The following is a 71916-nucleotide window of genomic DNA, read 5'->3' as shown; positions in this document are numbered from 1 at the left end:
CCAGTTTGAAGATGTCACCATGTCAGGCGCTTTATGGAAGGAGTTGTAGAACTCCGTTGCAATGGGATCAGCCTGGAGAAAAGCAAGTGTTCGGGCCAAACATTCTGCTTGAAGCCGAAGAGAACATCAAGATGGTTCGAGAGAATCTGAAGATAGCGCCGTCAAGACAGCAAAGTTATGCAGACACAAGAAGAAGAGAGCTGAGTTTCGAAGTCGGAGACTTCGTCTATCTGAAAGTGTCACCGATCAGAGGAGTCAGAAGATTCGGAGTCAAAGGCAAGCTAGCACCCCGCTACATTGGTCCGTACCAAATTCTCTCAAGGCGTGGAGAAGTGGCCTATCAGCTCAGTTTGCCAGAGAATTTGTCTGCCGTGCATGATGTCTTTCATGTGTCTCAATTGAAGAAGTGCTTGTGTGTGCCGGAAGAGCAGTTGCCAGTGGAAGGTCTTGAAGTCCAGGAAGACTTGACCTACACAGAGAAGCCAGCGCAGATCTTTGAAACCGCAGATAGAGTCACTCGAAGGAAGACTATCAGAATGTGCAAAGTCCGATGGAATCACCACTCTGAGGAAGAAGCAACCTGGGAGCGTGAAGATGATCTGATGGCTAAATACCCTGAGCTCTTTGCTAGCCAACCCTGAATCTCGAGGGCGAGATTCTTTTAAGGGGGATAGGTTTGTAACGCCCTGAATTTGGGGGTAGAATTTTTTCTTCTTTTCTCACACCAAATTCAGGCGTTACTGAAAGGGAAATGTGCCCTTGGGCCATTTCTAAGTATTTTGGTGATTTAGTGTCCAACACAAGTGCCTAAGTGTAAAAAGGTGGACAAAGTACAAATCAAGGATAAAGGTATGTTTCTCAGACTTAGTACATTGTTTTTTGGACTAATGTATTGTGTCTAAGTGCTGGAAACAGGAAAAATCCAATTGAAAATGTCTTGGCTCGAGCAGCCAAGACTCTGCTGAGTCTGGGAGCACCGGACTGTCCGGTGGTGCACCGGACAGTGTCCGGTGCGCCAGGCTGGCTCGAGCGAAGTGGCCGCTCTCGGGAATTCATCGTCGACGTACGGCTATAATTCACCGGACTGTCCGGTGTGCACCGGACCGTCCGGTGAGCCAACGGTCGGCAGGGCCAACGGTCGGCCGCGCGATCTGCGCGGGACACGTGGTCGGGCCAACGGCTAGAAGGGGGCACCGGACTGTCCGATGTGCACCGGACATGTCCGGTGCGCCAACGGCTCTCAGGCTGCCAACGGTCGACTGCGCCATTCTTGGAAGGAAATCGGGCACCGGACAGTGTCCGGTGTGCACCGGACTGTCCGGTGCGCCAGTCGACAGAAGGCAAGATCAACCTTTCTAGATTGCTCTCAACGGCTCCTAGCTGCCTTGGGGCTATAAAAGGGACCCCTAGGCGCATGGAGGAGAACACCAAGCATTCCTACAACATTCCTAAGCACCAAGACATCGATTCCGCGCCTTTGATTCTTTGCGATAGCAATTAGAGCTCTAGTTGAGTGGTGAACTCATTGAGTTGTGTTGTGAGCTCTCGTTGCGACTTGTGTGCGTGGTGTTGCTGTGATTTCTTGTCTTGAGTGCGTTGCTAATCCCTCCCTTGCTCTGTGCTTCTTTGTGAATTTCAAGTGTAAGGGCGAGAGGCTCCAAGTTGTGGAGATTCCTCGCAAACGGGATTGAGAAAAAGCAAGCAAAACACCGTGGTATTCAAGTGGGTCTTTGGACCGCTTGAGAGGGTTGATTGCAACCCTCGTCCGTTGGGACGCCACAACGTGGAGTAGGCAAGCGTTGGTCTTGGCCGAACCACGGGATAACCACCGTGCCATCTCTGTGATTGATCCTTGTTGGTTATTGTGTTTTGTTGAGGATTCCTCTTTAGCCACTTGGCAATTATTGTGCTAACGATTAACCAAGTTTTGTGGCTTAAGTTTTCAAGTATCACAGGATCACCTATTCACCCCCCCCCCCCCCCTCTAGGTGCTCTCAATTGGTATCGGAGCCGTTCTCTTCACAAAGGGACTAACCGCCCGAAGAGATGGATCCTAAGGGGAAGGGAATCGTGATTAACGACAAAGAGAAGGAATCCTTCGTCAACGAGCCGAAGGATGACAAGCCCACAGACTCCGGCTCGGGCCATAGACGGAAAGACGGGAAGAAGAAGAAGATAAGGCGCATCAAGGAAATTGTCTACTACGACGACAGCGATGAGTCTACTTCTTCCCAAAAGGACGACGACCACAACGACTACGAGAGAAGGAAACCGGTCAATTCGAACTTTTCTTTTGATTACTCTCGTATTCCTCAAAGTACAAATGCTCATTTATTATCCATTCCTCTCGGCAAGCCTCCACACTTTGATGGGGAGGACTACGGATTTTGGAGCCACAAAATGCGTAGTCACCTTTTCTCTCTCCATCCTAGTATATGGGAAATTGTAGAGAGTGGAATGCACTTCGATAGTACGGATAGTCCCATGTTCATTAATGAGCAAATTCATAAGAACGCACAAGCTACTACTGTTCTTCTAGCTTCATTGTGCAGGGATGAATACCACAAAGTGAGCGGCTTGGATAACGCCAAGCAAATATGGGGCACCCTCAAGATTTCTCATGAGGGGAACGACGTCACCTTGCTCACCAAGATGGAATTGGTGGAGGGCGAGCTTGGTCGATTCGCGATGATAAGGGGCGAGGAGCCAACCCAAACATACAACCGGCTCAAGACCCTTATCAACAAAATAAGGAGCTACGGAAGCACGCGATGGACGGACCACAACGTCGTCCGACTGATGCTAAGGTCCTTTACCGTTCTTGATCCTCATTTGGTGAATAATATTCGTGAGAATCCCAGGTACACCAAAATGTCGCCCGAAGAAGTCCTTGGGAAATTTGTAAGCGGGCGAATGATGATCAACGAGGCGAGGTACGTGGACGACGCATTGAATGGTCCAATCAACGAGCCTCAACCCCTTGCTCTCAAGGCAACAAGAAGCAAGGAGGCGCTACCTAGCAAGGTGGCACAAATTGAGGCGGCCGGACTTAATGATGAAGAGATGGCCCTCATCATCAAGAGATTCAAGACGGCGCTAAAGGGTCGCAAGGGGCAGCCAAGCAAGACCAAGACAAAGGGGAAGCACTCATGCTTCAAATGTGGTAAGCTTGATCATTTTATTGCTAACTGTCCCGACAATGATAGTGACCAGGATCAAGGGAACAAGAGGGAGAAGAAGAAGAACTATAAGAAGGCAAAGGGCGAGGCACATCTTGGCAAGGAGTGGGATTCAGATTGCTCCTCGTCCGACTCCGACAATGAAGGACTCGCCGCCACCGCCTTCAACAAGTCGTCCCTCTTCCCCAACGAGCGTCACACATGCCTTATGGCAAGGGAGAAGAAGGTATGTACTCGAGACTCTACCTATGCTTCTTCAAGTGAGGACGAATCTAGTGATGAGGATGAAATAGATTATTCATGTTTATTTAAGGGCCTAGATAGAACCAAGGTAGATAAAATCAATGAATTGATTGATGCATTAAATGATAAGAATAGGCTTTTAGAAAAACAAGAAGATTTGTTGTATGAAGAACATGACAAATTTATAGAAGCACAAAAATCTCATGCTTTAGAAGTTAAAAGAAATGAAATGCTTTCTTGTGAATTATCTTCTTGCCATGAGACGATTACTAGTTTAAAGGGCATTAATGACGATTTGAATGCTAAATTAGAAATAGCTAGTAAATCAACAACTTGTGTAGAAAATGTTGTTATTTGCAATAGATGTAAAGATTTTGATATTGATGCTTGTAGTAAACACATAGCTTCTATTGCAAAGTTAAATGATGAAATGGCTAGTCTTAATGCCCAACTTAAGGCAAGCAAAAGTGATTTTGATAAACTAAAATTTGCTAGGGATGCCTACACGATTGGTAGACACCCCTCAATTAAGGATGGGCTTGGCTTCAAGAGGGAAGCCAAGAACTTAACAAGCCATAAGGCTCCCATCTCCGCCGAGGAGAAAGGGAAGGCCCCTATGGCAAGTAGTACTAAAAAGAATCATGCTTTTATGTACAATGATAGAAGACAGTCTCATAGGAGTTATAATGCTTTTGATTCACATGCCTATGGTTCTTATGCTATGTTTGCTCCCAGTTCTTCCTATATGCATGGTAGAGATATGCCTAGGAAAAATATTCATCATGTGCCTAGAAAGAATATTGTTCATGTTCCTAGAAAAGTTATGAATGGACCCTCTACAATTTATCATGCTTTAAATGCTTCCTTTGCTATTTGTAGAAAGGATAGGAAGATAGTTGCTAGGAAATTAGGGGCAAAATGCAAGGGTGATAAAACTTGCATTTGGGTCCCTAAGACAATTGTGACTAACCTTGTAGGACCCAACAAGAGTTGGGTACCTAAGACCCAAGCCTAAATTTGCCTTGCAGGTTTATGCATCTGGGGGTTCAAGCTGGATTATCGACAGCGGATGCACAAACCATATGACGGGGGAGAAGAAGATGTTCACCTCCTACGTCAAGAATAAGGATTCCCAAGATTCAATCATATTCGGTGATGGGAACCAAGGCAAGGTGAAAGGCTTAGGCAAGATTGCAATATCAAATGAACACTCTATCTCTAATGTGTTTTTAGTTGAGTCTCTTGGATATAATTTACTATCTGTTAGTCAATTATGTAATATGGGATATAATTGTCTATTTACAAATGTAGATGTGTCTGTCTTTAGAAGAAGTGATGGTTCATTAGCTTTTAAGGGTGTATTAGACGGCAAACTTTATTTAGTTGATTTTGCAAAAGAAGAGGTCGGTCTAGATGCATGCTTAATGGCTAAGACTTGCATGGGCTGGTTGTGGCATCGCCGCTTAGCACATGTGGGGATGAAGAACCTCCATAAGCTTCTAAAGGGAGAACACGTGATAGGTCTAACCAATGTACATTTCGAAAAAGATAGACCTTGTGCAGCTTGTCAAGCAGGTAAACAAGTGGGAGGAGCACATCACAGCAAGAATGTGATGACCACTTCAAGACCTCTGGAGCTGCTGCATATGGACCTCTTCGGACCCGTCGCCTATCTGAGCATAGGAGGAAGTAAGTATGGTCTAGTTATTGTTGATGACTTTTCCCGCTTCACTTGGGTGTTCTTTTTGTAGGATAAGTCTGAAACCCAAGGGACCCTCAAGCGCTTCCTCAGGAGAGCTCAAAATGAGTTTGAGCTCAAGGTGAAGAAGATAAGAAGCGACAACGGGTCCGAATTCAAGAATCTTCAAGTGGAGGAGTTCCTTGAGGAGGAGGGGATCAAGCACGAGTTCTCCGCTCCCTACACACCTCAGCAAAATGGTGTGGTGGAGAGGAAGAACAGGACGCTCATAGATATGGCGAGGACTATGCTTGGAGAGTTCAAGACCCCCGAGCGCTTTTGGTCGGAAGCCGTGAACACGGCTTGCCACGCCATCAATAGAGTCTACCTTCACCGCCTCCTCAAGAAGACTTCATACGAGCTGCTGACTGGTAACAAACCCAATGTATCTTATTTTCGTGTATTTGGGAGCAAGTGTTATATTCTTGTGAAGAAAGGTAGAACCTCTAAATTTGCTCCCAAAGCTGTAGAAGGGTTTTTATTAGGTTATGATTCAAATACAAAGGCGTATAGGGTCTTCAACAAATCATCGGGTTTGGTTGAAGTCTCTAGCGACGTTGTATTTGATGAGACTAATGGCTCTCCAAGAGAGCAAGTTGTTGATCTTGATGATATAGATGAAGAAGACGTTCCAACGGCCGCGATACGCACCATGACGATTGGAGATGTACGGCCTCAGGAACATTTGGGGCAAGATCAACCGTCTTCCTCAACTATGGTACATCCCCCATCCCAAGATGACGAACAGGTACCTCAAGTGGAGGCGCATGATCAAGGGGGAGCACAGGATGTTCAAGTTGAAGAGGAAGAAGCACCTCAGGCACCTCCAACCCAAGTTCGAGCGACGATCCAAAGGGATCATCCCGTCAACCAGATATTGGGTGATATTAGCAAGGGAGTAACTACTCGTTCAAGATTAGTTAATTTTTGTGAGCATTACTCTTTTGTCTCTTCTATTGAGCCTTTCAGGGTAGAAGAGGCCTTGCTAGATCCGGACTGGGTGTTGGCCATGCAGGAGGAACTCAACAATTTCAAGCGCAATGAAGTTTGGACACTGGTGCCTCGCCCCAAGCAAAATGTTGTGGGAACCAAGTGGGTGTTCCGCAACAAACAGGACGAGCACGGGGTGGTGACGAGGAACAAGGCTCGACTTGTGGCAAAAGGTTATGCCCAAGTCGCAGGTTTGGAATTTGAGGAGACTTTTGCTCCTGTGGCTAGGCTAGAATCAATTCGTATCTTGCTAGCATATGCCGCTCACCATTCTTTCAGGTTGTACCAAATGGATGTGAAGAGCGCTTTCCTCAACGGGCCGATCAAGGAGGAGGTGTACGTGGAGCAACCCCCTGGCTTCGAGGATGAACGGTACCCCGACCACGTGTGTAAGCTCTCTAAGGCGCTCTATGGACTTAAGCAAGCCCCAAGAGCATGGTATGAATGCCTTAGAGACTTTTTAATTGCTAATGCTTTCAAGGTTGGGAAAGCCGATCCAACTCTTTTTACTAAGACTTGCGATGGTGATCTTTTTGTGTGCCAAATTTATGTCGATGACATAATATTTGGTTCTACTAATCAAAAGTCTTGTGAAGAGTTTAGCAGGGTTATGACGCAGAAATTCGAGATGTCGATGATGGGCGAGTTGAACTACTTCCTTGGGTTCCAAGTGAAGCAACTCAAGGACGGCACTTTCATCTCCCAAACGAAGTACACGCAAGACTTGCTAAAGCGGTTTGGGATGAAGGACGCCAAGCCCGCAAAGACGCCGATGGGAACTGACGGACACACCGACCTCAACAAAGGAGGTAAGTCCGTTGATCAAAAAGCATACCGATCCATGATAGGTTCTTTGCTTTATTTATGTGCTAGTAGACCGGATATTATGCTTAGCGTATGCATGTGTGCTAGATTTCAATCCGATCCTAAGGAGTGTCACTTAGTGGCCGTGAAGCGAATTCTTCGATATTTAGTCGCTACGCCTTGCTTCGGGATCTGGTATCCAAAGGGGTCTAACTTTGACTTGATTGGGTACTCAGATTCCGACTATGCTGGATGTAAGGTCGATAGGAAGAGTACATCGGGGACGTGCCAATTCTTAGGAAGGTCCCTGGTGTCATGGAACTCTAAGAAACAAACCTCCGTTGCCCTATCCACCGCTGAGGCCGAGTACGTTGCCGCAGGACAGTGTTGCGCGCAACTACTTTGGATGAGGCAAACCCTCAGGGACTTTGGCTACAATCTGAGCAAAGTCCCACTCCTATGTGATAATGAGAGTGCTATCCGAATAGCGGAAAATCCTGTTGAGCACAGCCGCACAAAGCACATTGACATCCGGCATCACTTCTTGAGAGACCACCAGCAAAAGGGAGATATCGAAGTGTTTCATGTTAGCACCGAGAACCAGCTAGCCGATATCTTTACCAAGCCTCTAGATGAGAAGACCTTTTGCAGGCTGCGTAGTGAGCTCAATATCTTAGATTCGCGGAACTTGAATTGAAATGTAGCATACATGTGTTTATGCCATTGATCATGTTCATTCTGCATTTTGTTGCTTTTTGTGGTGCTCAAGTTGTACAAACACTCCCTGTCCTGTTTGCAAGTGATGCACATATTTAGGGGGAGTTGTGCTACAACTTGACCCTTTGAGACTAACCATGTACTTGAGTTTGGTTGTTTTAGTCTCCAAGGAAAATTGAAAGGGAAAAGGTGGACTTGGACCATGCAAGACTTCCACTGCACTCCGATGAAAAGAGTAACTTCTCCAAGTTCATCTTTATACTCTTATTGCCTTTGTGTTCTTATTTGAAGATTTTGGTGAGGCAATGGGGTTAAAGGGCCAAGATTGATCCCGTTTTGGTGCTTGATGCCAAAGGGGGAGAAAATAAAGGCCAAAGCAATAAATGGATCAGCTACCACTTGAGAAATTTTGAAAATAGTAGATTAGAGCTTTTGGTTTGATTTGTCTCTCGTGTCAAAAGTTGGCTTCTTGTGGGGAGAAGTGTTGATTATGGGAAAAAGGGGAGTTTTTGAAATCTTGAATCAATTTCTCTTGGAATGACTCTCTTTATGTTTTAACAAGTGTGTTTGACTTAGAGATAGGAAGTTGAGGTTGATTTACAAAAACAAACCAAGTGGTGGTAAAGGATGATCCATATATGTCAAAATTGAATCAAAACAATTTTGAGTTCTTATTTGAATTGATTTTGTACTTGTTCTACTTGCGTTATGTTGTGTTGGCATAAATCACCAAAAAGGGAGAGATTGAAAGGGAAATGTGCCCTTGGGCCATTTCTAAGTATTTTGGTGATTTAGTGTCCAACACAAGTGCCTAAGTGTAAAAAGGTGGACAAAGTACAAATCAAGGATAAAGGTATGTTTCTCAGACTTAGTACATTGTTTTTTGGACTAATGTATTGTGTCTAAGTGCTGGAAACAGGAAAAATCCAATTGAAAATGTCTTGGCTCGAGCAGCCAAGACTCTGCTGAGTCTGGGAGCACCGGACTGTCCGGTGGTGCACCGGACAGTGTCCGGTGCGCCAGGCTGGCTCGAGCGAAGTGGCCGCTCTCGGGAATTCATCGTCGACGTACGGCTATAATTCACCGGAATGTCCGGTGTGCATCGGACCGTCCGGTGAGCCAACGGTCGGCCGCGCGATCTGCGCGGGACACGTGGCCGGGCCAACGGCTAGAAGGGGCACCGGATTGTCCGGTGTGCACCGGACATGTCCGGTGCGCCAACGGCTCTCAGGCTGCCAACGGTCGACTGCGCCATTCTTGGAAGGAAATCGGGCACCGGACAGTGTCCGGTGTGCACCGGACTGTCCGGTGCGCCAGTCGACAGAAGGCAAGATCAGCCTTTCTAGATTGCTCTCAACGGCTCCTAGCTGCCTTGGGGCTATAAAAGGGACCCCTAGGCGCATGGAGGAGAACACCAAGCATCCCTACAACATTCCTAAGCACCAAGACATCGATTCCGCGCCTTTGATTCTTTGCGATAGCAATTAGAGCTCTAGTTGAGTGGTGAACTCATTGAGTTGTGTTGTGAGCTCTCGTTGCGACTTGTGTGCGTGGTGTTGCTGTGATTTCTTGTCTTGAGTGCGTTGCTAACCCTCCCTTGCTCTGTGCTTCTTTGTGAATTTCAAGTGTAAGGGCGAGAGGCTCCAAGTTGTGGAGATTCCTCGCAAACGTGATTGAGAAAAAGCAAGCAAAACACCGTGGTATTCAAGTGGGTCTTTGGACCGCTTGAGAGGGGTTGATTGCAACCCTCGTCCGTTGGGACGCCACAACGTGGAGTAGGCAAGCGTTGGTCTTGGCCGAACCACGGGATAACCACCGTGCCATCTCTGTGATTGATCCTTGTTGGTTATTGTGTTTTGTTGAGGATTCCTCTTTAGCCACTTGGCAATTATTGTGCTAATGATTAACCAAGTTTTGTGGCTTAAGTTTTCAAGTATCACAGGATCACCTATTCAGCCCCCCCCCTCTAGGTGCTCTCAGTTACCCTTTCCTTTTCCCTTTTCCCCTCGCTAAACCTTGATCTTTTCCAAAGTTATAGCGAGAATAAGCTTGATATCTTGTGTAAGCAAAACCTAGAACTATTTTTGGTTGTTGCATCATGTTGGATTATGCACCCTTTTTATTTGTGGTTGGGTGAATTGGAGAATTAGGCATATAAGAAATAGGGGATATAGAAAATGGAAAATAGGAAAAAGAAAAAAAAACTTTTCTTTTTCTCTCTCCCCCCTTTCCCCATTTTGGCCCAGCCCCCCCCTCCCCCTTCGCGTCGGCCCAGCTGGCGGCCCAGCCGCCCCCCCTTCCCCCCTTCTTTCCCCCCCACCGTGGGCCGTCCCGGCCGGCCCAACCGCGCCCGCGCCCGCCCCCTCCCCTCTTTGGGCCCAAGCGGCCCAGCCGCCCCCTCCCCCCTTTTTTCCCAAAATTTCCCTCCCCGCGGGCCCCGCCCGTCATCCTCCCTCCCTCTCTCCCTCTCCCTAACCCTAACCGCCGTCGTCGCCCCTTCCCCAGCGCCGCCGCCGGCCGCCCCCACCTCGGTGAGGCCCCCCCTCCCCTACCTTCCCCCTTCCCCCCCCCCCCCCCCCCCCCCCCGCCGGCGCCGCTCCCCGGCGCGCCACCCCGGGCCCGCGCCCGCCCCTCGCCGCGGCAAGGCCGCCCCGCCCCGTCCGCTCGGCGCCCCGGCTCGGCCGCCCCTCCGGCGAGCCGCTCCGCCCCGACCCCGACCGGACCCGGCTCGGCCGCCCCCCGGCGAGCTCGGCCCCGCCCCGCCGCGCCTCGGCTCGGCCGCCCCGTGCTCGGCCCCCTCCGGCGAGCCGCCCCGCCCCTTCCTCGCCCCGGCTCGGCCGCCCACCGGCGACCCGCCCGCCCCCGTGCTCGGCCGCCCCTCCGGCGAGCCGCCCCGCCCCTTCCCCGCCCCGGCTCGGCCGCCCCGGCGAGCCCGCCCGCCTGCCATGCCCCGGCTCGGCCACCCCCCAGCGAGCCCGCCCGCCCCGTGCCCCGGCTCGACCGCCCCCCGGCGACCCGCCCGCCCCCGTGCTCGGCCGCCTCCCCGGCGAGCCGCCCCGCCTGTCCCCGGCCATGGCGCCCGCGCCCGGCTCGGCCGCCCCCGCCGCGCTCGTCCCCGGCGAGCCCCGCGCCCGGCCCGGCCGCCCTCGTCGTCGCCCGTGTTCACCCGCCCGCCCCGGCGTGCCGCCGGCGTGCCTTGCTCGTGTCGTGATGGCCCCGGTGCGGCCTCGAGCTCGGCCCAGCGTGCCTTTGGCGTGCGGCCTCGAGCTCGGCCAGCGCGCGGCCCCGACGCGTGCGCGACTCGTTCACGGCACGTTAAGCGTGGCTTTGCACGTGCCCGCGCAGCGCCTTGGCGTAGCTCATCGTGCCCGCAACGCATAGTGCTCTGTCGCATCCGCGACACGATCGTCTACCCCCCCCCTATCTTATGCGCGCTAATCTCGTTGTTTATATTAATAAGATAGGAGTCTCAATTTAGAAATTGGTTACGTTAGTTATTTTGTATAGCTAATCGTCTATCTCATTTAATGTTAACCTACTAAAAGTGGTCACGTTTACACTAGTGCATGTAGCTAATCCTTATTATTGAAGCTAAGTAGAATTAGAGCACGTAACGTGTAGTTATTCGTGTACCCGTAGTGCACCTCGAGCATAAGCTTTAACCCTCGCGAGACCTTTCCCCGCCTCTTTCTAACCATGGTAAATTCATTATCGTATGTGATATTCTATGCATATTTACTTTATTTGTTCTCTTGTATGGTGTACTGTTTGTTTCCTAATTTGAATGGATGGATGTATGTATGCTTGCAATCGCATAGAGAACGATTCGGTCGAGGAGCCTGAAGAACTCGCAGGAGAAGCCCCTGAGCAGCAGTCGGTTGGTGGAGGCAAGTGTCCCTTGACCTATCTCTGTCCTATTCATTCTTTAATTCACCTCCCGCATTACACATTTATGCCTAAGGATTGACTAGTTTTGTTATCCATGTCCTTGTTTACCTATTTGGGTTGGAATATTATTGTTTAGCTTTATGCTATTGCTCAACTATAATCAATGAACATGATGAGATTATTTGTGATACGATGTTTTCCCTTCTCTTATTATGATGTTATACTTGTGGCCTTTAAGGGGGCTCGAGCGGTTTCTCGAGTGCCTCTCCGTAAGGACCTGTTCTTTGGATGACCGCCCGGGAAAACAGTGCAACCATGAGGGTGGAATGGGGTGCCCTTAGCTGAATAATTAGAGGATCCGGGGGTGTAGTTCGCTTCGCCGTCGTGCCGTCAATGTGGCTCGGTGTATGCGGCTCGCTCTGCCAAGGTTGATTTGTCCCTTGGGGAGGAGTGCGGTACGTTTAGGAAACCTAACGGGCGGCTACAGCCCCGGGGAATCTTTGTAAAGGCTACATAGTGAGACCCTGCCTACTCACCTTGGGAGTGTTCAAGGGTCCATACAACCCGAGGCAAAAAGGGAATCACGGCTCATGGGTAAAGTGTGCAACCTCTGCAGAGTGTTTGAAAACTGATATATCAGCTGTGCTCGCGGTTATGAGCGGCCAAGGGAGCTCCAGTGATTAGTGGTACTTGATCAGAGACACTTTGGTTAACAGGTGGCAATGAGACTGATGGTTTTGGTTATGACTATGGTGCTGGTAAGTGGTATTCTTTCCGTTTGGAAAGGGTACATCGGGCTAATAACTTGGGTTAATGCTAAACCCTGGCTTTCTATTAGTAAATAATAATCTGACCAACTAAAAGCAACTGCTTGACTTATCCCCACATAAAGCTAGTCCACTACAGCCAAACAGGATACTTGATGAGTATGTTGATGTGTACTCACCCTTGCTCTACACACCAAACCCCCCCATCCCCAGGTTGTCAGCATTGCAACCACTCCTCAGGAGAAGATGAAGCTGTGGAAGGAGACTTCCAGGAGTTCCAAGACTACGACGAGTTCTAGGCGTGGGTTAGCGGCAACCCCCAGTCGGCTGCCTGTGAAGGTCGTGTTTATCTACGTTTCTTTTCTGCACTTTGATTTATTGTAAAGACTATGTGGATGTCTCAGACATATGATGTAATCGACTATTATTTCCCTTTTTAATACTATTTGAGCACTGTGTGATGATGTCCATGTTATGTAACTGTTGTGTACGTGAATTGCTGATCCTGGCACGTACATGGTTCGCATTCGGTTTGCCTTCTAAAATCGGGTGTGACATTATGACTCAAACACAAGGGCATATAGAATCTTCAACAAATCCACTAGATTAGTTGAAGTTTCTTGTGACATTGTGTTTGATGAGACTAATGGCTCCCAAGTGGAGCAAGTTGATCTTGATGAATTAGATGATGAAGAGGCTCCATGCATCGCAGTAAGGAACATGTCCATTGGGGTTGTGTGTCCAAAAGAACCCGAGGAGCCCATACAAGCACAAGATCAACCATCATCTTCCATGCAAGCATCTCCACCAACTCAAGATGAGGATCAGGCTCAAGAAGAAGAGGATGAAGATCAAGACGATGAGCCACCTCAAGAGGAGGACATTAATCAAGGGGGAGATGAAGACAGGGAAGATGATCAAGAAATAAGGGATCAAAGACCACCACACCCAAGAGTCCACTAAGCAATTCAAAAAGATCACCCCGTCAACTCCATTCTTGGTGACATTCGCAAGGGGGTAACCACTAGATCTCGAGTTGCACATTTTTGTGAACATTACTCTTTTGTGTCTTCTATTGAGCCATATAGGATAGAGGATTCACTAAGAGATCCGGATTGGGTGATGGCTATGCAAGAGGAGCTCAACAACTTCACGAGGAATGAGGTATGGCATTTAGTTCCACGTCCTAACCAAAATGTTGAAGGTACCAAATGGGTGTTTCGCAACAAGCAATATGAGCATGGTGTGGTGACAAGGAACAAAGCCCGACTTGTAGCAAAAGGTTATTCACAAGTCGAAGGTTTGGATTTTGATGAAACCTATGCACCCGTAGCTAGGCTTGAGTCAATTCGTATATTACTTGCCTATGCTACTTACCATGGCTTTAAGCTCTATCAAATGGACGTGAAAAGTGCCTTCCTCAATGGACCTATCAAGGAAGAGGTATATGATGAGCAACCTCCCGGCTTTGAAGATAGTGAGTACCCTAACCATGTGTATAAGCTCTCTGAAAGTCGCTAGAGGGGGTGGATAGGCGAAAACTGAAATTTACAACTTTAAACACACTACAAGCCGGGGTTAGCGTTAGAATAAAATCCGAGTCCGGGAGATAGGGGAAAACAAATCAACCAAGAAAATAAAGCGGATGGCACGATGATTTATTTTACCGAGGTTCGGTTCTAAAGAACCTAGTCCCGGTTGAGGTGGTCACAAAGACCGGGTCTCTTTCAACCATTTCCCTCTCTCAAACGGTCACTTAGACCGAGTGAGGCTTCTTCCTTAATCTCACGGGTCACTTAGACCCCGCAAGGATCTCCACACAATTGGTGTCTCTTGTCTCGCTTACAAAGCACTTGAGAGTAGGAAGTGAGAAAGAAAAGAAAGCCAAGCCAAGCAAACAAGAGCAACAAGAAACACAAGTGATCCTCTCACAAGTCCTAATACACTAGAATTGAATTGGGGACTTTGATCGGATCGGTGGCTTTGATTTGTGTCTTGGAGTGTTGCACTTTGCTCTTGTATTGAATGAGGAGTAGTGAATGATTGGATTGTTGGAGTGGAGGTGGTTGGGGGTATTTATAGCCCTCAACCACCAATTCAACCGTTGGGGTGGCTGCTGTCGATGGGCGCACCAGACAGTCTGGTGCGCCACCGGACACCGTTCGGTGCACCAGCCACGTCACCCAACTGTTGGGGTTCTGATGCAGTCGACCATTGGAGCGCTGACTTTCGGGTGGCACCGGACATGCACTGTTCACTATCGGGTGCGCCTCTGACCTCTGCTTTGACTTCTGCTGCGAACTATAGCACTGTCAGGGGCACTTTGCAGTCGACCGTTGCACTGAGGAGTCATTGCTCCGCTAGCACACCGGACAGTCCGGTGAATTATAGCGGAGCGACGCCTGAGAAACCCGAAGGTGAAGAGTTTGGACTTGTACGGTCCTGTGCACCGGACACTATCCGGTGGCACACCTGACAGTCCGGTGCGCCAGACCAGGGCACACTTGGGTTTCTTTGCTCCTTTCTTTTTGAACCCTAACTGGATCTTTTTATTGGTTTGTGTTGAACCTTTATGCACCTGTAGAATATATAATCTAGAGCAAACTAGTTAGTATATTGCCGCAGAAACCCGAAGGTGAAGAGTTTGGACTTGTATATAATCTGAGGCACACTTGCGACGCCTCAGAAACCCGAAGGTGAAGAGTTTGGACTTGTATATAATATGAGGCGTGCTCCGCTATAATTCACCGGACTGTCTGGTGAGCCAGGAGCAACAGCTCCCTGCGCGGCAACGGTCGTCTGACACGATGAACATTGATGAACAGTGCTGCAACAGGAGTCAGAGCGTAGAAGTCAGAGGTCACCGAACTGTCCGGTGCAGCAAGACGACAAGGCGCTCCAACGGTCAACTACTCCAAACCCTAACGGACGCGCTGACATGGCGCGCACCAGACAGTGAACAATGACTGCCCGGTGCGCCACCGGACTGCCCGGTGCGCCCATTGCCAGCAACGACTAGGAAGTGCTTGGGGGCTATAAATACCCCCAACCACCTCATTCAAAGCGATCCAAACCTTCTGAAATATTCATTCATTACAAGAGCAAAGTCCAACACTCCAAGACACAATCAAAGCAATCAATCCACTCCAAGTTCCCAAAATCAACTCTAGTGCTTAAGGGCTTGTGAGAGGATCTCTTGTGTTCTTTTTGTTGCTCTTATCGCTTGGATTGCCTTCTTCTTTTCTCATTCTATTTCTTGAGTGCTTTGTAAAGCCAAACAAGAGACACCAAGTGTGTGGTGGTCCTTGCGGGGTCTTAGTGACCCGTGTGATTAAGGGAAGGCTCACTCGGTCTAAGTGACCATTTGAGGGAGAGGGAAAGGGTTGAAATAGACTTGGCCTTTGTGGCTTCCTCAACAGGGACTAGGTTCTTTGAAACTGAACCTCGGTAAAAAATCACCTGTTGGGGACTTGTTCTCAAATACTATGAATTAAGAACAAGGCAACACAGAAAATGTTAAACATTAAAATCCTTCATCCTCTGAAGCATTATTTCCCTTGAGAGATAATGATTTTCGGACGAAGGTTGTGAAGAACGTATCTTCGTCAGTACAACATATAAATAACGAAGGAGACATATGAAATATAAAAGATAATATAAATAGTTATGTATTACCATCAATTCATCTCTATTTTATTATTATGGAAAAATAGAAATGATAACAGGTTACAAAAGTACCTTCGGCTTGAAGGAAGATAAAAGTACAAGTGTGACGCAAAAGCAAATGCCAAGTCAGCGTGAATAGTACGGGAGCACTGTTCATCTATTTATAGGCACGGGACACAGCCCATGTAAAATTACACCCATGCCCTTTACATTTGCTAATAACTCTATAATAATCCATCGGGGTCTAAATAGCCTTTTCCCCTTTAAGTCGGTTCCCTTTTCTGCTATCACGCCGAAGCTCCTCTGCGCATAGCTTCGGCTCTGCGTCATCCTTTGTATTCTTTGTGCTTCTTCACACTGTGGTTTTGACCTAAGTCCGAAGGTACCTGTTCATGTATCATACTCCAGAAACATTGTTAAGTCATGTTTTTTGAGGACCTTCGGAAGCCAAAGGCCCCCAACAGTAGCCCCTCGCAATATTAATTTGTTAGAATGATAAAATCAGATTGCGATATGGACGAAGGCCTTAAGCCGAAGGTCCGAAAAAACACCTTCCCTTTGCTAGAATAGCATCAGTCAATGACAAGCGGGGCCCTCCCACTTGCAACGCACTGGGCGTATAAATAAGAGCACACCGCGAGCACATTTGGCACGCTTTCTTGCCATCTACTCTTGCTTTCCCAATTTTTAGCTCTTGCATACCAACGCTTGCCTGGCTTTTTAGATTTTTTAGCTTTGGCCTTAAGAGCACGTTTTCAACATTTCCGAAGATGTCTCAAGATAACAAAGCTATCGTCGAAACAAAGCTGAGCCTTTCTAAGGAGAAGAATCTTGGGTTTCTTGAATCAATAGCAAAGACTAATACAGAGAAGATCACTAGGGAGATTTTAGAAGGTTTATCTAAAGACACTAGTGATAGTGACAGTTATGACGTGGAGAGTGGGGTGAAGACTCCAAAGATCGCTCGTGGCGACCAAGTCACGCGGTCTTCGGAAAATCGAGTATTAAACAGAGTCATCTCGATAACATGAGGGGAAGATATTTTCGAGACATGTCTACTGTGAGGGCAGATGACGGAGAGAGGACTGTGCCTACTCCCGAAGAGAATGAAGTTGTGATCTTCCGAAGCTTTTTTAAAGCTGGGCTTCGGTTCCCCTTAAGCAGATTTGTGGTTGAGGTTTTAAAGATCTATCAGGTCTACCTTCATCAAATTACTCCCGAAGCAATTATAAGAATGGGAATCTTCGTCTGGGCCGTGAGAAGCCAGGGCTTGGAGCCAAATGCAAAAAGTTTTTGCAGTATGCATGAACTGCTATATGAGACGAAGCCCTGGGGTAAAGAACAGTATCATAACAATTTTGGCTGCTATAGCTTCGTTGCCCGCTCTGGCTCAAGATCCCCAGTGTCGACTTTTCGGAAGAGATGGCCTGGAGACTAGATGAAAGAATGGTTCTATGTGAAAAATGATTTAAAGGCACGAGAAGACATTAAAGAGATAATCATGCGCCCTATCTGGCAGCGCTTCGGCCTTCAGAAGCCGAAGGTGGAGATTGACGAGGCGGTCGAAGGATGTCGAAGAGCTTTCAGCACAGTTTGTTCTTTAATCGGGACAAGGGACCTAATTCAGTAGCATATAGCTTTTAGAGTATGGCCACTTGTAGAAAAGTGGGAAATGCCGAAGGAGACTGTCACTAAGACTGACGAAGGAGAGCTAGTTCGGTTAAAATACACCTTCAGATATGAAGGTAACTTTGTTGAGCCGGATGATGACTGGTTGAAATGTATCGAAGCTACAAGTGATGAATTGGTTGGGTCGTACTCCAGAGCAGAAGATAACGCACTATCTGCGGCCTTCGGGAACCGGAAAAAGAAGAGACTAAACAGAGTTTTTGATGCTATAGGATTTGTGTACCCTGACTACCGGTACCCACTACGGGGTTAGAAAGGAAAGGTGCGGCTCCTGTGAAGGATGTTGCTTCGGCTGTCTCTAGTGAGCCTACGCCGAAGAGGAAGAAAGTGAAGGTCCTCACTCACCGACCATGCTACATTGAAACGGCCACAGTGCCTGAATTTGGCGGTGAGACCTCTTCGGCAAACGAAGCCAAAGAAAATGCGCTTATGCAGAAGACTGAAGAGCCGGCTGCAACGCCGAAGGCACCATTGGCCAAATTGGGTGAGCCGAAGATCGAGAGAGTTAAAAGGACAGAGGTTGAGAGAACAAAGATATCAGAAGTTACAAGTCCTTCGGCGAAGGTGACAGTGCCAAAGGCACAAAAAGATCTTACAGTTACCCCCAAGAGGAAAAGGATGGTCCACGTACTAGATGTACTGGAGGAAATAAAGACTACAAGCTCTACTCTAGGAAAAACAGCCAAAGTTTCAAAAACGCAAATTGAAACAAAACAAACTGAAGCCGAAGCTGCAAAAAGTCATGCCGAGACCGAAGCTGGGCCCTTAGAGCCCGCCAAGAAGAAATCCCTGGAAAAAGAAACTTTAGAACAGACTCTGTCTAAACAAGCTGCCATTCCTACTCCCGAAGCATCTTCCAAAATTGTCGATTATATTATACGACATGCTTCGGGAAAAAGGTTGTCTAAAAAAGAAAAGCGAGAAGCTCAATTCTATGCCCAAAAATTAAAATATCCAAAGGGGCATTGATTTTCAATGGCAGCGGAGAAGAAGATTTCTTGTATTGTCTCCCAGACAGCAAGGAGATTTCTGTCTGCCGGGAGATGGGCAAAAGCTTCGGATTCCCGACGCTAGAAGATGGACTTTCGGTGTTATCGAAAGATGAACTAGCGGATAGCTTAGCATATAATAGCTTGAAGGTATGAGAATGAATTTTTATATTAAAAACCAAGATTTGTTTTATTTGCTTATACTTAATTCCACACTTCTTTTGTAGGGCCTCATTCTTAGCAACGCCCTCAGGGCCCAAAAAAGTGCCGAAGATGAAGGATGCACTATAGCTTTGAACAACCTTCGTTCTGAGGTAATTGAACTAAGGAACAAAGGTCTTGAAAAAGATAAAATTTTGAACTCATTGGTGAATAAGATAAAAGAGGACGAAGCTACTTCAAAAGTCCAAGCCGAAGCCTAGAAATACGAAATTGAAGATCTTCGAAAACAGCTGGCAGAAGCAAAATTAAAATGTGCAATTGCCAAAGCTGACCGAGACGCCAATGATTACTGGAAAAATTATTGGGAGAAAACAACTGCAGAACTTCGGTCTTCAAAATAAAGGTGTTATGAAAAATCCATAGAATGTGTGAGAAAAATTAAGACTAGTTTCGCCAGCGTCGGCGCATACTTCAGCAAGGACAACTTCGTAAGAGGCGATCCCGAGGTCCAATCGAATGGATCAGCAGCGAAGCCGATGCCTTTGAGGAAATTTTGAATGGCCTTGGAGACGTCTGCGCCTTTTCTGGTGCAAGAGGAGTCGCATCCATTTTGGAGAAAGCAGGATGCGAACATGTGAAGATTTTGACCCAAGCCGAAGCTGCTTTCTCTATTTATGACACGAAGGATCCCTCGGCCGAAGCAAACTTAGCTGGCGGAAAATTCTTTACTGACATTTGGGAAAATGGCGGCCGAGGGATGGCCCATGAGATAATAAAAAAGAGCGAAAAAGATACTCACGATACGAGAGAAGCAGCGAAGGCGGCTGAGAAAGTTGTGGAACTCGAGAAACGGATAGGTATTGCCTGATTGTTTTTAACCTTATGTTTTATTTTTGTGACTTTGAACTTATATATGTTTTGTATCGCAGCTGAACTATCTCCTCCTCCGGAGCCCTTCGAGTCACTGGCCGAACCCGAAGCAAAAAAGGAAAATAAAATTACTAAGATGGCCGAAGCTATTATGGACGAAGCTGTGACTCAACTACTAAACGAAGCTGTGGAAGCAGTTTTAAAAGAAGAATAGCTATTGTTGTAAAAAACATTCGGAATATTGATGTAATATTTGCTGAACAAAGTGTGTAATATTTTATTGTTTTGAATGTAATATATAAGCTGTTTGTAATTCAGTTCTTTACGATGCATGAAACTTTACGTACATACCGTTTTTGAGCCTTCGGTGAAAAAACACCTTCCCTTCTTTTCATGCTTCGTGAAGAATATCTATATTCCGTGAAAATATTATGCTTCGTAAGCAATAGATCTTTGATATTAAAGTTGATAAAGTTGTACTTCTTCAAAACTTATTTTGTGCTTTGGCACAACTTCTTTGAAACAATTTCCGAAGATCAACATTGTATCCCCTTCTTGTGCCATTGATGCAATATGATGTATGATGTCATGTTATGCGAATGATGTGATGATGTTATGGTATGCGAATGAAGTTTTTGCCGAAGATACACACACATCCCCTCAGTAGAACACACAATCTCTTTGCCGTTTATTTTTCGGCTTCACCGCTTATTTTTCGGTGTATCAGCGCTGACTTTTCACTGTAAGCCTCCCTTAGGAGCTTCTTCGCCTTTTACTTCGGTGGTATTCGCGTTGACTTTTCGCGCTTCGCCTTATACTTCGGCGGAATCAGCGTTTATTTTTCGTTGTAAGCTCTGCATTCCCTTTGGAACGACTTTTGAGCAGAAAACTTACGTTGTGCTCCCTTAGGAACGACTTTTGTTTCGGTACACTTACACTGCGTTCCTTAGAACGACTTTTTGTTGCTTCGGCAAATCTTGTAATATAATTGTGAACCCCGCGTTCTCTTGAGAACAACTTTCGTGTTTTACTGACTTTTGGAACTTCGTGAGTCTGTGAAGAAGGTATATTATATCATGACAATGACGAAGCTATTACAAGAAATTGAAAACAACAAAAGAACTAGGCTTTCAATGATTGCTTCTTTATTGAAAAGGAAAATGATGACGAATGTAAAAACTGTTTCAGAGGTAGGATATCTCTTAGTAGATGTGCTTTGATTCTGGCACAGTACTGTTGACTGTGCGAGCTTCGGACTGCTCCCTGAAGTCTCGCTGCTGGTGAGTGTGCTGGCTCCCTTCTGGCTGCTGGCCTTGGGGATATGCGGGTTGCATTGGTGGTGGAGGTGGAGGCTGTTGCCAAGATGCCTGAGGTTGGCTTGCCGAAGCAACAGAAACTGCAGGATGGTTACCCACATACTCTGGTATGTATGGTGAATGATACGAAGTAGTATGCATAACTTGCTTCGGCTGGTTTTGTTGGGCTGCAGCTTCTGCTATCTCCTTCTGTTTCTGGATGGTGACATGGCACATCCTTGTAGTATGGCCCTTGTCCTCACCGCAGAATAGGCAATAAATTGTCCTGGGCTGATCCCCAAACCTTCCGCCGAAGCCCCTGGCGCCTCTGCCCCTTGGAGCTGGAGGCCGAGGATAGCTTTGTTGCTGCCCCGAAGCCTGGGAGGAATATTGCGGCCTCTGCTGCTGACCTCCTCTGTCGTCATTCTGAGTAGAGTGGATTGATCTGACGTGCCTTGGGTGAATCCTCCCTCCGAAGCCCCTGGTCATCTCGGAGAATCTGTAAGCTTCCTCCCTTCTTTGACGAAAGTCATTATCAGCGCGGATGTATTCATCCATCTTCTGAAGCAATTTTTCCAAGGTCTAAGGGGGTTTCCTGGCGAAGTATTGGGCCGAAGGTCCTGGCCGAAGCCCCTTGATCATGGCCTCAATGACAATCTCATTGGGCACTGTTGGCGCTTGTGCCCTCAGACGCAAGAATCTTCGGACATACGCCTGAAGGTATTCCTCGTGATCCTGCGTGCACTGGAACAAAGCTTGAGCAGTAACCGGCTTCGGCTGAAACCCTTGGAAATTGGTGATCAGCATGTCCTTCAGCTTCTGCCATGATGTAATTGTTCCTGGCCGAAGAGAGGAGTACCAGGTTTGTGCAACATTCTTGACTGCCATGACGAAAGATTTCGCCATGACTGCAGTATTGCCTCCATATGAAGATATGGTAGCTTCGTAGCTCATCAGAAACTGCTTTGGATCTGAGTGCCCGTCGTACATGGGAAGCTGAGGTGGTTTGTAAGATGGAGGCCAAGGTGTAGCCTGCAGTTCTGTTGACAGAGGAGAAGCATCATCAAAAGCAAAATTTCCATGATGGGAATCATCATACCATCCAACATCATCAAACAATCCTTCTTGATGAAGTTCCCTGTGCTGGGGCCTTCGTTCTTGCTCATCTTGAGCAAGATGGTGTACTTCTTCAGTGGCTTCGTCAATCTGCCTTTGCAGATCAGCTAGCCTAGCCATTTTTTCCTTCTTCTTTTGCACTTGTTGATGAAGCATCTCCATATTCCTGGTCTCTTGGTCCAACTCATCCTCCTGGGGCGTTGGACTGGTGGCCTTCCTCTTCTGGCTCTGGGCCTCTCGAAGAGAAAGGGTCTCCTAGTTCGGATCCAGCGGCTGCAGAGCGGCAACCCCTGTCGCCGAAGCTTTCTTCGGTGGCATGACGAAGGTCAATGCTTTCCGAAGGTGGTCGATAAGAGTTCACCGGAGGTGGGCTCCAATGTTGGGGACTTGTTCTCAAATACTATGAATTAAGAACAAGGCAACACAGAAAATGTTAAACATTAAAATCCTTCGCCCTCTGAAGCATTATTTCCCTTGAGAGATAATGATTTTCGGACGAAGGTTGTGAAGAACGTATCTTCGTCAGTACAACATATAAATAACGAAGGAGATATATGAAATATAAAAGATAATATAAATATTTATGTATTACCATCAATTCATCTCTATTTTATTATTATGGAAAATAGAAATGATAACAGGTTACAAAAGTACCTTCGGCTTGAAGGAAGATAAAAGTACAAGTGTGACGCAAAAGCAAATGCCAAGTCAGCGTGAATAGTACTGGAGCATTGTTCATCTATTTATAGGCACGGGACGCAGCCCATGTAAAATTACACCCATGCCCTTTATATTTGCTAATAACTCTATAATAATCCATCGGGGTCTAAATAGCCTTTTCCCCTTTAAGTCGGTTCCCTTTTCTGCTATCACGCCGAAGCTCCCCTGCGCATAGCTTCGGCTCTGCGCCATCCTTCGTATTCTTTGTGCTTCTTCACACTGTGGTTTTGACCTAAGTCCGAAGGTACCTGTCCATGTATCATACTCTAGAAACATTGTTAAGTCATGTTTTTTGAGGACCTTCGGAAGCCGAAGGCCCCCAACATCACCATGTCTACTTGCTTTGATTCTCGCTTGATTTGTTTGCCCTCGGTAAAAAAACCACAACTTGTTGAGCGATGAACGTATGTGAGCTCACTCTTACTGTACTCACACCTAGGTCAATAACAGGTATTGCAAGATGAGGGCATGAAGGTGCTATGATGAGTTTGTGAGAGGTCTAGACCGTCGTCTCCTAGCCAACTATGGCTGCGTAGGATCGTTGTCGTCATATGTTGTAACTAGGTGAGTGCCCGTGCGTTGTTGGCGCATTGCTTCTTCTCCCTTCTTGTTAGTTTCTACAACTTATTATCAAGATTTTGTGGTAGCCTTTGCACCTCTTATGCAAGGTTTCCATTTCTCTCTCGTTCTGTAGTTGTAGCAGAGAGATAGAACTTGCAGAGTCAGTCTGGAGCAGCAGCAACCATGAGGAAGAGGTGATGGCAATAGTGAGCCATGGCTATCCTCCTTGCTGCCACCCATCACATGAAGTATGCCTCTCCAAAGTTGTGTTGTTGGCTCATATCTAAGCAAAAGATTTTAGTTAGAAAAATATTTGGTTCAAGTCCTTTAAATCCTACAAGTTGACCAAATATTCAGACATTATTTGCAATAGTGGGATCATGAGCAGAGCTACGATTAAAAATCTGGTGGTGCAAAATTCTATGAATCTAGTACATATACAATAATATATGGTGTAAAATGAAAATTTCTAGTAAATTTGTTCCATGGTGGAACCTTGGTGCCACCGTGTCCTACATGAGACCAACAACTTTCAAATGCAAGAAACAATGTGTGTTGTACTATACAGAAGAATGCAAAGCAAAAGTTGACACTCATTATTTACCGAAATCCTTGTTTGAATTCCAATTAATGAAGAACCAATGAAGTACTAATTATCAATATAAAAATCGTTATCACCATATTACAGGTTGCAGCAATTTCAATTGTTTTAGTTTAGATAGTGTACACTAAGATTCATAATACATTGAGCATGAGTCATCACATCAAACAGAGACTTAAAACATCCAAATCATACCCCATTCACTTGCTCTAGAAGAAGTGGCATGCATCTTCGCTTTAACAAAGTAAATTTGAATTCTGAACTGTGGTAGTCCATCCAATCCAACCACAGTATAGTCTGGACCAGCAGCAACCATGATGAAGAGGTGATGGCGATAGTGAGCCATGGCTATCCTCCTTGCTACCACCCATCACATGAAGTATGCCTCTCCAAAGTTGTGTTGTTGGCGCATATCTAAGCAAAAGAATTTTAGTTAGAAAAATATTTGGTTCAAGTCCTTTACAGCCTACAAGTTGACCAAATATTCAGACATTATTTGCAATAGTGGGATCATGAGCAGAGCTACGATTAAAAATCTGGTGGTGCAAAATTCTATGAATCTAGTACATATACAATAATATATGGTGTAAAATGAAAATTTCTAGTAAATTTGTTCCATGGTGGAACCTTGGCGCCACTGTGTCCTACATGAGACCAACAACTTTCAAATGCAAGAAACAATGTGTGTTGTACTATATAGAAGAATGCAAAGCAAAAGTTGACACTCATTATTTACCGAAATCCTTGTTTGAATTCCAATTAAATGAATAACCATTGAAGTACTAATTATCAATATAAAAATCGTTTGATATAAAGGGCAATAACAGCCTGTGGTTGGATAGTATTTAGAAGAAGTGGCATACCGCTTTAAATACACAGTATAGTCCAATCACAAATTATAAAGGGCAATAACAACAATAGCATATTGCATGGCTTGCAAGTACGATGAAGTTAAATGGAAATCCATAACATAAGAATTCCTCCATAGTTCATCTCACTCCTTTCCATCAAGGTCAAATGACGACAGATAAAACCAAATGGTTGTGTGGTGCAAACTTATGGACCCTATAAAAAATGAGAGCATACTCAATAGTCTATATTGTTGTAACAACAAATAAACATCCACGCCCAAGGCGATCAATCTAAGAATATCAAAACTTGTCATCCCTTGAACTATATAACTCAATTTTAACTTCATTTAGGAGTAATGACTTCTCAGCTAAAATGGATCAGCTTGCAGTGGTAGTCTCCAAATTCAAGGATTCACATAATTTAAATTTAGGTTGCAATAAATTACATTAGAACAAAACTCGTGGGGCTGTTGCTCCATCCTTCCATGACCACTGGCGCTGCTCTGCCTCGCCGTACCGCTTTCCCGACGAGGCGTCTCCGCGGTGTCCCGGATCTCTCACATGGGGGTGGCGATGAAACTGCTTGCACGAGTGAGTTGAGACCTCAACGTTTTGCCCCCCCAAAAGGAGAACAGAACGGAGGACTTGTTGCATTCGTATTTCTTTCTGCGCTTGTTCACAGTCCCGCGGTTTTTGTTCTCTTGCTTACTGTGGACAGAGGCGTGCTGTGGTGTTCTGGAACACGTTGGAGAAGGAACAAGCTGCGCACGAGTGGAGTGAGTACACGCACCTCAGGCTTGCAGGCCTTGCAAAGCGCGCCGAGGGAGTTGGCGAGCGCAGAGGCGTCCTCCTCCCCAGCACCGCGGCCGCCGCAGCCGCCGCTCCCGCTGTGCGGCGGCAGGACGTGGAGCATAGTGAGGAAGTTGCCCCTGTTGGCGACGTGGATGATGTTTTTTGGCTAGGATATGGTCAAAAAACAGTATGAATTTCAGGGTCAGCCACATCACTGTTGTCATATAGGGACGAGGTACATATGGAGTTCTTTTGTGTGGGCATGTGTTTAATAAAATATCATCTCTCTGCTGGTGTTTTCTTTTGGAGCTCATTAAGATATGTCTTCTGCTCTTTGTGAGCCCAAGAAAAAAACAATTAAATATAGAGTAAAATTCAATGGAAATGTCTGACCGGTGTGAGAAATGTCAGCTCCTACTTTCTCTCTGGCAGTCTCAAGGCATTTGTGTTAGATGCTTCAGTTAGCAGTTGAGAGCACCTAGAGGGGGGGTGAATAGGTGATCCTGTGATACTTGAAAACTTAAGCCACAAAACTTGGTTAATCGTTAGCACAATAATTGCCAAGTGGCTAAAGAGGAATCCTCAACAAAACACAATAACCAACAAGGATCAATCACAGAGATGGCACGGTGGTTATCCCGTGGTTCGGCCAAGACCAACGCTTGCCTACTCCACGTTGTGGCGTCCCAACGGACGAGGGTTGCAATCAACCCCTCTCAAACGGTCCAAAGACCCACTTGAATACCACGGTGTTTTGCTTGCTTTTTCTCAATCCCGTTTGCGAGGAATCTCCACAACTTGGAGCCTCTCGCCCTTACACTTGAAATTCACAAAGAAGCACAGAGCAAGGGAGGGATTAGCAACGCACTCAAGACAAGAAATCACAGCAACACCATGCACACAAGTCGCAACGAGAGCTCACAACACAACTCAATGAGTTCACCACTCAACTAGAGCTCTAATTGCTATCGCAAAGAATCAAAGGCGCGGAATCGATGTCTTGGTGCTTAGGAATGTTGTAGGAATGCTTGGTGTACTCCTCCATGCGCCTAGGGGTCCCTTTTATAGCCCCAAGGCAGCTAGGAGCCGTTGAGAGCGATCTAGGAAGGCTGATCTTGCCTTCTGTCGACTGGCGCACCGGACAGTCCGGTGCACACCGGACACTGTCCGGTGCCCGATTTCCTTCCAAGAATGGCGCAGTCGACCGTTGGCAGCCTGAGAGCCGTTGGCGCACCGGACATGTCTGGTGCACACCGGACAGTCCGATGCCCCCTTCTAGCCGTTGGCCCGGCCACGTGTCCCGCGCAGATCGCGCGACCGACCGTTGGCCCTGCCGACCGTTGGCTCACCGGACGGTCCGGTGCACACCAGACAGTCCGGTGAATTATAGCCGTACGTCGACGATGAATTCCCGAGAGCGGCCACTTCGCTCGAGCCAGCCTGGCGCACCGGACACTGTCCGGTGCACCACCGGACAGTCCGGTGCTCCCAGACTCAGCAGAGTCTTGGCTGCTCGAGCCAAGACATTTTCAATTGGATTTTTCCTGTTTCCAGCACTTAGACACAATACATTAGTCCAAAAAACAATGTACTAAGTCTGAGAAACATACCTTTATCCTTGATTTGTACTTTGTCCACCTTTTTACACTTAGGCACTTGTGTTGGACACTAAATCACCAAAATACTTAGAAATGGCCCAAGGGCACATTTCCCTTTCAGCAGTAGTGGCTAAGCAGTAGCAGTTTCAGCTAGTAGTGGAGCTATCATATAATTAAGCAAAGATGGACAGGACAACTGTTTTAGTGTTCTTGGATCCGTTCGCATAATTCAGATAATGGAAAGAACCTGCAAAAAAGAGGGCATGATCTAAGCAACCTTTGTCAAATTCAAATAATGGAAAGGAAAGGAGGCCATCTGTAATTGCATAATTCAATAACTGAGTGTGATGCATTCTAATTCAAAAAAGGAGGGATTATGCACCAGATTGAAATGAGCTTGCTCAAATGAAGACCTGGCACCGTGAATCTCCTGATTGAGCTAAAAGATAAAAAAGGGTTATGAAGTCGTCGCCTTCAGATTCAAGGATCTGGGCAGTTTTCTTCCCTTCTAATTCAAGGATTTGGGCTTGTTTCTTCCCTTCAGATTCAAGGACTTGGGCGCATATTATCCTTTCTACTTCAGCCTGCATCTCCATAGCCTGCCTAATCCTTGTTGGAGGAGTTATGTCCCCTGCATTGCCAAAAAAATTAAAAAACATTAGAAGCAAACCATATATAATAACTCAAATTATTAAACATGAAAAGGCAACACAATGATCTCATAGTGGATACACTTCATGCCCCAATCTGTGGCTGCCATTGATGGCACTCTTTTTTTATCTCTGCAGATGTGTGTTCACAACCTGAAAGAAAACATGTTTTGTAGTGACACAAACATGCAAAGCATAGAGTTTGAGAGATTGAACCATCAAGCAAAATAATTGACACATCTAATTTAGTGTGTCCTATTGACAACACATGGTGCTTTTATAATGTCTCCATTTCCCTATTCTTTATGCCATTTGGGAGTTGCTATTTGTTAATACATACAACACCAATTACGACACTACCTACATGTGTGCGCCAAGTTTCCTAAATCATGCAAAACCAAGATAAATCAGCTACAACTACTATTGGTGCAGCCTTTCAACTGTGCTGTTACAGATTTCTTAAAGCCATATAATGTGGTAACCTTGATATAATTACAGTATGGCCAAATAAACATAAACTAAAGAGCTCATATGCTAGGCAACTACAGAACACCATCTAAATGATGCCATTATGTGCAAACACGCTATGTGTGAAATAGATGGAGTAATTTTCTTTAGCTTCTACTAAACTCTGTCATGCTCTCGGATCACTTTTAGTTTTAGAGAAGAGAGTACAAACCTGCCATATAGGGATTGGGCCCAGAATTCCCACCCTCTCTCTTTTAGCCTGATTGAACAGAGACTTTATGAGTTCAAAAAATCTTTGAGCCTCTTTCTTCTGCATTTGGATGTCAGATAAGTTGAAACCCCAGTCAGATACTTGCAGCACAGCTTCCTCTACAAATGGCCTTGCATCTCCCTAGCGCACAGACTCTGCAACATCTTAATGGTATATGAAGAATTAATCAGAAGATATAAAAGAAATGAAAAATATGATACACAAGAAGTAATTGAGAAATATGATACGCAAGAAGTAATTGAGAACCAAGCAGTAAGCATATGCAGCTAGCAACCATCCTATAACTAACTGGCAGCAAGCTACTAAAGCAAAAATAGTGTCCTTATACTGTGATCGTCTAGAAATATGATACGCAAGAAGTTATAAGCCCGGTCGTGAGGAGACGCTGCCGCTTGTCGGGCGCGGGCGAGGCACCGACTGTGATATAATATCTTACTGGTTTCAAAATGATATAATATCTTACTGGTTTCATAAAATCTTCTGATTCTTCTTCTTCTGGTGCCCCCTTCTACTGTAGACATCCTTCTCATCATGTTGTATTTTGATTATAGAAAACAAGTCAGCCACCAAATAAGCATGAGATATCATATAATACGTGTTTTGATTAACCAAAAGAGCAGGCTAAACTCATTTGTTTTAATCATTTATGGACATAATTAAACTACAACAACCAAACAGAGCTTGGAACAAGTTCCTTGTGCAAATTAAGCAAGTTAATTGTTGAATCAAAGTTCAAAAGAGAAGCAACAATTGTTAAATGAACATCAATAGAAAATAAATTGTTGAAAGAAAAGTGTGGAAACCTTGGCGAAGGTCCTTGGACGGCCTGCTGAAGTACGAGCCGCTGCATTCAATTCCACATGAATCGTATGAGAGATTGTAAGAACAAAGGGTCAACTCCCTAGGCAGAAATACCAAACTAAGCATAACGAGTTGTTTGATGTATGTTCTAGCAAGTTACTTTCTTTACTAAGGAGGAGGAGCTAAGCCTTGAGACTACCAGAGAGAAACCCAGCCGTGAGGAGACGCTGCCGCTTGTCGGGCGCGGGCGAGGCCCCGACCGTGATCCGGGCGGCGCTGGCCAAGGCGCTGGTCTTACCCGAGGAGACGCTGCCGCTGGCGTGAGTACCTGGCTGTGAGGAGACGCTGTCGCTTGTCGGGTGCGGGCGAGGCCCCGACCGTGATCCGGGCGGCGCTGTCCTTCTTCTACCCGCTGGCGGGGCGCATCGTGGAGGGGGAGCAGCCGGGACGCCCTGCCATCCGCTGCACCACCGACGACGTCTACTTCGCGGAGGTCGAGGCGGACTGCAACCTGGAGGACGTGCGGTTCCTGGAGCGGCCCCTGCTGCTGCCCAAGGAGGACCTCGTGCCTTACCCCGTCGCTCGTCGGGCCAGATCCGGACACGCCCCTGCTGCTGCCCAAGGACGCCCCGCCATCCGTTGTTCGTCGAGCCAAATCCGGGCACGCGCGCGCGGTAGATCTGGGGAGCACGGCAGCCGGGCGAGCGGTCAAAAGCCCAGGGTCAGAGAAGGCGCGCTCACCATAGCCAGGCCGACGAGATTTTGGGGCAGAGAGGATTTCGGCGCGGCTGCAGAACCATGGATGGAAGGGCGCGGTTAGGGCGACGCAGACCTCGCAGCGGATTCTGCGTGGGGAGGAGGGTGGGATCCTCGGCTGATATCGCGTACGGGTGCGATGGCAGAACCATGCATCAAGTATTTGTGGATGCCTACACTATTCTTGTAAGGAGCAGTAGAGATTATTTAGCTATTTTGTATAGAATTCCTATTATATAATAAAGATGTGGCATTGATTTCTGTATCATAAATCGTTATATATGTGAGACTTGATCATAACATATATTTGATTCACGCCTAGATTTAACTTTAAATCTAGGTGTAACAGATAACCTTGACCTCCAAGAGAAAGAAAGTAGACTTTGATACGGAGGAATACAGGTTGGAAAAAGATATCACCATATTTCATCGATGTAGTTTGGAATCTACGAATATGTCCCTTGTTTGGAGTGGAGAATTTGTAAACGAAAACAAAAGATCTAAGAAATGATTCTTTAAGAATGTTTTCTCAATTTGATATTTGAAACCTTTTTCGGAGATAAGGCTAGCCTTAGCTTCACAAATCATGGAAAAAGAAGCATCCAAGGAAATATTTCTTAGGACGTTTTCTCAAGCTTTGAAGCATGTAACCTTGCTTCTTGGACCCGTGTGACATTTTTGTTTCTGTAATTCAGACACCCTAAAGTCTTTATTACTATGTTCTCAACTTCTAGAGTTTTCTACTTTTCGTTTTTTTTCTATTTGTGCATTTGTTTTCTATTCCTTATTTTGTACTCTACGTTCGTTCCCATAACTGCAGTGACGATTTGTTAGCTGCAGACTGATGTTAACGGGTATCCATCTGTTGTCGTTGGTGTCCTCGTATCAATGGTCGTAAACCGACAGGATATAAACTGATATTATAGATATTACAGTTTTATTTGTCTATTTATATTCAGATTCAGATATAGATATATTAGATTAGATAGATATATTAAACATGGTATAAATGGATACCAGCATCAGAAACATATTCAGATATTGGTATATTTATTTATGGTATCGAATATTCAAAATAGAGTAAGTATGAATTTAATCTTTTAGGCGAATTTGAACTCAGATAACGGCCAGAAAATAATTTGCATGCTGCTCGTATGGCGTTCCTCCGTGACCATGCCTGGTTTCGCCTCGTGGTCGTGGGGTTGGTATGGTCATCGTCAATGCATCATCTCCCACCGTCACTCGTCGTCGGTCTCCCCCTCGTCTGACCGCCGCGTGGGCCCTAGCGCTAGCAGTCGCACGCTAGTCAGACGCACTGGGCTTCCGTCACATGCGCGCTACTCGCGCTCCCTATTCCTGGGTTTTTGCACCGCACTACCCGGATCTCTTCGAAATATCAAAACCACCCTTGGAGGCCGGGCCACTTATTACTGTGAGTTGAGTCCCCGTAGCTCTGAAAGTGCAAGTAACGAAAATAATAGCGGGTCTTTTCAGACATACAAGGCGCGGTAAAAGAGGAGCGCCCCTCTCTCTCTGTCTTTTTTTTACCGTTTTACCTGTCCCCCGACGCGCTGTCCCCGTCCGAGACTCCTCTTTCTGTAGGTTTTCTCCCCACTTCGCTTTGCTTCCCCACCTGCTCTCTCTCACTCGTCCCCATCACCGTCGCCATCACTACCCCTCTCCTCTCTCTCATCGGCTCCAATGGCGGACGCCGACGCCAAGTCCCAGCCGCCCGACGCCGCGGCATCCCCGGATGCCTCGATCTCCTCCCCCTCCTCCCTAGGCGGCGGCGGCGGCGACGCGGCCGACGCGGACGCGATCGAGAAGCAGCTCGCCGGCCTGGGCATCGCCGTCGCCGGTGGGTTCCCCGAGCCATCGGGATGGGACGATGGCCCCGTACCAGTCCCCATCCCGGCCGATGTCCTTGTCGGCGGTGATGAGGGTGCCGGCGAGAAGCCGCGGGCGCCGGCGCCGGCGCCGACTGGGGCGGTGGATGTGAAGGTGCGGTTCCCGCGCCGGCCCGGGGAGCCGGACTGCAGCTACTACCTCAAGTTCGGCACCTGCCGCTTCGGGATGAAGTGCAAGTTCAACCACCCTGCGAGGAAGAAGAAGACTAGTAGGGTATGCCCCTCTGCCTTGGACTTGGGCATGGTCTGGTAATAAATACTAATAGAGCTCTCTTTTCTGTTTTCGATGGGATTTTTGGGGTTTAGGGGGTTTCGAGTGGTGGTTCTTCTGATGTCGAGTTGGGGTTTGGTCGTTTGTGCTTGTGGCAAGGGTACTTAGAATGTAGCCAAATTTTGCTCTATTTTTGTTTGATCTCTGTGTTTGTGACCTCGCGTTTCTGTGTGCAGGTGAGAGGCGTCGGGAGCAACGGCAGCGGGAGCAACAGCAGCAGCAATAAAGCATCTTCTCCTGATGATGATCAGGTGACTGGCCCTCTACTCTCGCTGCTGCATGTGCGATGTGTCCCTCCTGCTTTTTGTGCTTGCATGTTGATCTAAATTTGGCAACTCCCTCGTACTGTGGAAGACGTCTGGAGTGGAGACTTTATTTTCTTGTGCTTGTTGTTGCGAGTGCACGATTTTTTTGGTATGGTTTGGTTGTTGTGTCCGGAGTGGGTGAATGTAGGCCGGTTAGGGGGTCAGTTAGAGTGTGCTGTACACATGTTGTTCTTCAACAACAGTGGTTGAGCTTACCAGTAAATTTGGAATTTGGAGCAGGCCAGACAAAAATATCATGGATTAAGGGTCTGTTTGGATTGCTCCGCAACTGACCACAGGTTGCTACAAAGCTTAGCTTTGTGTTTGGATGGCTTCCTAAGCTTGCAATAGGTCTGGCATGCCACAGGTTTTCCTTCAGCTTTTAGCAGCAATTTGTGCCAAATCTCTGGCGAAGAAAACATTATATGTATTTTTTGCTTGCCACAACTATATTGTGGCAAACTATGGGGACAATCCCAACACACTCCAAGTACGAAAGGTCTACATAGTCTAAACTTTCAAGCATACTTGACCTGAAATGTTGATCCAGACCCAGGTACACATGGTCATTTTCGATCCTTCCTTGTAAAATAGTATAGAAAGCAGCGACCTCGACCTTGTTTCTTGACCCCAGCCGAGCCAGGAGCTTACCCCTTCCTCTCCTTTGTGATGTCCATTGTTTGCACTAATTGGCCTGAAACTTTCAAGCCAATTAGTGGAAACATAATGTACATTACAAAGATGAGGGGGAGCTTATTGCCCATGTTTGCCTCAAGTCAAGGAAGTTCTTCCACTGCTCGAGGCATCTGGATGCTTTCAACTTCCTTATGTTGTTTAGAGATCAGATTGGATGATGTGTTATTTGCCAATGCACCTTTAATTCCATTTTTGCAGCTTATATGGCGGTGTTTTAGTAACATGCATATGCTTGTACTATATCCTTGCACTTAGATGCTATATTTGCCACCCATTCATTCAATTCTGATGTATAGTAACTAGTATTGAACTCGCACGATGTAGGATCATCACCTATTGTTATGAACAAGTGCCTAGAATAGGATTAAAAAAATCTTTTGTATCATTGTTCTTACCCCCAAGTTCAGCCAGGTCGCAATTCATCTAAAAAACTTGAGTAATTGTCCAATCGGCATAATTGTGCCTTGATTTTGCCCGTGATTTCATTGATAAATATGAGCCTATCAAATTCTTTGGCATTGATACAATGTGATGTTTGGACGTGCTATTCCATTTTGTTCTCTTGTGCACCATGCCACCATAGTTTTTTCCCTTTTAATTGAAGATAGTACAGTTGAATCTGTAACAAATAAACTGACATAAACGGCTTATAGTCCTGAAATCTAAGCTCAGCCAGCACTGGTAACATGAAGGAATTACTTCTGGGACCGTCCTGAACGGCCCTCGTTCATCAGTTAATCATGTGTACAACAATTAAGTAATTTTTATAGCATCACAGCTTAAAAATAACTAAGTAAAAGTATGGTAAGCCTGAAAGGCACTGACGGATAGACAAACTATTGAGCAATGTTCACCTAAACACTAAGAGTTAAACAGTTGGACACCTATCATTTAGCGTCTTTATTTGGGCTACATGGCCAATTAAACGGGCTGCATGGTCAGTTAAACGGGATAAACGGTTGGTTAAACAGACAGTGTTTAAACAGTATGTAAACAAACTACACATCCATTTACGGTAACACTACTATTGAGCTTTCATTTCCTGGCCCATTTAGCCCCCAAAACAGCCCTAATCCTGAGCCTTGGCTGCTCCACATGTAAACCCAACCAGCCGCCACCGTCTCTCTTCTCCTTGTTTCTCTCTCCTTACCTGAAGTGTACTGTCTCCGCTGCTCGAAATCTCTTGCCACCAGCCATCAGCTAGCACCAGAGAACGACAAATCAGTCACATATGACATCATTCCTTTGGCACTAGCTCTTGACCTCTGAAATTGCTGCCGCTGCTGTTGTGCTGCCATGGCCATGGTTGTCTTTGTCTCCTGCATTGGCACATTGGCAGCCTTGTCAACTTCACGAACCCACTTGCCCTCATGGATCCTAATGTCCTGGTTGTCAACATGATGACGTCCCAACTGCATCCTAAGCATCAACCCAGGCATTGACCCACTTCATCCCTGATCCACGTTTTGGGATGACAATCTCAGGAATTGAAACTCCACGTCACTATTGCATTCGCTCTGAAGAAACACAGGGTCTTCACGTCCCTGTTCCATGTTTTTGGATGACGATCTCATCGCATGGAACTCCACACCATTACTGCATTCGATCTGAATAAATACAGGGTGTTCATACATGCTCTTTCATTTGAAGATGTACAGGCTAGTGTTGGGCAATGGACATATAGTCCATATCTCCATTTATATCCACCTTACACTTAAGTTGTCTTCAGCACCACACCTCCCCCCCCCTATAAAGAAAAACAAATTGAGGTTTCTGACTGTACCGGAATAAGAAAACATTTTGTAACTCAAATTGAATATCTGCTTGATGAACATTTTTTTGGGTAGCCTGATGCCATGAGAGATTTTTTAATAATGTTTACAATTCTTTTTATGAGTCATCGACTACTTATTTCTGGTTTGGCACTTATTCTGTGTGTGTATTTCATGGCACTGAGTCTGCACGTGGCAGCTTGTTAAGTATTTTTTCTGTGTTTTTCTTTAATTTAAGATGCCTTGTTCCATGCTGCCTTCATCAATTAGTAGGTATTCTTTGTAACTAGCTGTTGGTTCTATTTTCCCAGGGTACTATTCTAGATTTCTAGGGACTGTTTGGACTCATGAAAATCACTAGGGATTAGGGAGTCAGACCATGAGTTGCTATGAAACTTGCTAGTGAAAATCGCTAGTGAATCCGACTGGCCGTGTAGCCCAAATAAGTATGTGATATACTGATATTGTTATGATTAGAAAGGCCAGGGCCCAGCCAACCGATCCCAATAAGGAATCAGTTTAGGGCCTGTTTGGTTTATTTAGTCCCAACCCTGTTTGGTTGCATGGACTAAAAGTATTCATAACGCATTAACTGACTTATAAGAGACTAAAATGCCCCTTAACATTTTCCCACCATTAGTGCAACTAGAATAAATAAGGGGCAAAATGTGGAATTAATATGGTTTAGTCCCTTTTAGTCACCCCTTGAGGGACTAGAGACTAAAGCAGTTTAGTCCCTGTTTTAGTCTCACCGTTTGCCTATTTAGGGAGTAGGGACTAAATGGGACTGAAATGGTTAGTCCCTCAAACCAAACGGGCCCTTAGTATTAGATAAAGCAGATCAGATTAGGGAGAATAAATAGGAGATCTAGTTAGAGATAGTTTGGATAAGTATTGGAGTAAAAATAGGATTAGATAAGGTAGATCAGGGAGAGGAAATAGGAGATCTAGTTAGAGATAGAGTGGATAAGTGTTGGAGTAAAAAAATAGGAGATCCGGTTACGAACCGGTCTTAGCAGAAGGAAGCCATCTCTATATAAATGGCCTAGTTTGTACCTAGGGAAACTAAGCAGAAGCAACCTATTTGTTGTCGGCTTCCCTCAGGGAGCTGGGAGCCCTAGCCGCCACCCCTTCTTCCTCTCGTTGGCAGCCTAACCCCGTGAACAGTACCCGCGGGTACTGTAGCGCGAGTACTATAGCATGGTACTGTAGCGCCATCTCTTGCTTTGTCTCTCGCCAACAGCCACGACATCTTCAAACCATACCGAGCCACGCCCTACAACGTCTCATCCCTACAACCTACGCCGCCTCCCTGGTAGGGACTCCAATCATATCAATCTGGTATCGGCTATGTCAGGTCCTCCACCCACCACCACCGCGCCACCAGCAACCTCTGCGCCGCCGTTGACCGCCACAACCCCTATCCTCACACCCCCCTCAACAACACCACCCCTTACCCTGGAAGCCGTGGCCTAGGCGGTTATCGATCTCGGCCGTTTCGTTGCGGCCATCACCGCCTTTCTCTCCACCAATTTTCCACCGCTAAGGCACATGTCCCATGCCATCCTCCCGCTGTCGCTGCATGCATTGCCGACGCCACCGGCATCGGCCCCGCTACCCCTTCTAGGCTTGATCCGCCCACCCAGCGTCACTGTCCCCATCCACCTTCTATCTATGCCGCCCTCGGCCATCCCATCATACGCCCTCGCCCTGAGCCCCTGACACACGCCCCCAATTCACGATGGCCACTCTCCCAACCCCATCCGTGCCACCCAACTCTAGCACCAGCGGGGTATTCTATGGTGGGGTGGACGACACCCTGGTGTACGATGGGTCGTTCGATGACCATGGCATTCCGGCCACGCATTCCCACGGCGTCGCTCCGGATCCAAATCCTGGGCTCGCCCTGCTGCACTTCTACAAGCTGGAGTTCCCCACCTACGACGGCGCTGCAGATCCCCTCCACTGCCTCAATCAGTGCGAGCAATTCTTCTGAGGATAGCGGACGATGGCCTCGGATCGCACATGGCTGGCCTCCTACCACCTCACAGGCGCAGCCCAGACGTGGTACTATGCCCTTGAGCAGGACGAGGGTATGCCCTCATGGGAGCGCTTTCATGAGCTGTGCTTCCTCCGCTTTGTGCCGACCGTGCGGGGTACACGCCTCTCCGAGCTGGCGCGCCTTCCGTTCACCTTCACAGTGCAGGACTACGCCGACCGCTTCAACGCAGTGATGTGCTACTCCCGCAACCTCGGCATCCCAGAAGGCCGAGTTGTTCGTGGGCGGGCTCTGTCTCTCGCCAGCAGCCATGACATCTTCAAACCATACCCAGCCACGCCCTACAACGTCTCATCCCTACAATCTACGCCGCCTCCCTGGTAGGGACTCCAATCTTGTTAGATATTCTAATTTTTTCAACCAAATCCCAAACTATGAATTACCAACAAAAAATGGACTTTTTACCTGTTTCAAGAATTGCCAACAAATTCAATATAACCTAACCTACTTGACTTTAAAACAAATGTTCACAAAAGTGTGGTCATTGCTACTTTTTCACTGTTTATTTATCTTTTATTTCTTGTTCTATTTATTATATGTTTGGGACTTGGGTTGCATCCTATAGGTTATTGTTTCATATGTTTTTGTTTTAACCTTCTAATTGTAATATGCTTATTCAGCATGTGAAACAGTTTATGAACTTCATGATTAGTGCTGCATGGCAATAATAGGAGTTATAACTTGTAGATACAAATTATAGTCCACTTCCGTAAGGTTCAAGGTTTATACTTTGAAGTTTCCATGGATGTTTGTCAACTAATGTGCTGATTGTCAGTGACATGTTCAGTTTCCACTTTTATATTGATGATCATAGTTCTTTCACTTCTTTGTAATAAACTGGCCATATCTGCATTTATAATTCTACATTTCTAGCCTTCGAATAAGCTTTGATTGTTCTTTCTCATATTCTATTTAATTTTCAATCAGGCTCCTAAAGAAGAATACGAAGGTCTTGTTCCGGACATTTCGGATTCCATGGTGAGTTAACCTTATGCTTTGTAACAACATTGTGAAAACATAAAGAAACAAAGAGTCAATGCAGTTGGTGCATTCCATGTTAATAGGCATCTGCATCTATCCCCACTTTGCCTGATGAAATATGTCCAGGGTTTTTGAAATTATCAGCATTGTATGACAAATGATGCCATTTTCCTCCAATTTTCTTTTGTTTGCTTTCAAGCAACTGCATCAGCATGTTTCAATCTATTGCTCTTGAAAACATAGGATGCAATCATTTTTGTGTAATCATGAATCAAACTTACTGATTCATCGACTTGTTATTGATGTACTAGTCGATAGTTATTCTTTTGCCTGTTTGAGTTTGTGTTGTAGAATTTTAAAATGCTAGATTTTTCTGCAGGGCTTTGATGACAAGGGGAGCTTATCTAGTTCAGAAAATCATAGGAATATGTCATATGAAGTCAGTATTTTCTTTTATGTTATAATGATTAGGTTCTTGATCTCTGTGAGCCGTTCTTTACCAGCATTATTGCACTGTACATGCTAATGAACCAGTGAAATGCCTATTGCTTTGCTTTCATTACTAACTTTAAAAGATCATACTTCTTCCACATTTGTTGAACTCCACTTTTTACGTTTACCTATATGTTTTTACCCATTGCAGGTTATTGATATGAAAAGGGGGAAACTAGAGCCAAAGGAAAAGGTTGTCATAGATATTATTTGAATACTGCTTGAGATTGCTTAGTGGATGTAATTAAGTTTGGTACTTAAATTTTCATATCTTATGTTGGCAGGTTTGTGAAGAACCTGAAAAGGCAATTCATTTTACGAAGTTAGACGAGACAAATATCGCAACCCAAAAGGTTTGGGATCATGTATTCAACCCCTTCAGCAATTTCTTGGCTTTGTACAGGCCAGTGTGACACAGGGTGCATACAGTTAGTTCTTAAGAATTTCTAGTGTATTGTGACATCCTGCATTCCCAGGAAACATGTTAACTCATGTTCTCTCAGTGCGGATAAATTGAAGCATGTACAATGGAGGTGCTTGAAAACACCTTTTTTTTTTCTTCACCAACCATTAGCACCTGATTCTTAAAAGGCGGATTCGATGCTTTTTTTCGAACAACGCAAGAGAGTTGCATGTCATTTCATTAAGAAAAGAGAACCAAATACACAGAGAGGAAAGAGACCTCCTGAACACACAACACACTAACACAACTCCTCTAGAGCTAAAACAACAACATGACCATGACCACACACTAGTTAGCACCCAGCTGAGAGGGGTCTGCACACTTCTTAAGAGGAGCTCTTGCTGACCGGCGGCCCCGGCTATGAGTTGGATACGATGCTTACGTTAGCATCAATGCTTAATGTGTGTTAACATATTGGTTTAAGCTTATCTAAGAACCTATTTGCAACTTTGCATTGTAGGAATGAACTTCTCTATCAATGCCTAGTGATATGACAACGTTCTCTCTCCCTAAGCACCTGTGTTTAAGCATCTTGCATTGTACATGCCCTTAGAGCAACTCCATCCTTGATTCCTTGGCAGTGCCTTTGCTTTAAACTTACAGCTAGTGAACCAACTTTTGTTATACTATACTGGCATGATGATATGTATACACATTCATTCCTAATCAAAACCCTGTTAATGGAAGGTTCATAAATTGATTTTTTTATTTATTTATCTAAAACCTCTGTTCGACTGTCACCTGATTGCTCCCTACTAACTTTTGAGGTTCTGAAGGGTTCTAAAGATAAAAGAAAGGAAACCTTTGCAGAAGGCAACACTCAGGAGGAATGCAAGGTTTGTGACCTCTCATCATGGCGATAGTTTGTTGATTTTCTGTGATTAACTTGCACTGAAAAGCTTTTGAATGTTTTCTCTTTTCTTTTCTCTAAAAATTCTGTTAATGCCTTAATGATAACATATGTTAAGATTCAATTGGTATTGGTACTGAGAACCAGTTCCCTGAGGTCAAGCCAGTTATGTCTTCTGTCTTGAACCATGGGCTATCTTGAACCAAATCGAGTTCACGGACAACATGTGGGTGTTGGTGTCCATTTTGGGTCATTCGGTAAATATTTTGGAGACACTCCAAAGTGCACTTGGTACCCGACATTGACACAGGTGTGGAATGTCTGACTTGGCAAAAAAAATGTAGGACACTGACTGTTGTCCAGGTAACACTGCTGAAAACCAATTTCATGGCTTCATCTCAGGCTAGCTTAGTCTCCACAGTCCACACTGGTGTAACTACAGTGGTTTTCAGGGAGTTATTTTGTATTGTACATTAATTTTTCTGTTAATATGTACTATGCAATGCTTGTTCTAGTTGAGCATTTTTTTCCGCTGTTATGCACTGCTTTTTGTTGCAAATTAGTTGTGATCAGCAATGCAGCATGGATATCTGATCGATATGGATACTTGGATATGCCATTAAAAACAGATACATGGATCTGTACATCATTTTTTAGAAAAACAATAATTTACATATAATAGCAGGAACAACAATCATATTGTGATTTTTTGTGTTTGCATGTAGGCTGCAAACAAACCGTAGCATCAGTTTAATTGTTGGAGACAGGATCATCGAAATGATGCATTAAGGCTAAGTGTTGGAAGAAATGAAAATCCTGATTCATTGATATTGGGCTGAGTATTACATACATGGACTGGGCTCTAGGTCCATAACAAAACAGTCTAACACTCCCTACAGTCAAAACTCTAGTTACAATAGATGTTGAGACTGGAACGAAACTTCGAGAACAATGATGAAGAAAAACCCTTAGTGAAGATGTCGGCAAACATCGAGCTCATTGGGACATGATGAACATGGACGCCTCGACAGCAACGCGCTCACGGACGAAGCGAAGATCGATCTCAAATGCTTCGTGTGCTGGTGCTAGACGGGGTTGACGGAGAGGTAGACGATGCTGATGTTGTTGTAGTAAACAAGCGTGCTCTTAGGGGAGGGGGCTGTGAAGCTCCTGGAGTACCTGGCACAACCATCTTGCCTCAGCCACCCCATTAGCGGTAGCCTGGTACTCAAGCCCAAACAATGGAGTGAGAGACAACGTGTTGACACTTGGATGACCTAGAGGTTGGCCCTAAGAAGCACCACATAGTCGGAGGTAGATCACGTGTTTCGGCGGTAGACGGGTGTTTGGGCACTCACCCATTCAACGTCATGTAGACAACTAGCTCATGTGTGGAGGAGCACCGAAGATTGAGCCTGTAGTCAACAATACCCTGAAGGTACTGAACGATCTGCTTGACCGCGCTGAGGTGTGTCTCTTGGGGATCATGCATGTAGATACAAACTTGGTGGACAACATACGCGATGTTGGGCCTGGTGAAAATGAGATACCGAAGAGTGTCAGCAAGACCACAATAGATAGTGGGGTTGCTGACAGGGGCACCATCGTCGGAGATCTTGGCTTGCATGTCCACCGATGTTGCACATGGCTTGAAGGCCAACATGCCAGCATACTCCGAGATATCTGGAGTGTACCGGTGCTGTTGAAGAAATAGGCCATCCAGGCGATGCTCAACAACAATCTCTAGAAAATGATGAATAGGACTTAAATCCTTCATTGCGAATTCATGTTGAAGGACAATAATGATTGCGAATTCATGTAGAAGAGGCAGTGAGCACGATGTCACCAACATATAGGAGGTACATAGTGTCATTGCGATGTTGGTAGATGAATAGAGAGGTGTTCAACTTAGCCTCAACAAAGACCAATGAGAGCAGATATGTGGCAAACCTGTTTTACCAAGCGTAGGGGGCCTACTTCAGACCATAGAGGGGCTTGTTGAGCTTGCAGACCATGTTGGGGTGAGCAGGGTCAACAAAATCCGCAGGCTGACTGCAATAGATGATCTCTATAAGAGTCCTATGAAGGCATTCTTGATGTCTAGTTGATGAACTAGCCAAGAATAGGAGAGGGCTAGTGAGAAAATGGCACGTACAATAGCAGGCTTTACCACGGGACTAAACGTCTCATTGTAGTCCACCCTAGACACTGAGTGAAGCTTTGGAGACCCCGGCGGGTCCTGTAGCTATTTAGAGAACCATCTGTCGCCTTCTGCTTATGTGTTTAGCACCACTTGCCAGTCTCCACCCTAGGACATTGAGTGAATCCCTGGAGACCCCAACAGGTCATGTACGTATCTACGGAACCATCCGTTGCCTTCCGCTTTTGTGTTTAGCACCACTTGTCAGTCACCACATTGCCGCTTGGTGGATGGGGCACCAAATCTTAGGTGTGATTGACAAGGAGGGCTTGAGACTCTTCCTCCATAGCTCGACGCCAATGAGGATCGATAAGGGTGCTATGAACGGAAGATAACACAAGGAGACCATCGATGAGGTTGCTGAGAGGACAAGACGATCGACATGGTGAAGAACCCAACATCATGTCGAGTCACCATCAGGTGGATGTGGCGAGGGTCATAGTGAATGGGGGTGATACACTGTTGGTTCGAGCCTGGGAGCAGGGCTGTGCACTCACCTACCCACGTCATTGATAGACATGCACATGGTTTGCGTAGCTAGGAGGGGCCACTAGAAGCAGATGCTGCCACTTACGGCAGAGGACGTCCACTCACGAAACAGGGGAGGCACGTCCAGGCGGACTAGGGGCAGCCGCGAGACCACGGAAGATCGGCGGCGCACGACCGCGAGGAAGTTCGACAGACGACCGCGAGGAAGACCGACAAACGACCGCGAGGAAGACGGTCGTGAGGACAAGGAAGACTCCTGCGAGTGCGCACGGACGGGGCTGGGGAAACAGATGCGGAGATGGCCGCAACGATGATCGAGAGGACAGCCGCGACGACGACTATGAACGATGGTAGAAAAAATTAGAATCCCCTAACTCTAACTTGCTCAATTACCATGTTACTAACCTTGGGATTCACAACTGATGATGAGTCCCTATGGACTGTAGTATATATAGAGGCAATATGCCTTAGCAATGGGATGGGCCTATGGGCCTTAACACCGGTGAGGGCATCAGGGAGGTTGCTGGAGGCGCGGGCGAGGTCGAAGAAGCCGAAGGCGAAGGCGGGGCCACTTGTGGTCTGGCGGAGGTTGGTGAGGGGGCACGCGATTTGACCGGGGGTGGCATCCTAGGGGGAGTCCAGGAGCATAGGTACCGCGGGGGGCATCGGTGCTGAAAGCGGGAGAGTCGTGGGTGAACCTGTAGGTGAAAAACAAAGGGTGGCTGACTAGAGGGAGCCGCATGGTTGAGGTCAAGAAGAAAGTCCAACTCGGGAAGGGAGTTGGCAGTGGAACTAAATGGGGTCGAGAAGAGGAAGTTTGTCTCGGCTAAGACGACATGACGAGAGATCAAGAGACGATGAGTGGTGAGGTAAGGACACCGATACAATTTGTAATTCGGGGAGGTCAAAACACTAATACAATTTGTAATCAGGGGAGCAACCGAGGAAGACACAACGGTTGGAGCAAGGGGCAAGCTTATGGGGAGTAATGGCAGAAAGGTTGGGGTAGCACGCACACCCAAAGACACGAAGATGGTTGTAGCAAGTGGGGTGTGGGGCGCAGATAGCCTTAGTAGGAATGCAATTAAGGAGATAGGTGCCAGTGTCGAGGCTCTCAACCAGTGAGCAAGAACACAGATGCTTGAAACAATGAGTGCATGATGTTATTAGTAGTGCGAATCATACGCTCAGCCTTGCCATTCTGGGCAAGACATTCAGAGCTATACACCATGGGAGAAGAATGACCGAGAGGAGCTATCAACCTCACGAGTCACGACCATTATCACACTGGACGACCTTAATGGTGTGACTTAATTGAGTGGAAACCCAAGCGAATAAGTGGAGTCACAAACGTGTCAGACTTTGAATGCAAGGGAAAAGTCTACTAATAATGAGAGCAATCATCAAGAAACACTAGATAATATTTATAACCTGAAACACTGATAATGGGAGAGATCCACAAATCACAATGTATGATATCAAAATTATGCACAACCTGAGAGGGGCTAGGGCTAGGAAGTCGAACATGACAACCAAGTTGGCACTTAGTAACCAGGTTCCTGGATCGATGGGATCGAGGAACAAGAATGTGGTATGTGGTACGATACTTAAAAGATTTTAACACTATGGGGATGAGATTGTTCTCGCGTTCCCGGAACAGAACGAACATTTTTGGAATGAGGAGCGCGGACAAGTTCCACGTTCCTGGTTTCTAAGAGCTGGCAGGCGTGGCATAGATGCTTAGAGGTGCCCCTAGTACAAGAGATGACTGAACTACTACACAACTTGGACAACACGTCGGGGCTAGGATGATCGAGTTGACGATGCCAAGTGCTGAGGTAGTTGAAGTCGGCAGTAGGTGCGACTGCGGCGAGGACGAAGGCGATGATGTAGCTTAAGCAGTAGGTGGAGAATTGGACGCAGGAAGTCGTAGGGTGTACTAGGGCCTAGAGGGTGAGAGGGTGAGAAGGTTTCGAGTAGCGAGATCCTTCACGGACAAGTTAAAAGGATAAAACTCAATAGAGCAAGAATTATCGGTGATAAACTAATGAACAAATAAAAGACTTCGAATGATATGGAGGGCAACAAGAATAATGTCAAGATGGAAAGGCCCGAGAAGAACCAAATCACCTATAGAGGTGATCGGAAGAATGTTCTTGTTGCCTAGAATGATAGATGAAGAATGAGACGAGAGAGGTGGGGGGCAAGAAGAAAGTATACCAGCGTCTAGAGGTATGGTAGGCACCGGAATCAGCAAACCAGTCCATGACAGTAGGAGTCAGGGTCATCGTTGAACAAGCTAGCAAGTGACTACTGATCCCATCCACAAGGTCATAGGTTCTAGGATGAAAAAAGTGGAGTGGTAAGGGTAGTAGGGTGGATGAGGCGCTAGTGTGCAGAGGGAAGTGGGCTAAGAGGATACCCTAGGCTAGGCATCGTTAGGTGAGCTGGCTAGGCGGAGGTAGGCGCAGTGAAAGCCCACCTAAGGCCGAGTTGGGCCACAAGGAGATACAGTCGATCCACACGTTGTAGAAGGCCAAGGAGCGTACTCGTGGCCACCCCCACTCCCACGATCACCCTTCCTCCGGCGACCACCCCCTAGACAGACGAGCGCGACAACGAGCCCCCCAAGGGAGTGGAGGAGAGCGCACGAGGGCTGGCCTTCATGGGTGGCGATGTAGAGAGCGGTAGCGGTTTCGAAGCGAGGAGGCGCCCCCTTGGTGACCTCCTCAAGGGTGAGGTCATTGTGTACTTATGGAAAGACCGGAACAGGGACAAGCAAGTGATCTCGCAGGTGATCTTAGCACTCGTTGAGGCCTCTGAGGACGAGCGTGGGATCAGAGACATGCTCCTCGAGGTCACAGAGGGAGGCTACTATGCCTTTCATCTAGCAGTAGTACTCAGTGACGAAGATGTCCCCCCTGGACGAAGGTTCGAAAGGCAATGTCGATGTGGAGAGAACGATCCTTGCGGTTGCCGAAAAACTGTTCTTCGATGGCAACCCAGGCCTGACGGTTAGTGCCACCATGCTCGAGAATGACGTTGTGTAGCTCAACAGTGTCCGTTTTGAGGATTGAAAATAGGAACACACTATCCATCCACCACTAGGAGGGGATAGTGAGGGATGTTGTGTCGGTGAGGACGTAGTCGTCCAGGGCATAGCGTTGCAGGATGAGGAGGACGAGGTAGCGCTAGCGTGCGTAGGTGTAGGAAGCCGAATCGAGGATGACATGGACCAGAGAGCGGATGTTTAACACTCGTCACCTTGGTGTGGAGGTTGGCGATGACTTGCATGGTTGTACGTCAAAGCGGGGGTCGACCATTGGTAGCTTTGAGAGAGGGTCGAGGCAGGGAGAGCCAAGAAGATGACGCTCAGCCTCGGCAAGCTGCTTGGCGAGGGTATCGACAGCGGTGCGTTCGTGCTCCCGGGCGAGAGCGGCGACACGTTTGTGCTCTCGAGCAGCAGCCACAACCGCATTAGTAGCCTTGAGGGCCACAACTAGGGTGGAGTGGGCAGTCACGACGTCGGGCACAAAGCAGTGTGGGGCGTTCGGGCGGGCGAGGCCGTGCCCATGCCTGTGGCGGCCAGAGCTAGGCCGACAACGTTGTGGTCGGGGCTACCTAGGCTAGAGGCAACCATGCCTGTGTCTAGGCCATGGGGCGGCCTGGTGGTGCTCTAGCTAGGGTGGCGAGGCCGCTGACGCCCAGGCCGGGGCCGACCAAGCTAGGTGCACCTAGCCTGGCAGAGGCTAGGTCGCCACCTGTAGAGGTAGGGGTGGGAGACAACTGAAGGTTGGGGAGGACAACGAGGTTGAAGGAGGGAATCCCAACAGCAATCGAGAACCAACAACAAGAGAGAGGAGAGATGAGGAGAGTCAGCCAAGGGGAGAGGAGAGTTGTCGGCCATGGTGGCTACGGCCTGTCGGTGGCCTGATGGGAGCCTGCGGCTAGGGGAGGGAGGAGGAAGAAAATATTGGTTGGATACCATGTTGGAAGAAATGAAAACCCTAAGGCCTCTTTGGCACAGTCAGCGAGCAGCAGAGCCTTGGCGTCAAACGTGAGGAAGCAGGAGGCGGTCTCTATGGCTAGCCAACGGTGGCACACGAGGGAGTAGCGCTTGCGGTTACCGGGGCGAGGAGCTTCCCGGGAAGGTCGGAGGTGTCATCCTGTGTGTTGGAATATAATATAAGTGAATTGTCCACCTCTTCCCATGAACTTAAGCTTTTGGATTGAATTGGTTGGTGCATGCCACTTAATATGGTATCAAAGCTAGAGGTCACGAGTTCGAATCCTGGTTAGCGCAATTAAAATAAAATAATTGTTGCTCGCTCCTATTCCATGTCTGAGACCCAAGAGAGGCTCGACGTGAGGGGGAGTGTTGGAGTATAATGTAAGTGAATTGTCCACCTCTTCCTATCAACTTAAGTTTTTGGGTTGAATTGGTTGGTGCATGCAACTTAATACTGTGCGGTGTGGAATTCGAAACAAGATTCATGTGGAGAACAGATGCATCTAGTGGGAAGGGCTCTTTGCAAAATGTATGCAAGCCAAAGCTGATTGAGCCAGTATTTTTAGCTTCACATTCTAATGGAAATGAGGGAAGTTCTTTTGAGGCAAAGATATTTTTAAAAAACACGGTTCGGTTCAGCTTCACTAAAAAATAACGAAGCCAAAGCAGAAGCCGCCTTAGAGAAGCCTGCCAAAGGGAGCCTAATTAATTGATAGTGGACTGATTATTACATATACTCAACCCTAAACCCTTATCATACACATACTATACATATCACTGCAAATAATCCACCATGCACCTGTGTCCGATATGGGATACGACCCTTACCTGCTGTATCTGGGTAACATAGGTGACCAGTATCACTATATCAGCTGATAGTAACACATAGCATAAACTCATCTTATTTATCTTATATGTAAAATCTAAGGCATGATCTAGGGATTAGATCTTTCATGGTAATGTTATTCTTCAGCTGTCTGACGTATAACACAATGTTCCATGCAGTATTATTCAACACCTGGAGGATGCAAATTCGGTAAAACTTGCAAATACCTCCACCGTGAGGGAAATGGAGGGAAAACAGAGGTTGAAAAAGCTGAGCTAAACTTTCTAGGTCTTCCACTGCGACCAGTAAGTGTCTCATTACTTGTGCAGCTTATATACTTGTTCATTTCAGGGTAGTTAAGGGCCTGTTTGGCAGAGCTGGCTCATAGAACATCTTTAGCTCCTAAAATTCTTGGTGCTGGAGCTGTGGCAGAGATTATGGGTACTTAATTGGGCTATCTTATTATTTTGGTTGAAATACAAAACTTTGGATTTTGTTTTTTGTCCTCAAGGTAGTAGAATACCACGGCAAGTTGCAAAATTATATCTAGGTATATTGGTGTAATCATAATAACTGATTCAAGCACAAATTAACATGTAACTGAAAACTTTGGGTGCACTTATCAGCTTAGTTTACCTTTGTATGGGGTGTTATCAAGTCATCCATTAATCATGATTAACTCCTATTTGGTATCCTAGACTATGGGCTATGACTCGATTAGGACGATTTTAAAAAATTGATTGCCGGGGGCTAAGACATCCCTAGGGCATTTATATTAAAAGAAGACCTCACGCAAGCCGAGAAAACTCCCGAACCCTTGCCCCACCCATACATAGCGTCATCGTAGCCCATGTGAGAAACGCGAGATTGGGCCCTAGACCTGTGCTTTGGCGTGCGAGGAGATTTGTTTAACCATAACCTCAAATTTGTTCCCACGGGGAGTTGAATTCAGGACCTGAGGAGTGCTACTTAGACCACCTAACGAAATCAGCTAGAGGCCCTTTCGTGATTAGGACGATTAGTTGTTGACTAATCAGGATTAGTCAGACGACTAGGGGGGTGGATGGTCAGAAACAGAATGGAATTGCTGGGAGCTTAGGGCATGGGCTGTATCTGGGTTTTATGTTATCAGCCCAATTTGGAACCCCAAATGCAGCCTCCGCCTTAGAGTTACCTTCATGTTTGATTATATATGTTTGGTATTAGTCCTGATATATATAAGATGAGTAGGACTGACCAGGGCTGACTAGTCACCCTGATCAAGTCGCCTGGTCGGTCCCATGGCGACTAGGATCTACCAGACAACTTGATAACATTGTTTATATGGAATTATTTAAGGCATAAGCTGTCTTTTTTTAATGTTGCAGGGTGAAAAGGAGTGCCCATACTATATGCGCACTGGGAGCTGCAAATTTGCGACTAACTGCAAGTTTCACCACCCAGATCCTACTAATGCATCTTCAAAAGAACCAGGGTTGGAACATGAGAATGGCGATGTACCACTGCAAAATGTCCAAGGATCCTCTCAGCCTAGCCTTCAGATGTGGCCTGACCAGAGAGCATTGAATGAACAGCATGTTCCTTTTCTTGCTCCAGCACCGTCATACAGTGGAGGGATGGTTCCACCTCAAGGAATGTATCCATCTTCTGATTGGAGTGGGTATCATCAGGTAATTGCCTGACCAGAGAGCATTGAATGAACAGCATGTTCCTTTTCTTAGACTCTTTCACTTATGTGCGGTACTGGCCTCCGTAAGGAGTTAAATGTTGTAACCCTGGTCTACTTTAGACCTTTTTCCTCTTAATATATTTTAAGGCGCAGTTCCCCTGCGCTTTCGATAAAAAAAATCATCAGGTAATTGTACAAATTAAAATGACGCCTTTCACTTTAGCATTTGCAATGAATTGGATAATATTAGTATTTCTTCTCCTTAATTTACTCTTTGGTAAATTAAGAACCGAAACATGCTAGTTTATTTGCTGGTGAAAGGTTTGAAGATCTTTAATTGGTCTTTGACTTTCACTCCACATAATTTTACTGTTTTTTATGAACTGCTTTAAAGTTAAATACTGTGAAAGTTAGTTGATATCATGTTTTATCTTTCTGATTATTCTTTCAAACACCTTTTCTTAGCTTGGGAGAAAAAAAACAGATAAGTTGTTTTGAGAAAAAAATTATTTAACATAGTTTTCTATGTTGTTTCATTCCTATGGATAAGATTTTCAGTTCGCTTACCAAGTGATACTATCCGAACCCATTTTGTTTATTCGTAGTGACTTCCATTGTGATTTCTCAGTATTATGCCAAGAGAATAGCGATGTCGAGTGGAAATATTCTGTTCCGACACATTTAGTAATTCCCTGGTATGCTTGATATCGATGCTTTCTCTTGGATAACTTATTTGATGTGTGAATATTGGTTTCAGGTACCTTTGAATCCATATTACCCTCCCGGTGTTCCTTTCCCGCATTTTCCAGCTGCCCATATGAATCACCCGATGTACAAGGCTGCAGATATACCAGGACATCAACCACCACCATCTGATGAGTATCCCGAGAGACCTGGCCAACCTGAATGCCAGCATTTCGTTAAGAGCGGTTTCTGTAAATACAGGATGAAATGCAGATATCACCATCCAAGGTCGCGCCAGTCTGCACCACCACCAGCAGGTCTTAGCCCCATCGGCTTGCCTATCAAACCTGTGAGTTCATATCCCATCGTTTTACATTCCCGGTTAAGGCCTGGCGAACCGTTTCAAAAATATGATTCTGGCCAAGTTTATTGTATTTTTGCTCTGTTGTTTTGTTGCAGGATCAACCTGTGTGCACTTACTATGGACGCTATGGCTTCTGCAAGTATGGGCCAGCCTGCATGTTCAACCACCCCTTCAACTTCGGGCCTCCCGTGCCGGCAGCAGGACCACCCCTCCCTGGGCAGTACCCTACGCATGGAAACTTCGCCTAGCAGGCACGTGACGAGCGATTTTCTGAGTCGCCACGATTGCTTGTAATAACCTCCTCCACCTGTAAAGTAGCGTAGACAAAAGCTGTACGTGGTTGGCAGTAGACATCCAGCATGTAGGCGCAACGAAGTTGCATGGAGATGGGTACGTTACAGTTGGTATTGCAAACTTTACGCTGTACAAGTTACAGTCCATACATAAGCTGCCATCGCATTTAAAATCCTGGTTGCTGAGTACTCCCTCGGTCTGTCTACATGATTTAGTCGTTTTAGATTTATCAACTTTGACAGATTATATTGTATGTGTTTTATAGTATTTTACAACATAAACATAAAGACTTGACTTAGGGCAAACCTAGAACGAATTAAATCATGTGGATGGAGGGAGTATGTGCTTTAGGCCCGGTTTGTTCTTCTAGACCCTGTTGTTTTTCTCTTAAATTATAAGTTGAATTATGACGGAGGGGTAGAAGAGTAAAATATTACTTTATTATAAATAAGCTATCCAATGCTAATTTATTTTAGCTTATTTATGGTTTTAAAGTGATATTTTATCCTCCTATACTTTTATCATAATCCAATTTATATAATTTAGAAGGGAAACAAATACGTCGTTAGTTGGGAGGCCATGCTTAGTCGAGTGTGTATCGTGCAAAAAAATTGTTTTACATTGTAGATTATACTGTTTATAAAGTGAAACTTGAAATAGTTGGTGTGATAGTGTGTGAGATAAGAAAGATGCTGGAGACAACAAAATGGTGTTGAAGTCCCAATAGTAGAGACAACAAAATGGTGTTGAAGTCCCAATAGTATTAGGATTGGTCATACGTGGGTAGGGTTGAAAATAGATGGGTAGAAGCCTGTCTTGATTCCGTACTGTTTTTCGTATTTGATTCGTTTGTTTTTGTATTTGCGGAAAAATTTGGAAACTGGAGAGGGCCTACTCGATGTTTTCAAGTCATCTAGTTGTCGGCGTTTCGACCTCAGGGGGTCCCTCGACCGACGAGTAAAATTGTCGCTGCGTGCCCCAGCCCAGATGGGTTGGCGCGAGACGGAACACAAGGGGAAAAACCGCAGCTCGTGTTATCCTGCGTCAGGGGGATGCGTTTGCAATAGGGGTTATAAGCGCTCGCGAGGGAGAGAGAGAGAGCCTGTTCGTCAGCCCGTCCTCCCGCGCGACCACACTCCCGCATGAGGGCCCTGGACCTTCCTTTTATAGATGCAAGGAGAGGGTCCAGGTGTACAATGGGGGTGTAGCTATGCGCTAACGTGTCCGGCAGAGAGGTGCCAGAGCCCTGTGTACATGCCAACGTGGCTGTCGGAGAGGTGCTGGAGCCCTGTGTGCGTGGTGTCGTGGCCGTCGGAGGAGCGCTTGAGCCCTGTAGAAGCACAGCTGTCGGGGCTGCTAGGACCTTGCTGACGTCTCCTTGCTTCCGTAGGGGGCTGAGAACCGCCGTCGTCATGGATGCACGCGGGGAGCCATCATTACTTATTACCGGGGCGAGCCTGGATGGGACGCCGGTCTTGTTCCCCCGTAGCCTGAGCTAGCTAGGGATAGGGTAATAATGTACCCCCTGTGGCGTGGTCGGTCCGACCCCAAGGTCGGGCGAGACGGAGACTCCTCCTGAGGCCGAGGTTGAGGCCGAGCCCTGGGGTCGGGCGAGGCGGAGACCACCTTCCGAGGTCGAGGTTGAGGCCGAGCCCTGGGGTCAGGCGAGGCGGAGACCACCTTCCGAGGTCGAGGTAGAGGCCGAGCCCTGGGGTCGGGCGAGGCGGAGACCTCCTCCTGAGGCTGAGGCCCAAGGTCGGGCGAGGCGGAGCTTCCTGTTGCGCCTGAGGCTGGACTTAGCTGCTGTCAGCCTCACCCAGGCGGGTGGCACAGCAGTCGGAGAGGGGCGAGCGACGCTGTTTTCCTGTCAGGTCGGTCAGTGGAAGGGCGAAGTGACTGCAGTCACTTCGACCTTGCCGACTGAGGCACGCGTGTCAGGATAAGGTGTCAGGCGATCCTTGCATTGAATGCACCTGCGATACGGTCGGTTGGTGAGGTGATTTGGCCAAGGTTGCTTCACAACGAAGCCTGCCCGAGCTGGGCTTCGGGCAAGTTGAGGGTGCGCCCGTTGCTTGAGGAGGCCCTCAGGCGAGACGAGAATTCGTCTGGGACTACTATTCCCGCCCGAGGCTGGGCTCAGGTGAGGCGAGATCGCGTCCCTTGAGTAGACGAAGCCTTGACCTGAATTGCGCCCATCAGTCTCTGCAGCTTGTGCTGATGGTGATTACCAGTCGAGTTTAGGAGTGTTGGGGGTACCCCTAATTATGGTACCCGACAGTAGCTCCTGAGCCTCAAAGGGAGTGTTTGGTACTCGCTTGGAGGCTTTGCCGCACTTTTTTGCGAGGGGACCGACCTTTCTCGGTTACACTTTGTTCCGGTGGGTGCGCGCGAGCGCACCCGCCGGGTGTAGCCCCCGAGGCCTCGGAGGAGTGGTTTGACTCCTCTGAGGTCTTAATGCTTTTTCGTGATGCCTTGGTCGGTCTGGTTGTTCCCTCTTGCGACCTGATTGTGGCCCGGGTGCATGGTATGGTTTCGAGTTTTCAGGCTGGTTTGTTGACGCTGTCAACGGTTTGGCCGTAGCCGGGTTTGCGAGAGCAGCCCCCGAGCCTCTGCACGGAGCAAGAGGACGACCAAGGATTGTCTCGACTTTTATCATACACCCCTTCGTCGCCTTTCCACAAGGAGGAAGGGGGGGGGGGAAGCGCCATGTTGCCCTCAGAGGGCGCCGAACATGGTGTCTCCCGTGAGTTGCTAACGGGTGATCCGAGTGGACGCTCGTGCCCCATTCGATGAGTCGGCTAGTGGCACAGAGGCGCGCTCCAAAAGTACCTGCAGGTGATTTGCTGGATCCAGTCTCGTTCGATAGGGTCCGAGGGCTCGATGCCTCCCTCTGGTGGGATTCCGTTACAAAATCGCTCCTGCTGGTCTCGGAAATGTCCTAGGGTACCTTGGGAGCGTAGCCCGAGCCTCGGCCATGTATCAGACGTACCCAGAGTCATCCCTCGCTCTGCGTGCTCTGGGGCGACTGTCGAACCCTTCCGAGGGGCCAGCCTTCGAACCCCTGATCAGTAGTGGGCGCGGAGCCTGAGTGCTCTGTGGCGGCTGTCGAACCCTTCCGAGGGGCCAGCCTTCGAACCTCTGATCAGTAATGAGCCTGAAGCCCGAGTGCTCTGGGGTGGCTGTCGAACCCTTTCGAGGGGCCAGCCTTCGAACCCCTGATCAGTAGGAGGGCTTGGGGCCCGCTTCCTTCGCGGAGAAGGATCCCTTTCGAAATATCCCCTTTCCCGGTCCCTGTAGCAAGAGAGAGAAAGGGGAAGAGGAAAAGGATATGAATTTAAACGGTGTGGTGCACCTTTTTTGACGCGGTCATCATGGCGGAGGTGAAACGACGCCCGCTTCACCTGCCAAAGGTGTCGCTTGCCCTGCCGTGGAGTTAATGCGACGGGACGGGTGGTTCGCGGGGCGGCCGTTGCGCGTGCGCGAGTCGTTCAAGGAATGGAACACGGGTGCGTCGTCTTCACGCCGTGGGAGAGGGCTCCCCTACTACTCCAGGAGGGGACGTGAGCCTGCAGACGATTTGACTGCAGCTTCCGTTTGCCCGCTGCCGCCATTACTGCCGGCCCAATTTTGGCCATATCAACCGTCGCGCCTCCTCCCGCGGCAGACTGACCCGTGATCGATGTGCTTGATCGGCACTGTTGGACCATGCGGAGGGTTGCCTCGAGTCGCGGCACCGGTTCCGCAGTCGAGGAGGCGCGGTATTGGCGCAAGTGGCAGTGCAGTTTCTCGCACGTAGTAACCGGCGCGCCGGTTACATGACGTGTGGGCCTGGGCCTCCATGCTGGACGCGACGAAGCCGGAGGGGTGCGCCTCCGCGGTGCGGTTGCATGCCACCTGCATGACGGTCCGCCCTTTCGACCGCTGGTTTCGGCGAGGATGGAGGAGTGCTTGTAACCGCGGGGCGGTTACACGCTCCGCGTGCGGCAGTTTTGGCTTCTTCTGTTCCGGGCCAGCTTGCATGACGTGTGGGACCCAGCCCCCGTGTCGTAGGGGGAGGACCCTAGAGCATGTTGGCGAAGACTTTGCCCGCGACGTCTGAGGACGCGAGTGGGGAGAGCCGCCTTTAAAAAGGGATCGATCCCCCGGGCGGTAGCCATGCCTTCACACTCCCCTCATGCATCGCGCCCTTCCACCTTCCGAGCCCCCGGATGGGGAGTGCCCGCGTTGCCTTCGTCTTGTTGTTGGAGGAGCGCAACCTCACGGAGGTTGGCACCCTTCAGCCATCGCTCGGCTTCAAGGATTTTCATCAGGCAGCCCGGCTGCATTCCCTCACCAATGGTCACCCAGGATGGTGACCACCAGTTTGATGGTGGGGAGAAGCAAGCCGGGCTGTGGTCTCTGCCCCGTTCTCAGCTTCAAGGATCTTCATCATCCTTGCTGGGGAGGAGGGCGAAGCGAGCCGGAGTTCTGCCTCCCGCATGGGCCGGTGGGCCACCTCTTCCTTCAGCATTCAGGGGAGAGGGCGCTCACCGGCCTAGCGGAGGGGGCGGACTTCGACAACGCGGGGCCGGTCGGCCGCAAGCGTCGTCAGCTCCAGCATGCCTGGCTCGCTGGCTCAGCTGGCTCTGGCGCTGCTTCTGGTGCCACCTCCCACTGCTGGGGCGGGGCGTGGCTGTCCGCCCACCGTACGGGCGGCTGTTGCGCCGTCGCACCGGGGGACCGTCCAAGACGTCGCACGCCGCTAGGGCGGCGTCCATGTTCTTGGATTGTCTTGTCCTCACTCCGGCACGACGCCTCCGTGCGGAGGTCGGTGCCTGCCCGTCCGCGAGGACTTGAGTGGGGATCTGCCGGTGCAGGCTGGGGCGGCCGCCATTAGTTGGCATAGCGGCGGCGCGCAGGTGGCCGCTGTCGTCGGTGCTGAGGTGGTGGTCGCCAGAGGAGGTTTCTCCGCCGATGAGATCGTCGGCGCCACCCACGGACAGACCTCCGGCTCTTTGGCTTTTGAAAGGATCACGATGCCCAAGAGGGGGGGTGAATTGGGCTTTTCTAAAAATCAACACTAATTAAACCTAAGCAAGAGCTAAGCAAGAGCCCAACTTCACCCCAACAACTAGCACTAAGAATATAATACTAGAAATGCAACAATGCTAAGACAATACTTCAAATACTTGCTAAACAAATACACAATGTAAAGTGCTTGAATTAAGTGCGGAATGTAAAGCAAGGTTTAGAAGACTCCTCCAATTTTTCCCGAGGTATCGAAGAGTCGGCACTCTCCACTAGTCCTCGTTGGAGCACCCGCGCAAGGGTATCGCTCCCCCTTGGTCCTCGCAAGAACCAAGTGCTCACTATGAGATGATCCTTTGCCACTCCGGCGCGGTGGATCCCTCGAGACCGCTTACAAACTTGAGTAGGGTCACCAACAAGATCTTCACGGTGATCACCGAGCTCCCAATGCCACCAAGCCGTCTAGGTGATGCCGATCACCAAGAGTAACAAGCCATAGACTTTCGCTTGACCAAGAGAAGCCTAATGCAAGTGGTGTGTGCTCTAGGTGGCTCTCGCTAGCGCTAATGAGGAATAAACACGGATTAAGATTCTCTAATCTCCTCACTAGGCTTTTGGTGCTTGCAATGCTCTAGCAATGTGCTGGAATAAATGTGGAGTGCAAGACATTGAATATGGTGGGTGGAAGGGGTATAAATAGCCCTCACCCACCAACTAGCCGTTACAGGCAACATTCTGCGCACTGGCGCACCGGACAGTCCGGTGCGCCACCGGTACGCGTTTCCAACGACTAGTTCTGACAGCTAGCCGTTGGACTCATGGCACACCAGACAGTGAACAGTCACTGTCTGGTGCACACCGGACAGTCCGGTGCGATGTCCGGTGCGCTGTCCGGTGCGCCACTAAAATTCATCTCTGAAACCTGCGCTCTCGGGTTTCTGGGTGGAGAAAGATCTTCCCTGGGCCAGCCAGGCCCCACCTGGCAGAGGGTGCACCGGACAGTCTGGTGCACACCGGACAGTCCGGTGCCCCAGGGCCAGAAACCCTAACTCTTGTTTTTCAGCTGATTTTTAAAGCGGTTTTCGTTCTAACTTGTGAGTGAGTTCTAGAGTGACACCTAGCACTGTATATGAGTGTGATTGTGCACCAACACTACTCTACAACTCTCTTGGTCAAACTACTCATCGACAACCCCTCTTTATAGTATGGCTAAAAGAGAATAAAAGACCTAACTAAATCGCGAGTGTCCACATCTCCTTGACACTCGGACTCCGTAGACCTTCGCCTTTTGTTTCGTCGTTTTAGCCGTTGCTTCGAGTTCTTATCTCCGGGATTGTTTTCACCGTTGTAGTACTTCTACCTGTCATGCGACCTAACTTACCATTTGTCTCTGCAAAACACACATTAGTCACATATAATATTACGTTGTCATTAATCACTAAAACCAACCAGGGGCCTAGATGCTTTCAATCTCCCCCTTTTTGGTGATTGATGACAACCCTACAAGTTTTGTGAGAGTAGTTTGTTTTGAAGTTTCTGTCAATAGAAAGGATGGTTAGTTATACTCAGTAATCTTTGACAGAAAGAACGTGTACCATACTAATAAGAGTGAGCGCATACACATCATAAGATTCTTGTTCATATAAAAGTGAAGTTAAATCAATGAAACAAGAACTAGAAGACTGGTGATAAAATATAAGGTGAAAACATAATACACACAGTCAATCATAAGCAACGGGAGTATATATCGAGTTTGTGAGCCAAAAACATCAAGCTAGTACAGAGAGTAGCAAGCACGTATATTACATCAAAATGACTCTCTACTAACTCTCTAACTCCCCTAGCTCTCACAACTCATATCTCGCCCCCTTTGGCGTCAAACACCAAAAGGGCACCCGAACCTAAACATCTGAAGCGGGAGGAGGCGTCGGGGGCGCATCCGGTCGCGGTCGAGGCAGCAGAGCGAACGCCGGCGGGGGGTCAGAGTCAGTCTCGGATCCAGGATCTGCGGTAGAAGCTGGAGCTGGTACTGACTCGGACTGAGGCCGCGCTGCAGGAGCTGCCGGAACAGAAGTGGTCACAGATACTGCCACATCAGTAGTGGTAACAGCAGATGCTGGTGGCACTGGCGGCTGCGGGCAGACAGAGCTGAGAACCGGAGAGGTGAAAGCCAAAGTGACCGGCCGGAGCGGAGAGGGACCAACAGAAGGAATAGGGGGTCCGGTCTGAATCGCTGGCACAACTGGAGCCTGAAGCGGAGGAGGTGGAGCAGACTGAACTGGGGGAACTGAGACACCAGAATGCTGTAGCATAAGAGCCATGAATGCCCTGCTCTCAGCCCGATCCTGGAGTAGCTGCTGCTGAAGCGCATCCTGTCTGTCCTGCATGTTCTGAAACATCGAGAGCATCCTCTTGGATAACCGGGCCTGCTCGGCTGCCAGGTGAGCCTGCTGCTGAGTGATAGACTGGAGAATCGAAGCAAGAGCGGGGTCCATAGCCGGAGGGGCAGCACTAGAACTCCCAGCCTCATGATCATGTGAGCGTGGAGGCATAGGAGGTAGAGGAGGGACCCCAAAATCATCATCATCATCATCATCAACTGCTGTAGCCTGAGTGTCGAACTGATGAAGAGCTGCATCCTCGGCCTGAGAGTCAAAAACAAGAGCAGAAGCTGGCACAGGAGTCTCAGGCGCAGGACGGTAGGATCCAAAAACGAGGCGTGAGGCCTCAAGTGTGCCCTGAAACCGAGGAGGCTGAATCAGCTGCGCAAAGATGTGGCATAAGTAGTGAGCATATGGCAACTGACGACGAGTACGAATCCCATCCAAAATAGTGTCCTCGATCTCACAAATAAGGAAGTCCACGACGTCAAACTCAGAGTGAGAGACCAGGGCACCAAGGAGCCAGAGCTGGATATGTGTGGTAGCCTCCCTGTATCCCATCCCCGGCAGAAGAGTCCGTCTGATAAGCTCAAATAAGTACTTGGCTGTTGTAGTAAAGTCTGTCGGTGAACGTCGCGACCCATCTGAAAAGGGCGGGCGAAACAGAGCCGCGACGTGAGCTGTACCCGGAGCCACACCGCCGTGAGGGCGACGAGGAGGGTCAGAAGTGCCGTAGCAGAGGCTGTGAAGACGAGTCGTCGACTCGGGAAATCCAAAGAGCTGGCAGATCTGACTGGCAGTAATGGTGACATCCTCTCGCTCAAAACGAAACCTCATCCAGTGATGATCTGGGTCTATCCATACAGAGGCGTAGAAGACTCGTACCCACTCCTCAACATACCTGCCGCTGGTGGTCAAGAGGGTCAGAAGGCCAGGCAGATATGTGAGGTGCGCCTCAGAGTCAGCACCGGCGGCGAGCAGAAAAGCTGGAAGGTCCAAGAGCCGGTGCACTCGCAGAGCTATCTGAGCAGACATCTGAGCTCTGAAAAAAGACTCCTGAATACGTGTGCTGAATAGGTCAACTGCTGCAGGGTCCCCCTGAGCTGGTAACCAAGACTCCACGGGTACGTATCTGAACCTACGTACCCGTGCCGCTGTAGCACGCTGAAGGTCAAACAGTCTAGGATCCGCAGCAAGTGGTTGTACCTCAGTCTCATCGCGCTCCCGGAATCGAGGTGGAGGGACAGGAGGAGCTGAAGCGGGAGCGGGAGGAGGAGCAGTGGAAGCTGGCGTAGTGGAGGTAGCGGGTATGGCTGTGGTGGTGGATGGCACAACAGGGGTGACGGGAGCAAGCAGAGTGGGTGGCGGAGTGGAAGCAGAGGTGTGAGTGGAGGAGCGAGGCCGGGAGGCGAGACGACGAACACGGTATGCGATCTGATCTGACGGAGTCTGCGGCTGATCTCCAAGCTCGGCCTGCGCAGCGGCTGCTGCAGCTGCTGCCGCTGCACGGGCTGCTCTGTTCGTACGCCGCTTCTTGCGGCCTTCCTGCTGCTCTAAGTAAACTGTCTTGCCCTTGACCTGCCTGAAGGGACGACGAGGATCCTCATCATCGCCTCCCCCTAGCACTGACACATTCTTCGTGCGCGGCATCCTGAACTGATGACTGCAAATGAGAGAGAATGACTAAGCATAGGTCGATAGTATCCGATAGAAATAGCAAAGGATGAGATGACTACCTCGAAAGCTCACACGAGAGGTGACGATCCAGGCAGGACAGGAGACGGCACACAGGCAATCAAGGTCACTGAAATGACAGAAGAGGTGAGCACGTATTAGTCACATAGTCATAAGTATATGAAATGTGAATAAATACATACGCAGAGAAATATGGCACAGAAAACACGAGATGAGACGATCGAGAGGTCAAACGACGTGAAAACGACGTTTGAACGATAAACAGTGCCATAGGAGGTTTGGAATTTGAATTGAGGCACTAAACGACATGGAATTGAGCCGATACTTCACGAAGAGGTTTATATAGGTGAATATGAGTGAAGTGTGTGCTTGGTTTGAATTTAGGCGAAGAAAAAGAGATTTGGGCACTCGGCTCGAAAACGAACGCGCACAACGGGAAATTGAGTGAAATTGAGGCCTGGAATCTCAGATTGGCGTGAAATTTGGCAAAAGTGTTACTGGAAGTGTTGTGAAGGTGCCTGAAAAATTTGAGTTCAATTGGAGCATTTTTTGCTGGTTTGGGCATTTCACCGAGCACGTGGCGTGCGAGGAATTAGGGTTTCGGTGAAACGGCTATTTGAGGTGGGAAAACCCTCCCGAAGGAGCTAGGAACCTGCAAGGACACTCAATGGCCACAAGGGAACACATATCACAACTTGGATTCACAAGATTTCACAGAGATTTGGAATTGACAACAAAAAGGGGTGGCACAGCCTCTCATAGCTAGAGGAATAGATTGAAGAGACAGAGGGAGAGGAGAGCTGAGAGCTGCTCACCGAGCGAGGGAGAGGAGACAAGCGCAGGCACAGGGCGCCGAAGGATCGCCACCGAGGAGGGAGATCGCCGGCGAAGGGAGGGAAGTCGCCTGAGACCGAGAGCAGACGCGGGCAGGGGAGAAAACAGAGCCAGGCCTCGGGCTCGGGCAGAGAGGGATTTTTTAAAAACGAAGTATGGGCGCACCGGACAGTCTACAGTGCCTGTCCGGTGCACACCGGACAGCGCACAGTAGCTGTCCGGTGAACCACCGGACATCGCACAGGAGAAAGGAATTATAGCGCGCGGCTGCCGGTGCACCGGACATTGCACAGTGCAGTGTCCGGTGCACACCGGACTGTCCGGTGAGCCCAGACAGAGGGAAGATTGGAAAATTTTGAATTTTTCTATCTAGTTCCCAACCAAACCAAATCCCAACTTATAAACACACAAAATAACACTTGTTGGGACAAGTATTGGCACCCTCTTATACTTTTCAAAATATTTTGCCATAGGCTAGATAGTTTTTAGAGAAAATAGGCAAATGGTGAAATTTGCATTTTGGCTTGCACTAGGGGTTTTCATGAGTGATTTGAGTTTTGAATACTCCCCCTAAGTGCAGTACCTCATGCATATTTCAAGAACCAACAATTGCATAACAAGTAAGAATTTAAGTGCTAAAAGCTTAAAACTAAGACTTGTCAAGTTTGACCCGAGTTAAGCTTTTTCACTCGCTTTGTTGGCGGTTATCTCAACTAGGTTAGACAAGCCCTAGATGCAATACAAGAAATTTAAACATGCAATGCAAGCTTGACAACACCATTTGACATTTTACATAAAATTTCTGAGATCAAGAATATTTAGTTCATTCCTCAACATGCAAAAGCGGGTCTTATCAAGTGGCTTAGTGAAAATATCCGCTAATTGATCTTCCGACCTCACTCCTTCTAAAATGATATCTCCTTTAGCAACATGATCTCTAAGGAAGTGATGACGGATATCAATGTGCTTGGTGCGAGAGTGTTGTACAGGGTTATTAGCAATTTTAACAGCACTCTCATTATCACACAACAAAGGTACCTTTTCTAGAACTACGCCATAGTCTAGAAGAGTTTGTTTCATATATAAAGTTTGTGTGCAACAAGCACCTGCGGCAATGTATTCCGCTTCGGCAGTTGACAAGGCAACACTATTTTGCTTTTTGGATATCCATGATACTAGTGATCTACCAAGCAGATGGCATCCCCCAGAAGTACTTTTCCTATCAATTTTGCAACCGGCATAATCCGAATCGGAATAGCCAATTAAATCAAAAGTAGCTCCTTTGGGATACCACAGACCAACGCTTGTGGTATGCCTGAGATACCTAAGAATTCTCTTAACAACACGGAGATGAGCTTTCTTAGGATTAGATTGAAATCTAGCACACATGCAGACACTAAACATAATATCGGGCCTAGATGCGGTAAGGTATAATAAACTACCAATCATGGAACGGTAGAGAGTTTGATTAACAGGGTTACCTCCCTCATCTAAGTCGAGATGTCCATTTGTAGGCATGGGGGTCTTGATTGGTTTGCACTTCTCCATGTTGAACCTTTTCAACAAGTCTTTGGTATACTTCTCTTGTGAGAGAAAGTTACCATCTTTCATTTGCTTGACTTGAAAGCCGAGGAAGTACGTTAGCTCACCAATCATTGACATCTCGAACTCCTTCGACATCAACTCACCAAATTCCTTGCAATGATAGTCATTTGTCGAGCCAAAGATTATATCATCAACATATACTTGACAAATGAAAATATCACCGTTATGTTTCTTTGTGAAGAGAGTTGTGTCGACGGTCCCGATCTTGAAGCCCTTTTCGATGAGGAAGTCGCGAAGGCGCTCATACCAAGCCCTTGGAGCTTGCTTTAGCCCATAAAGCACCTTGGACAACCTGTAAGCATGGTTAGGATATCTAGGGTCTTCAAATCCAGGCGGTTGCTCAACATATACAAGTTCATTTATGAAGCCATTTAAAAATGCACTTTTTACATCCATTTGATAAAGTTTTATATCATAACATGATGCATATGCAAGTAGGATACAGATGGCTTCCAGTCGAGCAACCGGTGCAAAGGTCTCTCCAAAATCTAAGCCTTCAACTTGAGAGAATCCCTTTGCAACAAGTCTTGCCTTGTTTCTTACAATCACACCTTGATCATCTTGTTTGTTTCTGAACACCCACTTTGTTCCAATGATTCTTGCATCTTGTGGGGGCTTCTCCAGGGTCCAAACTTCGTTACGGGTGAAGTTGTTAAGTTCTTCATGCATGGCATTCACCCAGTCCAGATCCTGTAGCGCCTCATCTATACAAGTAGGCTCAACACAAGAAACAAAGGAGTGATGTTCAATAAAAGAAGCATGTCTATGTGATCGAGTAATAACCCCTTGTGAAGGACTCCCTATGATTTGGTTTTGAGGATGAGCTTGAAGTAGTGATGAGTTTCTCCTGTCAACCACTTGGGAAGAAGATCCTGGAGCATCAACATCTTCGGCTTGTACCCTTGCTTGTTCATGAGAGACAAATGTATCTTCATTTGCATGCCTCTCATCTTTTTCATCATCTTGTGGTACATTTGATGAAGAAGGCCTGTCAATGATTTGCACTTCTTCTTCATCTTATTTTGGTTTGATAGCTCCAATAGGCATGTTATTCATTGCTTCCCTAAGTGGCTCATCACCTACATCATCAAGATTTTCAAGTGCTCCTTGGGAGCCATTAGTCTCATCAAATTCCACATCATATGTTTCTTCTACCACGCCGGTGGCATGGTTGAATACTCGATATGCTTTGGACTTTAATGAATAACCCAAAAGAAAACCAATATCACAACGTCTTTGAAACTTCCCTAGGTGATGGCGTTTCTTGTAGATGTAGCATTTGCACCCAAACACCCGGAAGAAGGAGACGTCTGGCTTTTTCCCATTTAGCAGTTCATAAGGAGTCTTCGCAAGTAGCCGGTGAGGAAATAACCTGTTTGATGCATAACAAGCAGTGTTGACAGCTTCGGCCCAAAACCTCTCCAGTGTGTTATACTCATCAATCATTGTTCTTGCAAGAGTGATCAAGGTCCTATTTTTCCTTTCAACAACTCCATTTCGTTGAGGTGTGTATGTTGCAGATACTTCATGCTTGATCCCAATTTCATCACAGTACTCATGAATGTTGGTGTTGTCAAATTCTTTGCCATTATCACTTCTAATCTTCTTGATCTTGCAATCAAATTCATTTTGTGCTTTCTTGGCAAACTTCTTGAATATAGATGCAACTTCAGATTTGTCATGAAGAAAGAACACCCAAGTGTATCTTGAGAAGTCATCAACAATCACTAGACAGTAGAGGTTGCCAGCGGCACTTACATAATTTGTGGGTCCAAATAAATCCATATGAAGTAGTTCCAGTGGCCTTGATGTTGACATGAAAGCTTTAGTAGGATGTGTATTAGCAACTTGCTTTCCAGCTTGACATGCACTGCATGGCTTGTCTTTTTCAAACACTACATCCTTTAATCCTCTAACCATATCTTTCTTTAATACCTTCTTGATTGTGCTCATCCCAACATGTGCAAGCCTCCTATGCCAGAGCCATCCAAGTGAAGCTTTGGTGAAGAGGCAAGTTCTTAAGTCTGCATCTTCTGAAGTGAAATCCACTAAGTAGAGGTTGTTGTACCTAAATCCTTTGAACACCATTGATTCATCATCCATCTTTGTTACAATAACCTCTGTTGGAGTGAATAAGAATTGAAGTCCAAGATCACAGAGTTGACCCACTGATAATAAATTGAAGCTCAAAGGTGCAACTAAGAGAACATTTGATATTGATAAATCATTTGAGATTGCCACCTTGCCAAGTCCTTGCACTTTTCCTTTTGAATTGTCTCCAAATGTGATTTTATCTTGACCATCAACATTCTCATCCAGTGAGGTGAACATCCGTGGGTTGCCTGTCATATGTTGTGTGCATCCACTGTCAATAACCCAATGGCTCCCACCAGTCTTGTAGTTCACCTACATCCACAGACAATTCAAGCTTGAGTTTTGAGGGCCCTATATTGCATAGGACCAGTGACTCTCTCAATCAAGGACTTTGCAACCCAGATTTGTCTAGGTCTACTCTTGTTTGGTGGACCTAGGAATGTTACTTTGACCTTTCCATTTGCAACCTTTCTTAGAACATAATGAGCATTGAAAGCAAATGGTCTTGAGTGCTTAGGCAAGGGAGTTGGTGGTTTGGCTTTGCAGTTGTGGGCAAAATGACCTTCATTTCCACACTCAAAGCATTTGATAGGCCTGTGAGTCTGCTTTGGCTTGTATTGAGTGGTAGCTTTCTTTTGCACAAAAGCATTGTATCCAATACCACTCTTGTTGTTTTTCATGACAGTGTTCATAAGCAGCTCATTTTGGAGGTATTGACCCTTGTTGAACTTTTGCACACTTGTTGCAAGATGTTCATTTTCACTTTTTAGTTTCTTGACCTCATTTTTAAGCCTTTGATTATCCACTGCCAACTCATTGTTGAAATCATTGTTCTCAATAGCAACCTTTCCTCTAGTAGTTGCATCAGTCAAGTAATTCTTCAATTTTTGGTTGTCTAAAGTCAGGACTTCAACTTTTTCAGTCAATTCAGCATGTAGACTAGTTTGCTCTTCTTGACTCAAATCATCACATGAGGTTGCTACATCAATCTTAACAACAGGGTTAATAGCCTCATGTGTTTTGCAAGATAAAAGTTCATTTTCAACAAGAAGATTGTCATGATCAAATTTAATTTGAGTATAGTCTTCCTTGATCTTTACTAGTCTATTTTGCAACTCCCTATTAGCTTCATTTAATTTGTCACATTTTTCCTTAGCATCTTTTAGGGAGTTTGTGAGCTCATTTACAATTGATGACATAGTTTTATTCTCTTCTTTTTTTCATCACTAGCCTTTATAACTATGTCATATTTGGCATTTAAAGATTCATTTTCATTTTTCAACCTATCACATTTAGCTTTTGACTTTCTAATGATTTGAGTATATTCTTTAAGCAAGTTAGCTAACTCATCATATGAAGGTGAAGCAAATTCCTCATCACTATCACTATCACTATCATCAGCAATATTAATATCATTTTGTACCTTCCGTTCACCCCTAGCCATGAGGCATAGGTGAGAAGTCGATGATGGCGATGGTGGTGGTGAAGAGAAGTCCCCGGCGATGGCGACAACTTTTTCATCATTCTCTTCTTCACTTGAAGAAGACCCACTTGATGATTCGATGTCGGTGAGCCAGTCACCAACAATATATGCCTTTCCATTCTTCTTCTTGTGGAACCTTTTTTGCTTCCCATCCTTCCTCTTGAAGAATTTCTTTTTCCTTCTTTTCATCATCGCTGTCATCTTCTTTCTTGCCCTTGAACTTATTCTTCTTGGGCTTGTTACATTGATGAGCAAGATGACCGAGCTCACCACAGTTGTAGCAGTCCATCTCAGAAATGGGCTTTCTTTTGCTGGAAAAGAATTTCTTCTTTCTTGAATCAAATTTGATGCCTTCTCTATTTAGCTTCTTCAACATCTTGGTGGTCTTTCTTACCATCAAGGCAATGTTTGCATCAAGGTCATCATCACTTGAGAATTCTTGCTCAACTTGTATTTTTGCTTTTCCTTTTCTTTCATAATTTGCTTTGAGAGCCAAATCCTTTCTTTTGGAAGATGATTCTTCTTTGTCGTTGATGTGCATGTACATCTCATGGGCATTGATCTTTCCCAAAATTTGTGTAGGTGTGGTAACTGAAAGATCCATTTGATGTAGCACAGTGACAATGTGTCCATATTTGTCTATTGGGAGGACACTGAGAATCTTCCTCACAACATCCGGTTGTGAGATTTGAGTAAGCCCCAATCCATTAACTTCCTCTACAAGAATATTGAGACGTGAGTACATATCATTTGCATTTTCATTAGCAAGCATTTCAAAAGAATTTAACTTTCGCATGGCTATGTGATATCTCTCCTCACGCTCACTTCTAGTTCCTTCGTGTAGAGCACAAATGTCCATCCACAAATCATGAGCATTTTTATGATTTCTTACTCTATTGAACACATCTTTGCAAAGGCCTCTAAAAAGGGTGTTTTTGGCCTTAGCATTCCATTTCTCATAATTGAACTCATCACCTACAAGATTTGTGCAATCTCTAGGTTCGGGGAATCCTTGTGTGGCGGCTTTATAGACACCAATGTCTATAGCCTCTAAGTATGCTTCCATACGAATTTTCCAATAAGGAAAATCGTCACCATCAAAAACGGGAGGAGGTCCATCCCCACCGGACATCGTAACTCTAGCGGTTAAGCTAATCTACGAGCAACAAGGCTCTGATACCAATTGAAAGGATCACGATGCCCAAGAGGGGGGGGGTGAATTGGGCTTTTCTAAAAATCAACACTAATTAAACCTAAGCAAGAGCCCAACTTCACCCCAACAACTAGCACTAAGAATATAATACTAGAAATGCAACAATGCTAAGACAATACTTCAAATACTTGCTAAACAAATACACAATGTAAAGTGCTTGAATTAAGTGCGGAATGTAAAGCAAGGTTTAGAAGACTCCTCCAATTTTTCCTGAGGTATCGAAGAGTCGGCACTCTCCACTAGTCCTCGTTGGAGCACCCGCGCAAGGGTATCGCTCCCCCTTGGTCCTCGCAAGAACCAAGTGCTCACTACAAGATGATCCTTTGCCACTCCGGCGTGGTGGATCCCTCGAGACCGCTTACAAACTTGAGTCGGGTCACCAACAAGATCTTCACGGTGATCACCGAGCTCCCAACGCCACCAAGCCATCTAGGTGATGCCGATCACCAAGAGTAACAAGTCGTAGACTTTCGCTTGACCAAGAGAAGCCTAATGCAAGTGGTGTGTGTGCTCTAGGTGGCTCTCGCTAGCGCTAATGAGGAACAAACGCGGATTAAGATTCTCTAATCTCCTCACTAGGCTTTTGGTGCTTGCAATGCTCTAGCAATGTGCTGGAATAAATGTGGAGTGCAAGACATTGAATATGGTGGGTGGAAGGGGTATAAATAGCCCTCACCCACCAACTAGCCGTTACAGGCAACTTTCTGCGCACTGGCGCACCGGACAGTCCGGTGCGCCACCGGTGCGCCAACGGTCGTTTCCAACGGCTAGTTCTGACAGCTAGCCGTTGGACTCATGGCACACCGGACAGTGAACAGTCACTGTCTGGTGCACACCGGACAGTCCGGTGCGATGTCCGATGCGCTGTCCGGTGCGCCACTAAAATTCATCTCTGAAACCTGCGCTCTCGGGTTTCTGGGTGGAGAAAGATCTTCCCCGGGCCAGCCAGGCCCCACCTGGCAGAGGGTGCACCCGACAGTCCGGTGCACACCGGACAGTCCGGTGCCCCAGGGCCAGAAACTCTAACTCTTGTTTTTCAGCTGATTTTCAAAGCGGTTTTCGTTCTAACTTGTGAGTGAGTTCTAGAGTGACACCTAGCACTGTATATGAGTGTGATTGTGCACCAACACTACTCTAGAACTCTCTTGGTCAAACTACTCATCGACAACCCCTCTTTATAGTACGGCTAAAAGAGAATAAAAGACCTAACTAAATCGCGAGTGTCCACATCTCCTTGACACTCGGACTCCGTAGACCTTCGCCTTTTGTTTCGTCGTTTTAGCCGTCGCTTCGAGTTCTTATCTTCGGGATTGTTTTCACCGTTGTAGTACTTCTACCTGTCATGCGACCTAACTTACCATTTGTCTCTGCAAAACACATGTTAGTCACATATAATATTACGTTGTCATTAATCACTAAAACCATCCAGGGGCCTAGATGCTTTCAGCTTTGACGGCTTGTCCTCGCCCCTCGTGTGGGGACGTGGGCGAGGGCCTTCCTACAACAGCATTTGCCCTGAGGTCATCGCTGCTGCTGTTTAGCCGCTTGAGGCGGAGGTCGTTGTCGCTGCTGCTGCAGTGGTGGCCGGCGAGCTACCCGGAGTTTGTCGTCCCGCAGGCCCTCCGATGTGGAGGTTGTTCTTACCCGCGGGAGTGGAACCGGAGTTCCGTTTGTAATGGCACCTTGAGTGCCGGTGTATGTTCATTGTGGCTGTCGGGGCCTCAACATCTAGGTATTTGGGCGTGAAGCCGTGTTTCTCCCTCATTTCGAGCACTAGGACTCACCTGTCGGCTGGCTGAACCTCTTAACCGAGTGTGAGTTGCCTTGTGCGGAAGGTGACGAGTGAGGTATCCGTATCCCGGAGGCGTAAGCGTCCCTCGGCTCGGTCGGCCTTGCCACTCAAGGCTTCTCTTGCTCAGTTACGGAACCCTCGGCTGCTCTACGATGAGCCGGAGCCGGAGGCAGCGGTGTCAGCGTGGACCGAGGCGGAGTCGGCTCGAGAAGAGGCTTTGTCGGCCCAGGGCCACGTGGCTTCCCTGGCCGAGGAGGCGCAGCAGCGGCGGCTGGAGCCTGGCCAGGTCATCCGTGAGCGGGACCAACTTCGGAGTCACGTTGCCGAGGCCGTGAGCCGGGCTGATGTCCTCGAGGGACAGCTAGCTGAGGCTACGGAGCGACCGGTCGAGGTGTCTGCTCGGGTCGGAACCCTGGAGGAGACCCTGGCTGTGATGGCCCAAGCGCGGTGCTGACGTCCTCCTTCAAGGTGGAGATCCTTCCGCCCGTGTCGCCGTTCGAGGCCGGGCCAGATTCCACCGAAGGTGGAAACAACACCGAGGGTGCTGCTGCTCCCTCTGTCGATGTCTGAACCTGCAGGAACAGTTTGTCTGTAGTATGCATATGTTTTTCGCGGCCGCCGAGGCCCAAACATATTATTGTCGTGTTATAAAGCTGAGTTTCCTTTTCTCTTGTTTCGAGTATCAGGACTTGTTCGTCGGTAGCAGAATCACTTATCCGAGCGAGAGTTACTTATCGCGGAAGGTGATGAGTGAGGTATCCGTATCCCAGAGGCGTAGGAGTCCCTCGGCTCGGTCGGCCTTGCCGCTTACGTGTACTCTTACTCGTCCGCAGGATTCTGTTATCGATATAGTCAAGAAGGCACGAAAATCGTTCTGGCAGAAAAGTTTTCGAGCGTTAAGACTTGTTCGGTTAGCAGAATCGCTTATCCGAGCATGAGTTACTTATGGCGGAAGGTGATGAGTGAGGTATCCGTATCCCGGAGGCGTAGGAGTCCCTCGGCTCGGTCGGCCTTGCCGCTTACATGTACTCCGTCGTTTTCAGGACCCCGCTATCGAAGCAGTCGAAAAGCGCAAAAGACATTCTGGCAGAAAGATTTTTTCCGAGGAAAATGTTGACGCAGAGGGGGTTCCCCCCTTCTAGCCCCCGAGGGAGGGTCGGGCTTTGCCGAGGCAAGGCTGACCCTTCCTTGACGGTTAGACTTTATTTGTGTATGTATAGAAAATGAGGTATATGAACGACTTGAAAACATCTTAAGGGTAAAAGTGACGTAGCTGTCAGATGTTCCAAGCGTTGTCGTAGACCTCGCCTTGATCGTTGGCCAGCTTGTATGTCCCGAGCTTCAAAATCTTGGCGATGATGAACGGCCCTTCCCAGGGAGGAGTAAGCTTGTGGCACCCTCAGGCGTCCTGCCGCGGTCGAAGTACCAAGTCTCCCACCTGGAAGTCTCGGGACCGAACCCCTCAGGCATGATAGCGTCGCAGAGACTGCTGATACCGCGCCGAGCGTAGTAAGGCCATGTTCCGAGCCTCTTTCAGCTGGTCCAGTGAGTCTTCTCGGCTGGTCTGGTTGCTTTGGTCGTCGTACGCCTTTGTCCTCGGGGAGCCGTATTCTAAGTCTGTGGGCAAGATAGCCTCGACCCCATAGACTAGAAAGAACGGCGAGAAACCCGTGGCCCGGCTTGGTGTCGTCCTCAGACTCTAGATCACTGAGGGTAGTTCCTTCATCCATCGCTTATCGAACTTGTTGAGGTCGTTGTAGATCCTCGGTTTAAGTCCCTACAGAAGCATACCGTTGGCACGCTCCACCTGCCCATTCGTCATGGGGTGAGCCACGGCGGCCCAGTCCACAAGGATGTGGTGGTCCTTGCAGAAGTCTAGGAACTTCTTCCCAGTGTACTGGGTGCCATTGTTGGTGATGATGGAGTTCGGGACCCCAAAGCGATGGATGATGTTGGTGAAGAATGCCACCGCCTGCTCGGACCTGATGCTGGTTAGGGGTCGGACCTCGATCCACTTATAGAATTTGTTGATGGCGACCAGCAGGTGCGAGAAGCCCCCGGGTGTCTTCTGCAAGGGACCGACGAGGTCTAGACCCCACACAGCAAACGGCCAGGTGATGGGTATTGTCTGCAGGGCCTGAGCGGGCAAGTGCGTCTGTCTCGCATAGAATTGACACCCTTGGCAGGAGCGTACAATCCTAGTGGCGTCGGCCACCGTGGTCGGCTAGTAGAAGCCTTGTCGGAAGGCTTTCCCAACGAGGGTTCGAGGTGCTGCGTGGTGACCGCAAGCCCCCGAGTGTATCTCTTGCAATAGCTCCTGTCCTTCGGCGATGGATATGCATCGTTGGAGAATGCCCGAGGGGCTGCGATGGTAGAGCTCCTTTTCATCACCCAGTAAGACGAACAACTTGGCGCGCCGCGCCAGTCGCCGAGCTTCGGCTTTGTCGAGGGGAAGCTCTCCTCGGTGGAGATATTGCAGGTACGGGGTCTGCCAGTTTCGATTAGGCGTGATCCCATTCCGCTCTCCCTCGATGCGCAGTGCATCACCCTCCTCGGGCTCGGGCGTGTCGTCGGTCTTGACGGAGGGTTGATGTATGTCTCTGGAGAAGACGTCCGGGGGAACCGTTGTCCGCCCCGAGGCTATTTTAGCCAGCTCATCCGCAGTCTCGTTGTACCGTCGAGCGATGTGGTTGAGCTCGAGCCCGTGGAACTTGTCTTCCAGGCACCAAACTTCGTCGCAGTAGGCCTCCATCTTCCGGTCGCGACAGTGGGAGTTCTTCATGACTTGATCAATGACAAGCTGCGAGTCGCCACGAGCATCGAGGCGCCGAACCCCTAGCTCGATGGCGACACGCAACCCGTTAACTAGAGCCTCGTACTCGGCCATGTTGTTTGACGCCGGGAAATGGAGGCGCAGCACGTAGTGGAGGTGCTTCCCGAGGGGTGAGATGAAGAGCAGGCCCGTGTTGGCTCCTGTTTTCATCAGAGACCCATCGAAGTACATGGTCCAGAGTTCCGGTTGGATCGAAGCTTTTGGTAGCTGGGTGTCGACCCATTCAGCCACGAAGTCCGCCAAGACTTGGGACTTGATGGCCTTCCGAGGAGCGAATGAGATTGTCTCACCCATGATCTCCACCGCCCACTTTGCTATCCTACCCGAGGCCTCTCGGCACTGGATGATCTCCCCCAGGGGGAAGGATGACACCACAGTCACCGAATGAGACTCGAAGTAGTGTCGCAACTTTCGTCGCGTCAGGATTACTGCGTATAGCAGCTTCTGAATTTGCGGGTAGCGGATC

General features: G+C 47.6%; 1 protein-coding gene across 12 annotated transcripts; it reads left to right on the top strand.

Moving 5' to 3' along the window:
* Window positions 1-31611: 31611 nt before the first annotated feature.
* On the top strand, window positions 31612-50746 carry LOC100272717 (uncharacterized). Of its 12 annotated transcripts, none has more exons than XM_008663345.4 (11): window positions 31615-32303; window positions 32537-32611; window positions 38120-38170; window positions 38553-38612; window positions 38817-38858; window positions 38950-39018; window positions 39896-39964; window positions 47682-47807; window positions 48870-49172; window positions 49929-50204; window positions 50315-50742. In XM_008663345.4, the coding sequence occupies exons 1-11, from the start codon at window positions 31884-31886 to the stop codon at window positions 50465-50467; spliced, it is 1644 nt and encodes a 547-aa protein (XP_008661567.1). In that variant the 5' UTR covers window positions 31615-31883; the 3' UTR covers window positions 50468-50742. The 12 variants fall into 12 exon arrangements, with proteins under 12 accessions (XP_008661562.1, XP_008661567.1, XP_008661561.1 ...); NM_001147170.1 differs by having other exon boundaries at window positions 31815-32303; window positions 39905-39964; window positions 50315-50700; XM_008663340.3 differs by having other exon boundaries at window positions 31612-32303; window positions 39905-39964; window positions 49929-50746.
* The last annotated feature ends 21170 nt before the right edge of the window (window positions 50747-71916 follow it).

The sequence above is a fragment of the Zea mays genome, chromosome 10 (genome assembly GCF_902167145.1).
Source record: "Zea mays cultivar B73 chromosome 10, Zm-B73-REFERENCE-NAM-5.0, whole genome shotgun sequence".
NCBI classification, from domain to species: Eukaryota; Viridiplantae; Streptophyta; class Magnoliopsida; order Poales; family Poaceae; genus Zea; species Zea mays.
Note: the sequence above shows the minus strand (reverse complement) of the source record. Positions and strands in the feature narration are given on the sequence as shown.

Coding starts and splice junctions, on each gene's coding strand:
- LOC100272717 (XM_008663339.4), top strand. CDS start 31,884: ATGGCGGACGCCGACGCCAAGTCCCAGCCGCCCGACGCCGCGGCATCC. Junction 32,612..38,119: donor CTTCTCCTGATGATGATCAG/GTGACTGGCCCT, acceptor ATTTTCAATCAG/GCTCCTAAAGAAGAATACGA. Junction 47,808..48,869: donor TAGGTCTTCCACTGCGACCA/GTAAGTGTCTCA, acceptor TTAATGTTGCAG/GGTGAAAAGGAGTGCCCATA.